Source organism: Myxocyprinus asiaticus, chromosome 29 (assembly GCF_019703515.2).
Source record: "Myxocyprinus asiaticus isolate MX2 ecotype Aquarium Trade chromosome 29, UBuf_Myxa_2, whole genome shotgun sequence".
In the NCBI taxonomy this organism is placed as follows: domain Eukaryota; kingdom Metazoa; phylum Chordata; class Actinopteri; order Cypriniformes; family Catostomidae; genus Myxocyprinus; species Myxocyprinus asiaticus.
The window spans coordinates 7,433,414-7,495,287 of record NC_059372.1 but is presented as its reverse complement, the minus strand read 5'-3'; the positions used below and the strand labels follow the sequence as shown (position 1 = coordinate 7,495,287).

The 61,874-nt window shown below is 36.8% G+C and overlaps 3 protein-coding genes across 4 annotated transcripts in view; 1 reads left to right on the top strand and 2 right to left on the bottom strand.

Annotated features, from left to right (window-relative positions):
* The first annotated feature begins 1,487 nt into the window (after positions 1-1,487).
* Positions 1,488-18,305, top strand: LOC127420431 (serine/threonine-protein kinase 35-like). Of its 2 annotated transcripts, none has more exons than XM_051662719.1 (3): positions 1,488-2,175; positions 5,866-6,604; positions 15,200-18,305. In XM_051662719.1, the coding sequence occupies exons 1-2, from the start codon at positions 1,656-1,658 to the stop codon at positions 6,579-6,581; spliced, it is 1,236 nt and encodes a 411-aa protein (XP_051518679.1). In that variant the 5' UTR covers positions 1,488-1,655; the 3' UTR covers positions 6,582-6,604; positions 15,200-18,305. The 2 variants fall into 2 exon arrangements, with proteins under 2 accessions (XP_051518679.1, XP_051518678.1); XM_051662718.1 differs by having other exon boundaries at positions 5,866-6,621.
* A 23,260-nt stretch (positions 18,306-41,565) lies between these two features.
* LOC127419635 (peptidase inhibitor 16-like) lies at positions 41,566-49,110 on the bottom strand. Its single transcript, XM_051661196.1, has 6 exons — positions 48,613-49,110; positions 44,406-44,554; positions 44,196-44,271; positions 43,387-43,496; positions 43,091-43,182; positions 41,566-42,991 (listed from the first exon to the last, which is right to left on the bottom strand). Exons 1-6 carry the CDS (start codon positions 48,766-48,768, stop codon positions 42,759-42,761), a joined length of 816 nt encoding a protein of 271 aa, XP_051517156.1. The 5' UTR covers positions 48,769-49,110; the 3' UTR covers positions 41,566-42,758.
* Positions 49,111-54,981: 5,871 nt separating this feature from the next.
* The window catches only part of LOC127419636 (peptidase inhibitor 16-like), a 13,202-nt gene continuing 6,309 nt past the window's right edge, over positions 54,982-61,874 (bottom strand). Inside the window, exons 4-6 of the mRNA XM_051661197.1 lie at positions 58,995-59,104; positions 58,794-58,885; positions 54,982-58,694 (exon numbers count right to left, since the gene is read on the bottom strand). Of these exons, the coding sequence (XP_051517157.1) occupies positions 58,462-58,694; positions 58,794-58,885; positions 58,995-59,104 (435 nt within the window). The 3' untranslated portion in view covers positions 54,982-58,461. The remainder of the gene's footprint in view (positions 58,695-58,793; positions 58,886-58,994; positions 59,105-61,874) is intronic.

The following is a 61,874-nucleotide window of genomic DNA, read 5'->3' as shown; positions in this document are numbered from 1 at the left end:
TCATTGCAATTAAAACACTGAAAATGGTCAAAAAAAGATTTTCAATTTCAATTTGTTACATTTTATTTCATTATTTAAAATGCTTCTTTAATAGACCTTGTCCTCTTGTGTGACAGATGAAGTGGTGTCACACCAGAGGATGTTTCAACCTTTTGAGTGAGTTCATGACCTTGCTATTCTTAGCTAACATGTCATTAGAATAATTTAGAGACAAAAACTTACCATGTGCACATGTCCTGGCCTTCACAGGGGGCTTCTGAAACATGGCCTTGAACGGGGTTATAGAAACTAAATAAAGTCCTCCGTGGAATTGCCCGATTTGGTGTCACACCAGAGGACGTGGGTTTTCAGTGACAAAATTTACTTCCTATGCTTTTAGAATATATGGATGAAAAAACGAATTGCCATTTACTAAAACAGACACTTGTAAAATTATGCCAGTTGTATTTATCAACATTTTTACACTTTTCTTTTTAATTTATAAAAGTTAGAATTTATTGAACCTTGCTTGAGACAGTCACACCATAGGACAATTTTGAGATTTGGCTCAAAAAATTTAAAAATCTAATGACAATGCAGTTTGTATTATAAGAGGATGATGTAAAGCAAAGAAATGTTTAATCATTTAATGCATTTGTAAATGATGACAATACCATTTATTAATTTTTATCTTGTGTGACAGCGAAAATGCCATGTCATGTCAACAACCCATATGCATTTGGGGTTTAAAAACACCTGGTGTAATTAACAGAAATATTATCAAACCTTTGCAAACGACCATGACATATTTTACAAATGTATCTGAGAGAGAATTTTATTGAACGTAAACGTTTCTTAAAATACATTTTTAAAGCATGTACAACAAAAACACCTCTGTGATGACGTAATAGTCGGTCCCTGCGTGGCTACCTGCTGTACCGCACGTGCCCCCTCCCCTCATGTAAAATTCCATGTTTCCCAAGGACGGACCACCGCACATAATCTCCCATCCAGCAACCGTGAGAATAAAAACCCCATTCAACACGTAAAACAGATAAACATTGTGTAATTTCACACGATACGCATTGGATTTTTACACTAATGTATGTTTGTCTGAATTTCAACCTCCTTAATATTAAATGAACCAAAAATAAATATGTAAAAGCTTTTCTCCACCCCGTACAGAGAAGTGGGCTCTCCCTAATTTGCATATTAATTAATGAGATTCCATTACCGCAAGGTTCTATGTGTGTCGTTGTACTACAAATGTATTGTTAACGCCAGTTTTAAACATTTTATTCAATTATGTTTTGATTTTTATATTTAAAATATAATCTTGTTCACTTTAATTCACTAAAAGTGAGCTCTAAATGCACAAAACCTCTGAAATATGTAATCTTTATGACACACGCCCACCTTCCTTTTGAATGAAATTGGAACAGTCCGATAAAGCCACGCCCCCTCGCGCTTCTCCTGTTGACGATGATGTTATTATTGTTTATATTCGACAGACTTTGATGGCGGTGAAGTGATTTAAAAACAAAAAAACAAACAAGCCGTCGAGTCTCCCCATCAAAACGACAACTGACAGCCCGCAGTTCCCTAAATAGGGACGCTATGAAAATTAGGAGTATTACCTCGAAGCATATGTTGTTCACACAGGGGGTGAAAAACTCATGGAACTGCGCAAAGCGACACAGGGGAGAATAACAAGCCTCCAGCGGGGCTGCAAGAGAGCCAAACCGCCCAACGCGAATCTGAGGCTGGATGTCAGTAAAGTTCTGCGCCCGCTGCCTGTGGAGAACAACGATGATGAAGATGAGCCCATGGAGGAAGAACAATGTTTCTCCACGGGCTTCCTCAGCAACGCCAACCTCTTACCTGCGACGCTCTTCAAGGCGCCCCGGTACAGTTTGATACGGGAGGTGGGTCGCGGGAGCTACGGCGTGGTGTACGAGGCCATCGCCCGGAGGTCAGGCGCACGGGTGGCCGTGAAGAAGCTCCGCTGCGACGCGCCCGAGAAAGTGGAACTGGCGCTGGCGGAGTTCTGGGCCCTGGCGAGCCTGGAGAAGAAACACGAAAATGTGGTGCAACTCGAGGAGTGTGTGCTGCAAAGAAACGGAATGGCGCAGAAAATGAGCCACGGGAACAAGCGATCCAAACAGTATTTGAGATTAGTGGAAACTTCTTTGAAAGGTAAATTCCCTTTTCAATACACGTGGAAAGCAGTTGCAGTGTAACCTCAAATCAACCTAAAATACATAGTGTGGTTGAATCTGAATTAAACCCTGATTGTTTGATTTAAAGGTCATTTACTTGCATAAAGGGTCATTTCCATGAAACATTAACCCCTTCACTTCCAGAAAGGCCACTTGCCACACACTTCTGCTTGAATGCATTGGTCATTGTGTGCATTTATTTAATGCCTCAGTCTCTACAAATATGACCTTTTCCAGTTATTTTTCAAAATCTGACACAATATGAATAATGTTGTGTATTGTGAAGATTAGATCAGATTCTTTCAACTTTGTTGTGCAGATAACAAGCACTGAGCCATTGAAATACAGTCAGTAGCATCTAATTAAAAGTGGATACAGCAATATAGTATTTAAAGAAAGTTACATGTCCAGTGGCTTTTATGGGCATTTTGAGGTTTGTGTGTGCTTGGTCTTGGAGTAAGTTGTGTGTTTGTGCCATGTGTGAGTGCTATTTGTGGTTGTGCTGAGCAGTTGGGAGATCTATTTTGCATCACCATAATTACTATTATTATGCAGTCCTTTATATGTTTAGCCCTGTATGTATTGAATAGGTTTGAGACCTATTATGAAGAGGTCATTTAATAAACCAATACGCCACAAGAGGCTGTGCATTACAATGATTTGACCAAACACACTTATAGGAATAGTTCACCCAAAAATGTAAATTCTCTCATCATTTACTCACCTTCATGCCATCCCAGATGTGTATATCTTTCTTCTGCTGAACACAAACAAAGATTTTTAGAAGAATTTTTCTGCTCTGTAGGTCATTACAACGCAAGTGAATGGTGACCAAAACGCTGAAGGTCTAAAAAGCGCATCTCCTTCTTTTGTTTTTGCCGATTCGCACTCAACTAATGTCATGGTGAAGCAACAGTTTTAGATATTAGTGCTGAGCACGTAAGTTTAAGTCAGTATATTTATAGGAACTTACCTGAATACAAATTTAAGGCACTGAAGTTTGAAGGTAACTCTATCACCCCCTTGAATACTGAGGTTTATTGCCGCCACCATAATGCAAGAACGCACGTTAAGCATGTTGGAAATGCGGTGGCCAAGCGCTGGCATCTGCGTTAACATACTTGCGTGGAGTATGTTTCGACTTAAAGACTCATCGCTAATGCAATTAACTGGCCAATGGTGAGCATGTCACACTAATCCCCGTTACGATCTCCCAAATATTTGCATTATTTTTTGCATATCACCGATCCCCGAAATTTGTACATATCGCCACCTACTGGGCAAGGAGGAGAATTTATAGTAAAAACAGGACTTAAATATTTACTAAAAAAAATTCTCACCCACACTTATCTCTTCTGAAGATATAGATTTTATGTATGGATTATTTTTAAGATACATTTATGAGCTTTTTAGACCTTAAAAGTTCTGGCCACCATTCGCTTGCATTGTATGGACCTACAGAGCTGAGATATTCTTCTAAAAATTGTTTGTGTTCAGCAGAAGAAAGAAAGTCATACACATCTGGGATGGCATGAGGGTGAGTTTTACGATTTGGGCCACGATTTTGCCGTCTGAGACAAATTTGGGGGATCGTAACAGATTTTCTTCTATTAGGGCATAATTGGCAGTCTTTGATCGTTAGTGTGACATGCTCACCATTGGCCAATTAATTGCATTAACAATGAGTCTTTAGGCCGAAACATTCTCCACGCTAATATGTGAGCGCAGATGCCAGCGCTTGGCCACCGCATTTCCAATACACGGTCCGGTTGAACATGCTTAACGTGTTCTTTTATAGTGGTGGCGGCAACAAACCTCAGTACTCAAGGGGGTGATAGAGTTACCTTAAAACTAGTGATCGACTGATATGGGTTTTTTTAATGGCTGATGCCAATATCCAGAGAGCAGGGTGGCCGATAGGCCGATACAATGCCGATATATCAACCAATTTATTATAGTAAATAACATAAACATGAAATTGCTAAAAAATGAATAGACTCTTATTTAGCACTATATTTACTCAATTTCACACTAAACTTTAACTTTGTAAAAAAGAATCTAAAAAAATAATATTGTATTTTAAATGGAAGATAGCAGTTTCTTTTGATTTCTCTTTAGTCATCCAGTTTTAGTAAAACATCCAGTTGACGCTGTCGTTCGGGACGAATGCGACCAAAGTCTTGGCTACAATGTGTATCGTACAATCTGACATAATGTTGCACAGCGTGCTATGACTTTTACCCAAGATCCCACTGGGATTGTATCATACAATCTGACAAGCATTATTCGTAAAGGATCGTGAAAATCGTAAAGTTTGTACCAGGCTTCACCTTGTGGGAATCTTTTTTTTAAAAGACACAAATGTTTATAATGCAGTTAAATGTATTATTAATAATAGGCTAATAAAATGAACAATTCTTCCACCTAGTTATACAGTTAAGTATTCTACCTGTAGTAATATATGGTTGTATGTTTGTCTTGCAACATGCAACTTGGCGCATTAATATACAATGTAGAAATGCAGGTGTAGGTTGTAGTCATTTTACAACGGCTTTGTACATGGCTCATCCAATCAGAATGTATAGACGAAAGGATCTGTTTATAGCGTCATTTAAACTCCATTTGAATGGGTCAAAGTGGAACATTTTACTAATTGCACCTTACTTTGAGATGACCTACAGTACATGTGTTTTCAGGAAAATGAGGGAAATGTATTCCCAAGGATTAGAAGTTCTTATAGCACTTCCACACTTTAGAGTCCTCTCCATACATTTCCCAACCCTTATTTCCTCAAGTTTATCTTGGCCAGCTATTGTAGAACACAGACAGATTATCAGCACTTAGACGCGTACAGTGCTTTTTGGAAGGTGTCCAAATGTGCTGCTCTACAGAAATCTGTGCTGAGCTAAAGGCTGCTTGGTGTTTTGCTAGCCAGTCTGAGTTTGCTAAAACAACACTTTAGTTCTAGCTCACGTAACACTCTTTGTTTAAGGCTTTGGGTTTGAACAGTAAAGCTGCCACAATTCTGAGCAAGGCATGGTAGAATCAAACAGAAATGCCTCTGTTTGCAAATGATACCGAGACAGTGGCTTATCCCTTATCAGAAGCATTCATGACAGAAAATCTATGCCTGACTCAGCAGAAATTGCTGCCTGAACACATGATTCAGTGTTTTCCATAATCCCAAAAACTAGATTGGGTTCATCTGAGCTTCTTTTGATAACAGGAGGCTTCTAGGAGCACATCGTTTAGATAAGTTTTTAAATCTTTAAATTAAAATCTTAGACCAAGAGCTCCAACAGTGTAAGATGCTCTTTGAAGTCAACATGAAGTCAAAATTGACAGCTTACTTTCTTTATGCTTTGCTGGTGTTATTGTGAACGATGCATCAGTGTGCTTTATTCCAAAGATAAACATCTTTTGTCTTTGTAGTATTTCATCAAAATGCTCCAGGAACACCCAGTTTTCATGATCCGATCAATTCATGCTGGATAAAATCAAGTCTCGCACTACGTTATTTCTTTTTGAATATTTCTCGTTTCACTTGGAAATACCCGTCATTACGGAAATATAACCGCTTGTGAATGTCGTTTCATGTTGACTTTGAGATCTCTCAAACTTAAGCCATTGTAATAACAGTTACTGACACAATCCACTATCTTTCCAGGTGAGCGTATCTTGGGTTACCCAGAGGAACCGTGTTATCTTTGGTTTGTAATGGAGTTCTGTGATGGTGGAGACCTTAACCAGTACATCCTCTCCCGGCGACCTGACCCGCGGACCAACCGGAGTTTCATGAAGCAGTTGACCAGCGCTGTAGCCTTTCTACATAAGAACAACATCGTCCACAGGGACCTAAAACCAGACAACATTCTCATCTCACAGAAATCAGGGAGCCCCGTAATCAAGGTCGCTGACTTTGGCCTCAGCAAGGTGTGCGCGGGACTGAGCTGCATGGAGAATGAAGGCGACGACCAGGTAAACAAGATTGTGAACATTAACAAATTCTGGCTTTCGTCAGCATGCGGCTCTGACTTCTACATGGCTCCTGAGGTTTGGGAGGGCCACTACACTGCCAAGGCAGACATTTTTGCACTCGGGATCATAATCTGGGCCATGATCGAAAGGATCACATTTATAGACGCTGAATCCAAGCGAGAACTCCTCGGCACATACATTCGTCAGGGAAGCGAGATTGTCCCAGTTGGCGAAGCCTTGTTGGAGAATCCGAAGATGGTTCTGCACATCCCGCAGAAGACCCGTAGCATCATGTCAGAGGGCGTAAAGCGACTTCTGCAAGACATGTTAGCAGTAAACCCACAGGACCGGCCCGACGCATTTCAGTTGGAAGTTAGAATGGACCAAGTGACATGTGCGGCGTAAGCCAACCCGATAGGCCAAAACAGGCAAGCAACTTTTTCAGGTGCGTATTCGTTGTTTTATTTTGAAATACAACAGGGTGCCAACACGCTAGAGTTTACGCTGCATCAGAGAACATGCATTGATCTTTAATGGGGATGGTGCGTCAGAAGTATTGAGAGGGAAAACACAATTAGAGTTTGTTATAGTGACGCTCCAGCATGCGACCAGAAGTTGAGAACATTTCTTCTTTTTCCGCAACGCACTCTGATGAAGGCATCTGTTGATCATTGAAAATCTCAGAGAGGCGGGTCCATTTATGCTTTCAGAATTCTAATTCGCTGTATTTGCTGCTTTTTCCACACCCTCCAAACAAAGCTTATGCATTCCTATCCATCAAACGCTCCGTCTGAGCTTTCCCTAGTGTGTGCCGAGTCAACTATAAGTAAAGGCCAAAGTGTACTTCGGTTGTCCGCGTGCCGGACAGTTTTTCTAGACACGTGGACAGTCAGCATTTGTGCGTGTCCTCTGCACATGCATCTCTACAGCAAACGCATCCATACGTGAATGATTTAGGCGAGACTTAACGGCACGTGGAAAAATAAAGTCTACACTAGCCTTCTGTCATTCATAGTTAATTCCCCCCAAAAGTGTAAACACTGTGGCTCTGTGGTGCTATCAAAATAGTGCTCTTTTTTTTAGCATCCCAGCCAGTCCAACACAGCAACATTGGCTCAACCAATCATGTGAGTTTGGGGTGAGATTAACTGTTTGCCTGACCAGTGGGAGATGGGTCAGTGTTCGGCAAACCTGTTTGAAGACGTGTTATTTTTGCAATTCCGTAAAAAATTACAAACCAACATACTGTATGTACTTGTGTCTAAACTAGAGCTATCAGAATTAATGCGTTAACGCATGTGAATAATTAAAAATGTTTAACTCGTTTGTTTTTTTGTTTTTTTTTATCACGATTAATGCATTTACACTTAATGCAGCATAAACCAGCATAAACATTGGTTTGAAGGGCGGAACCTTTGCAATGTGTCCGTCCTGAGTCAGTACATTGACACACACTTCACCACACAAACACACAACATCGCTTCGAGTCAGTAAACAAATGATGGGGAAAGGAGGTCTTAACACTATTTGATGTACAAAACAAGCTCAGATGGGACTTCTGGTAGGCACATTTTAATTACCACAGAAGCACATCAAGTCTTAACTATTACCAAAGCGCAGAATGAGACGTTTTTGTCTGCAAACGCTTTTTGATCTGCATTTTGACAGGAAAAGGAGCACATATAGTGTCAAATTTGAGCACTTTCAAAATCTGCGATTAATCACGATTAACTACGAAACGATTATGCGATTAATCGCAATTCAGTTTTTAATCGACTGACAGCACTAGTCTAAACACAAAGACCTCTTGGATGCCTAAAACATTATTCAACATTTGGGAATAGGCAGTCTTCACATAACTGACAGTTACGTAAATTCAATCTATGTCTTAAAAACTACTCATATGTGCCAAATTGATGTTGAATACGTAAGCTAGTCTGTACATGTTGCCAGTAATTTCATCTATGTTTACTTCCAGAGTTCTTTGTCTATTCAAGAATTTCTTGTCCATCTTGCTGCTTTCTATTTCTTTAATCAAATCTGCGTATATGGCCTGAGGGGCAGCATGTACCCTGCGTGGCTGCCTGTCTCTACCATTCGCCCTTCTCGTTGGCTCGTTTGGTTTTTGTTAACCCATGCCACACCCTGAGCTCCTTTATGAGTCATTTGATTAACAAGATCTATTGTTTAGCAGCAGATTGCAAATGGCCTGAGGTGATAGCATCAAAGTTTAATATGCAGCACACTCCCAGGTGCTCTGTGTTGTGGGTAAGAGCCAAAAGTTATACAGCAACGGCAGTAAAACTTTTTCTCTCAACGCTGCACAGTAGCTGGAATGGCGTTCTGTTGGGGCAGTACTTTCAAAGTTTATTGCATTTTTTTTTAACGTATTTTGTTAAGGCCAGAGGAAATTAAATGGCATTTTCAAACCCACTTTAGAGCACTATTTTAATCCAAACTCTCTGTTTTGTTTCCCAAGGCTAGAAAATACGATAGCAGAATTACAGTATTCTAAAAATCTTGTTTTTGAGAGCTACAGGCTAGCACGCATCTCCACTGAACAGCAAACATTAGTCTTTCTTCCCTATTAGGGCTGGGCAATATAGCTTAAAAATACTATAAACTTTATTTAATATTTGTCATTTCGGTATTTCTGTATTTTCTCTGAAGCGTTTATTTTTTTTTTTTTATTATATTTTTTCGGTCAGAGGAACCAAACAGCCATTGTACACATAATAAAGTGTTTAATGTAAGAGCTAAAATGTATCATAAGTTTTGAATAGACTCATTAAAATTAACAGTTTGAACTTTTTTTGCTAGTGTAGTTTAAATCGTAGATGCTGTTAAAACATCTTTAAGCCAAAGTATACTTTGCGCACAGTCCGCGCATACTGTCCACATGCAGCCCAATGTTTCTGGACATGCTGACAGTCCTGGTCTCAGCACGTCGTCTGCGCACGTGTCTGCCGTCGACTGTACTAAAGAGTATCACAAAGCAGTCATACTGTGTATGCGTCCATAACAGGCTCGTGGTTGAGTATACTTTGAAAGGTTGAGCACTCGACTGCACAGATGGAATGGCTTCCGGAAAAACAAGTGCCATAAGTATACACTAGCCTCGCCAGACAAGGAAAGATAGCAAAACTAGTCCAATGACACTCTATAGGAAACTTTATGGACAAAGAAAAAGCAATACTAGACAAATATTGTCGCAAATGTAAAGTGAAAATTCTATATTATGCCCAGCCCTATTCTCGATATGAATAAAACCTGTGTTTGACCTTCCTTACAGTACAATATGTTTAAATCCAATGTGCATGGGTAGGATACTGTGGTGGATGGATGTGTGCGTGACTCATGCATTAAGGGTTTATGGCCTTGGCCTTGTTCTTCCAGTGATCTGTTAGCATGTAGAGCAGTTATGCAACACACAAGGGCCCAACAACCCCCCCCCTTACCAAATGTTCTGAATGGGCTATCCATCAAAGCAAGCAAGGCCTGGTAGAGAGACCCAAGTCCGGGTGTTTTTATTAGAGAGGGGTATTTTAGAGGGGTTCTCTGACGTATTGCCACCAGAGCATTTTCCATGCCCTCGGATTATCGGCTCAGCAGGGACAAGGAGCCCATTGCAGCTGCACACAGAAGCTCCCCAGCCAAATCCTCCCTCCCTATCTCCACCCACCCCTCTCTGAGGCAGCTCACTAGACAGTGAGGTATCTGTGGCCTCTCTTGATGTGATAGGCTGAAGCCACTCACGTTCAGAACATTTTGTTCTTTGCCGCCAACTTATGTGTCCCTACACTTGCTTCGGCGTATTCTGCCTGGTTCATTATACGTATTGATGGATCACAAATTTGCTGAATCAGTAATATTTGAATTATAGCTATGATGTTTATTCTGTTTAAAATTATTTAAAAAACATTTATATGTTAAAGCTAACACGTTCTTGAGACATAATGTAAATACATTTGTTTTCTTTTATAAATATAATAATAAGTATGGTAATATTGGAGTTATAGCTTTGTTTTTCTTTTTTATATATTAAAAATGTCAAATTATAAAATGAATGATATCTTGAAACTAAAACTTTATTAAGACGCTTAAGAAATTATGTAAATCATTTTTTTTCTATTTATAATAATTATTATGATAAAATAATTGTAGTAATATTGGAATTATAGCTTTGTTTTTCTTTGTTTTTATATATTAAAAATAGTTTTTACTTGAAATTCACCCTTGTGTATCTACTGTCTTAAGACAATATGTAAATTATATTTGTTCCCATTTAAAAAAAATTATTATTGTTACTTTGATTTGTACAATATTCATAGGCACAACTATTGTTGTATTTCTGTGTTTGAAAACATAAAAAGATTTGCCATCTAGGAGCGCTTATCTAAACAAATGAATCTAGTCTGGCTTGCTGTGGCTGTGTTGTTTCTGTGATTATAGTCATTATATAAGGCAGACCACACAGTGGTTCACTGAGTGCACAGGGCTGAGAGCAGATGTAATGTATGGTACAGCGTGTTCTTTATGTAGTAGGCGTGTCTCTGTACACAGAGGGCCGTAAAGTGTTGATCAACACCACAGCTTCTGTATCACAAAAGTGGCAAAAACATTGAATTTATATTTGAAATATTATTTGCATCGATTAAAAAAAAATATATTGAACAAAACCTCTAGAATTCACCAATATCAATCAGAAAAACATGCTTAAACATGACAACTAATGTCATTATCAAGTAATCCCTTAATGGAGCATTTGTTTCTTGTCAAATCACATATGTTGATGAAGCTTTTTGTACTATTAAATTTTATGAGCATTGTGGGGGACTAGGATGGGGGTGGTAAGAGGGGTGTGTTCTTTGGTTGTTGGGGTGGACAAATGTTTTCGTGTTATTTAACAAGAAATAACATTCAACCTAATATCAGTCCAATCGGAGGTGACTTTTGTGGCTGTTACTTGTAAACTGTTTATCATATATCAACGAACTTCACATTGTGATGGCAAATCCCTTTGTTTCCCATCGTTTTAGACATTATGAAGTCATAAAAATCTTTGGAATTTAGGACTGAAACTATAATCCGGAATGAGATGCGACATGTCATGTATGCCCCAGAATAGCAGGCTAATGTATTAAAAATGGTCTTTAGTTAGCACATTTCAGTTCTTGATAAATGTTTTGAATAATTAAAATAAAAAAAATAAAAAATAAAAAAAAATTTTTTAGATTCTGTATAGTACATTTTGTGTGGTCAAATTTAGAAAAATAATCGCATTTGGGCAGATGGCATTATTGGATTCCCTATCTCTGTGCTTACAGCACGGTTGGCTGAGGGTGAAATCTGATCTGGTGGAGAAATAGATCTACAGCTCAGATGACATCATGTTTTAACAGTAAATCATTTACTCACCAGCTGTCAGAACACCCGCACCTCAGATTAGAAACAAAGAAAAGCATCCAAAGCACAAATGAAAAACAAAAACATAAGGACTAATACAGAAATGTGTCGTTAAGTATTCAACCAATCCAAATATAGGGCAACACGGTCTCATGAAAACTCGTAATAATCATATGAGATCCGCCATCTCACACGATTATTACGAGTTTTCGGCTTGAATGAAAAGGTACGAATTTTATTCCCATATAGACCAACCAATCAGAATTTTTAAATCAATACAATTCAGGCATCAGATTTTACCAACTCTCCTTTCCAACATTTTATTTAAAAAAAATTAAACATCAATGAACAAAATTGGTTACTCATTCCTTATTGTTTTATGCAATACAAATGACTGTCAATAACCTGTAAAACACTTTCCTCGTCTCGTTACAAACCCTGATGTTTTCTTTGTTCCGTGATACACAAAAGTTATTTTCTTATTGAAATCATGGTTAAGTTTGGGGTTTGGGTAAGGGGTTACACTTTATGGTTAGGTTTAGTTTTGGGTAAAGTGTTAAGCTTAGGAAAAATTGTAGTAATATTATTCATTGATTTGTTTATTTTTTTTCTCTATGGGAGAAAAAAGTCGCAGGTTTTTGTACAAGCCGAAAAACGATTTCGCCATCTGGGACTGTTATTACAACTTTATGAGACTGGGTTGGACTGTTGATATGTAGAGTAATATATTGATTAGGCTGATGACAATTGACAGTATTTGGCTATTTTGGACAACGACTTCGCCATCTTGTACTATTATTACGACTTTTTATGAGACTGGGTTGGACTGGTGATGTACTAATATATTGATCAGGCTGATGATAATTGACAGTATTTGGCTATTTTGGGATTATCGCCATCAACTTGCCTGATTGGCCGATTAGGGGTTAAGTTTAGGAAAAATTGTAATAACATAGTTGGTTAATTCGTTTATTTTTCTTTAATAAACAAATTAACCAACTATTTTTTTCTTTTTCTTTATAGGAGTAAAAGTCGTACATTTTGTTCGAGCCAACTCATAAGATTTCTCATGATTTTGCCATCTTGCACTATTATTATGACTTTTTGTAAGACTGGGTTGGACTGATAATAGACTTATATATTGATCAGGCTGACAATAATTGATAATATTTGGCTATTTTGGGATTAACACCATGAACCTGCCTGAATGGCCGATTAAGAGAAGTAGGGGTTAAGTTGTAAAATTGCAATAACAATAAAAATTGTAATAACATAGTTGGTTAATTCGTTTATTTTTCTTTATGGGAGTAAAAATCGTACATATTGTTTGAGCCAACTCATAAGTTTTCTCATGATTCTGCCGTCTTGTACTATTATTATGACTTTTTATGAGACTGGGTTGGACTGGTGATGGACTAATATATTGATCAGGCTGACGAAAACGGACAATATTTGGCTCTTTTGGAATTACCGCCATGAACCTGCCTGATTGGACGATTAAGGGAAGTAGTTATTCCATGTAGTGTCATTTTCCAAACTATACTCACAGCCTTGTCAATTGTTCATGCAGGTTCTCTGTTTTTACTATATTTTTTGTGGATTGTAAGTGTAAAATAAATAAGTTTAGATATTGGAATCAGCATTGACCATTGAAAAACCAGATCTGTTCAACCACTAAAAGAGATGTTTCAGTTTGATGGAATAAATAGATTCAAAATTTTGTTTCCTTCATAGAACATTCACATTTGTGATAAACAAGAACAAGTTTACACATTATTTTGTTTAATGCAAATTCACACATTCACAGTTACACAACAGGTCTCTGCTTTGACTGCTGTTTCAACACAGTGTGGTAAAATTAACCACAGTATTCTGCGCGATTTGCTGCTCTGGTGGATATTTTGCTGACTCAGGCCACATACCCAACAACACCCATCTTTAACCTGGCCGCGCATTGGCGAAGCATTGGCCAAGTGCTTGCATCTGCGGACGTGTAGTTGCGTAAAGTAACTTTTTGGGCCTAAGTATTAAATTTAACGCATTACTCATCCTGTGCTGTTTGCGCTACAGACACTAATAATACCTCAAATCATACGGCTTGTTGAGGAGAGGTGTGCTATTACTTTTCTATGTGATCATACTTGCAATTTACAACTGGTGGACGATAAAATAGGTGGAAATATCCTATAGACACTCAGTTGAAGTTAGAAGTTTTCATACACTTAGGTTGAAGTCATTAAAACTCATTTTTTAACCACTCCACAGATTTCATATTAGCAAACTATAGTTTTGGCAAGTCAATCAGGACATCTACTTTGTGCATGACATGAGTAATTTTTCCAACAATTGTTTACAGACAGATTGTTTCACTTTTAATTGACTATATCACAATTCCAGTGGGTCAGAAGTTTAAATACACTAAGTTAACTGTGCCTTTAAGCAGCTTGGAAAATTCCCGAAAATGATGTCATGTTAGCTTCTGATAGGCAAGTTGGCTAATTGAAGTCAATTGGAGGTGTACCTGAGGATGTATTTTAAGGCCTACCTTCCAACTCAGTGCCTCTTTGCTTGACATCATGGGAAAATCAAAAGAAATCAGCCAAGACCTCAGGAATAAATTTGTGGACCTCCACAAGTCTGGTTCATCCTTGGGAGCAATTTCCAAATTACTGAAGGTACCATGTTCATCTGTTCAAACAATAGTACGCAAGTATAAATACCATGGGACCACGCAGCCATCAGGAAGGAGACGCATTCTGTCTCCTAGAGATGAAAGTAGTTTGGTACGAAAAGTGCAAATCAATCCCAGAACAACAGCAAAGGACCTTGTGAAGATGCTGGAGGAAACAGGTAGACAAGTATCTATATCCACAGTAAAACGAGTCCTATATCGACATAACCTGAAAGGCTGCTCAGCAAGGAAGAAGCCACTGCTCCAAAACCCTATAAAAAAGCCAGACTACAGTGCACATGGAGACAAAGATCTTACTTTTTGGAGAAATGTCCTCTGGTCTGATGAAACAAAAATTAGTTAAACAGTTTAAAGGCAATTCCACTAAATACTAACAAAGTGTATGTAAAATTCTGACACACTGGGAATGTGATGAAAGTAATAAAAGCAGAAATAAATCATTCTCTCTACTATTATTCTGACATTTCACATTCTTAAAATAAAGTAGTGATCCTAACTGACCAAAGACAGGGAATGTTTTTTACGATTAAATGTCAGGAATTGTGAAAAACTGAGGTTAAATGTATTTGGCTGAGGTGTATGTAAACTTCTGACTTAAACTGAACATCGAAGGAGGGAATTGTGTCATATCTAGAGACCAGAATATCATATAGACTTGGGGGTGGGCTCTTTTGACCCAGAACACCCTAGTAACCACATAGCAACGTACTATAAAACGCTCAAAACACCTTAGCAACCACATAGCAACACCCTGACAACCACTCACATCACCCTAGTTTTGTAGTGGTGAGTTTTGCACAAGCAAACCCCACCCAAATTGTTTTCATAACTCATTTTCAGCAAGCATTTGCAATGAAAAAGAAATGAGTAAATATGGATATGTACATTTTGACTAATTGTTTTCTGTTTTGCTGTCTCTCTACAGGTTTGCAGAGTTTTTATACATGGAATTATACGCCATTGGAAAATAAAAAGGGGACCGCAGATCTTGAAACTGTGAATTTGTATTTTCGTGATTTGTTTCCAAATAGCAGAGTTGAAACGAAAAGACTCAGTATCTGTATTACAAACCCATCACATGGAAAAGCTATGCAGACATATTTATAAACAGGCTATTTTTCTACTTTGGGATCCAATTCATTTGATTACCAAATCCACCAAAGTAACTCCACACACACATGGGCGTAATACACAATGTAAAACCTCATTTCATGCTCAAGTCTTACCAACAATTACTTTGTCCCTCTTGTTCTCTGGTGTGACCGCGTGCAGTTGTTTCGGAGCAGATCTAAAAAGACACGTTGCACTATGTACTCAAACATATCCCGTCTGCACCTCAGTGAAAACTACCTTCTCACCCTTTTCTCTCAAAAGGGTTTACCAGACAGTATACGTGTAAATAGCTAGATGTACAGTAGATAGTGCCGTTTTAGGAGATACCGGATGTTCTGGAATGTTCTACAATGCTTTAAAATGTTCCAGAGAAGGAGATTATTATAAAACTCACCACAATGAAGACATACTGTGAACTATATAATGTGAATATTTGGGTACTTAGTGACCCTGATGTGTCTCATATACATAGGTGTTTCTGACCCAAGCAACAGCACCCTCTTTCAAAAAAACAATCACCTTTTGTGCCTTATTTTGTTTTTTAAAAGAAAGTGGAAACAGTTGGACTGTTTTCATTGTTTTAATTTTATTATTAATAATTTAGTTTTATCTAAAATATCACCATATTTTATTTTCATGGTTATGTTGTGTGAGTTCTTTAAACAAAGCAATTGCAAAGACATATGCAAGAGTTATTAAAGTTTAATTTGTTTTGCATTAGTTAGACAAAAAAATTAATTAACCGACAGTAGCTGCTGTTCAGGTGCACTTTTGTCAAATGTAAATAAACAAAGTTGTTTTATTCTTTTCAAACGTTCAAACGGTCATTTTTCAGACACGCAAGTTAAGATAGAGATCAGGTATTAACAATATTTTGACTATTTTCTGTGCTAAGTTAGTTTAACGAGAGTTATTTTCTACGTTGACTCGACAGTTGACGTTGTAAATAATTATTTGGTAAGGGATAAAATAACTTTGGTGGCTGTTAAGCTATTTTAAACTATTGTGATCAGTTGGTTTTCATCTATCTGAAGAACTTTACATTGTCCTTTTCACTCAAAACATCAAATAAGGCCTCAAAATAGATGTGACATTCACATTGTACTTTGTCTCACAGTCTGGAAATTGGAAGTCTTTGAATTCTGGAATGTTTTGTGTTCTGTTGGAATGTCACACGGTTGACGTGGAATGATGTGGTCACTTCAGCAGTTGCATTTTTCATCTCATGTTTGCTTTTATGACAATATCATTTAGGTTTAAGGTTTAGGTTAGGGAGGTTGTGCGCATTAAAAACCTCATCTGTTTGGGAGAAAATGTAACTCTCTTTTAGCGCCACAGAGTGGACATTTCACCTCGAAACTGCCGCGATACGTGTATCGAACCACGTAAAACCATTTCGAAAAAATGACACCACATTCACGTAATGTTCATGAGTTCAGGCTGAAAATGCCAGTGAAAGCTAGTTTTCCATCTGTTATTTAGAAATTACTTGTATTCAGTGTTCTGGTTTACATATTCAGTGTTTCTACCTCACTTTTACAACACACATGATGTCACTTTTCCTTGCTAACGTGTTTCGCATTTAGTTTAGTCTTTACAGAAATTGCAGTTTGCATATTTCCAGTGGCAATTACGTTACTATTAGACAGACTTTGCATTTCAGTTTTTGTAAAAAAAAAAAAAAAGATTAAGTACAAGAACTTTAGAACTTACAAAGTTCAGCTTTATCTTAATTTGTTACAGTAAAACAGAAATGTCTAAGAATTTATCGCACATTCAGTGGTCTCGGTTCAAAATGTCCCTGAAATGCCTCCTTTCAAAGTGTTTCCAATACGTATTACTGGTTTCTTATCTCTTAGGGAACCGCTAGCAGTTCTTTTAAAGACACAATCTACAGTGCTGAGAATAGTGATAGTTGGACAGGAGGTTAAAAGTGCTGTAAGCAATTATTTCATGGAAAGATGTGCAAAAAATGAAAGATATTAATGAAATAAGTGTTGTGAGATATCTCACCGGTCTCTTGAAACTTTGTAAATGGCAAACAAAAATGTGTCCACGGACATTGACGCAATCATTTTGCTCTTCCATAGTGTTGTAGTTGATGCGAATTATTAATGCTTATTGCCATTTTTAAGCCATGTTGTTTTTAACAGTTGTCCGTTGAGGGCGCTATTTTTGCTGCTGTTGTTTTAAATAACCGTTTCTGCGCAATGTCTTTCTCAGTAAAGCTCATTTGGTATCTTTGGAGTGCCGGGTTTTGGAAAGAGGGTGCGTGGCTAATTCAACGGCTCAGTGAAAGTAGAACGGCTAAAATCACTTACAGCACCTTTAACGGTGTGGCTAAAAACATTATTTCTTTTTTGAAAGCACAAGAGAATTATAATAGAGCATGTTTAATTTTTAAAGTTATTTCTTTTCACTCATCTTTCACAAGAATTGTGGATTGTTCATGTAGTGTTTCTCACATTGAAAATACCAAAAAACCTCAGACTCACAGTAATGATGTTTTTCTTGTCCCTCAGACATTTTCTCTTCTACTGGTCCACTATAAAATGTTTGCAGGGTCAAACAAATACAATGACCATTTAACAGACCTTTTTTTTTGTAATAATAGCTCTGTTGTAATACTAGCCTACAAAGAGATACGCACATTCAGCAATCACTACAAATACGGAAAGTAAACCGTTATCTTTCTACTGAACAGTTTTTCTATCCTTTGGTGATTTGGTATAAAACAGAGTCTTGTTTCACAGATTATTCTGAGTATGGATATTTTATAGGGTGCAAATATGTCTTACTGTCGACATTGAACTGGGTTTGATTATGATTTTATGAGCCATTTGATGTTTTTGCAAAGCAATCGTTCTTAAATGTATGTAGCCTCTTGTTTTCATGAAATAAATGAATAAAAACAAAAATTTCTGTCTGATTATGTATTATTGGTTTTTGGTGTAATGGGTATACTTTTACTTCAGAATATCAGCTAAAAGTAATTAAATATATTTAAGGGATAGTTCACCCAAAATAAAACAAAATCTGTCAATTTATTCACACTCATGCTGTTATAAACCCGTATAACGTTCTTTCCTCCGTGGAAGCACAAAAGGAGACATGAGGCAGAATGTTGACCTCAGTCACTATTCACTTTCATTGCATCTTTTTGTCCATACAATTAAAGTGAATAGTGACTGAGGCTAACATTTTGCCTAACATCTCATTTTATGTTCTACCGAGGAAAGAATGTCATTCAGGTTTGAAACAATGTAGCGAAAATGGCAGAATTTTATTTTTGTGGGGATCAGTCCCTTTAAAATAAAATCGACACATGGCTTATTCATAAATACTTAGATAATAAAATTAATCATGGATTTATGGTTCACTTGAAGTCACGTAAAGATGTCAGGAGATGTCTGTCAAACATTCCCGCTTTTGTTCTTCACCATTGGCCTGTGTAAAAATGCTTAATTATCTACGCAAATACTTACACAACATGACGTGACTTTGTGGTGAGCTTCTATTTAATACATGCTGATTTGACGCACATGAAACTTCATTTTCAAAGAAAACATAATCACATAATGAGTGCTAAGAGAAAGGCCAGCCTGGTCAAATCAAGTCATTTTTATTTGAATAGCGCTTTTCACAACAGATCGTTTCAAAGCAGCTTTACAGAAGATCAGGCATTAACAGAAAATGTAACTGTAATATCTATAAAGTCTTAGAGTTATCATTGTGTAGTTTGATTAAATATGATTGTAAATATTTAAATAATAATTGTATTTATAACCCCAGTGAGCAAGCTGAAGGCAACTGTGGCAAGGAACACAAAACTCCATAAGATGTTGCTTAATGGAGAAAAATAACCTTGGGAGAAACCAGACTCGCTGTGGGGGCCAGTTCCCCTCTGGCTAACAGCATGAATATAATGCCAATTAGTTATTTGTGTGCAGTGCAGGCCATGGTTTTAAATTTGTAAATTAAGCAAGTGTTAAGGTCCACTCTTTTTTATTTTTTAAAGACTAGTATCTTTGAAGTTCATCCTGTATTAACTGCAGAAGTTCACATAGATGTATTGTCCTTTGTTAGTTGAATGATGAAGGCTTTTGTTTGCAGTTAAATGATAGTCTGTGTATTCCATTTTAAGAGTGTAGTCCATCAGTAGACCGAGGTGATGCAGGCAGAGATCAATGAGGTGCATCGCAGTTCAACGGCCGGTCATTTCGGTGAGGTTCAGTGGGGTCCATCCTAAATCCAAGGTTCAGGCAGTGGCATATGAAGTATCCAGTGTCTTACAGTTGGAGTTGGCATCAGTTCATCCTCTGAAGTCAAAAGACTGAAGTGATGTCTGGCTGGCACCGGCTGTAGTTTGTCGTCATCTTTCAGCGACACGTAGCAGTGGAGTCCTGACACCAAGCAGGAACGGAGCTGGATCTAGTAACCTTGGGATATGAATCCCGAGGTTGAGACATGGAAACAAATAGAATAATATTAGCATAGATGCCATTCAATTTTATGCAGAGTTATAGATCATGATAGATATTTCTGGTTCCGGCAGACCTAACTAAAGCAGCCCAATTGTGAGTTGATGGATAACTTAGGTATATGCCTGGCTAAATAGAGGAGTCTTTAGTCTAGACTTAAACTGAGTGAGTGTGTCTGCATCCCAAACAGTGTTACGGAGACTATCCCATAGTTTAGGAGCCAAGTATGAAAATTAATTTGATATTCTTGGAATTATTAACAAGCCAGAATTTAGCAATGATAATGAATATAGCGTGGTCAGAAGGTCACTTAAGTACTGTGGAGCTAGACCATTCAGAGATTTGTGTATAGTTAACAGAATTTTAAAATTAAAACGAAATTTAACAGGTAGCCAGTGTAACGATGATAAAATGGGGCTAATATGATCATATTTCTTGATTCTAGTCAGCACTCTGGCAGCTGCATTTGAACCAATTGAAGTTTATTTACTGAACTTGCTGGACATCCTCCCAGTAATGCATTACAATAATATAGTCTTGAGGTCATGAATGCATTAATTAGTTTATTCAGCATCAGCAACAGAAAGCGTGTCGTAATTTAGCAAAATTTCTCAGGTGGAAGAATGCTGTTCTTCAAACATTTGAAATTTGATTTTCTAAGGACAGATTGGTATCAAATATAACGCCTAAGTTCTTCGCTGTAGAAGATGATGTAACAGTACATCCACTGAGAGTCAAATTATATTTTAACGGCTTATTTTTAGAGGTTTTTCCTGGAGGGATGGAGTCCGTCTCTCTTTAGCAGGTCAGGTCTACCCCAAAAACACTTCCAATTATCTATAAATCCTATGCTATTCTCCAGACGCCACTCAAACATCCAGCCTTCAGTGACACTAATCTACCATAAACCACGTCACCACAGTGAGCAGGGAGGGGGCCAGAGCATATTACAGTGTCTGACATCGTTTTTGCAAGTTCACACACCTCTTTAACATTGTCTCTAGTGATCTCCGACTGGCGAAGCCGGACATCGTTAGTGCCGACATGAATAACAATTTTAGGAAATCTACCTTTAGAATTAGCAAGCACTTGTAAATTTGATCTGATGTCAGACGCTCTGGCACCTGAAATGCATTTAACAATAGTGGCTGGAGTCTCTATTTCCATGTTCCTTACAATAGAATCACCAATTATTAGGGCTCTTTCAACATGATTCTCAGTGGGTGAATCACTGAGTGGGGAAAATCGATTGGAAACCCTAACAGGAACGGGAGAGTGGTGTCATTGTGCTGAGCGAGTATGCCGCAGAGACCTCACCCAATCACCCTGCTGCGGGGGCTCTTCAGCTAGAACCAAAGTGTGTGTGTTGCTCACTGTACTACCAGCATCCGAAACAGTATCTACCGGCTTCTCTTTCTCACTGACCTCCACTAGCGTTTGGATACGTGTCTCTAACTCAAACTTTTCCATCAGTCTGACTAATTCCTTACATTTATCACATGTAAACCCCTCACTGCTGATGGAAGAAGCTATAGTAAACATGTGGCATGCAATGCAGGAAGCAATAACATGAGCGGATGCCATGACTTACCGCAATTGTTTGTTGTTATTGTTGTTGAGGTTGTTCTTGAGTGGCGAGTGTTTGAGATCGATGTGGTTCCTAATCAGCAGATGTTTGAGATGAACAAATGGAGAAAAACAAATGCATGCAGTCGACACATGAGATGTAGAAAAGCAGAAAAAAGAAAGAAAAAAAAACGAAAGGGGTGCACGTGGTAAAATACACACAGAAGAAACGGTAGAAAAGCGGAAAAACCCGAAGCACGCGGTAAAATGGCAAAGGATAAAATGATGAACGTATAAGAATAAGAATAAGCAATGCTAAGCAGGCTAGCAAGCTACAAACACTCATGCAGCATGCCGTCAGCAACAGGAGTGGTCGACGTTCTGGAAAAGGGTCTGTTAAAGGAGGTCAGTTGTGCGGTTCATATCAGTTATAATCAGTCTTTAATTGACAGGTCAAGCACATGGTAGTAATGCAATAAAGTAGGCTTATAGGTTACCATCATGTCACCAGCAAATGACCACACACACACACACACTTTTCAAATGCCTATGAAATCATATTAATCAAAATATTAATACATTTTTATAATTATAGATTATAAATTATACGTTTCGGCCATATCACCACCAAGATACCACCTTTTTATATATAATATATATACATTAAAAATATATATTTTAGCCTATTTTTAAGATATAAACATTTCAATTTTATACTAAAATTTCATCAAATTGAACTGTTATTTTTTTAACAAAAAACAAATTATTAAAAGGTTTTTTTTAAAAGATTGCATTTTGTTCTGAAATTGAACTGCATAAATCTTATGATTATTAATTTTTTTAGTTTTATATCTGAACAGAGGAAGTAAGGTACTAATTTTATAATTTAATGACATATACAGTATATGTGTGTGTGTATATATATATATATATATACACACACACACACATGTATATATACACTGCCTCACCCACTAACACTTACAACCTATAAGCCTACATATGGAAGAAGTTGGAGTCGGCAGATATCTCAAAGTATAAAAGTCATAATCTCTAAACATAGGTATAGAAAATATGCCACATCCACACCCTGGACACATAAGAGAAATGATTTTAACACCAAAAGAATGACACACATCCTCTTTAATAGCCCATTGTAATATCACAGGGTGCTTTTTTCACAGATATTTATTTTCACACCAACAACTTCTCAATAAGAGCAACTAAGGACAGAAAAGTTATAGTTTTATTTCATATAGTAGCCTAATCGTGTCTGTTTTGAGTCTGAAACTTTTAAAATGCCCTGAAATGTTCAAATGGCAGTGGTTTGGCAGAGGATGTGCAGAAACTAAGGCAGGTAAACACTACTGCATGCCTGCCAAAGGAGAAAGCCAGGACTTTTTTGTGGTTTTAACATGCAATGTGCCCTAATCGACAAGGACAAGAAGTGTTAAAGCATAATTATTGGCCTTTTTAAGAGCTACATGATTAAGACCGCGGCATGATGTTGGTGCCAGACGGGGCTGGTTTGAGTATTTCTGTAACTGCTGATCACCTGGGATTTTCACGCACAACAGTCTCTAGAATTTACTCCGAATGGTGCTAAAAACATCCAGTGAACGGCAGTTCTGCAGACATAAATGCTTTGTTGATGAGAGACAGAAAAGCTACGGTAACTCAGATAACAACTCTGTACAATTGTAGTGAGCAGAATAGCATCTCAGAATGCTACAGAATGTGTAACTTTGCGGCAGATGGGCTACAACAGCAGAAGACCACGTCGGGCACTTTATTAGGAACACCATTTTCTCATTTAGTGTTGTTTGCTAAAGCTACATCCAGATTCCGGATAAATTTGAAAATGGTGTTTTCGTTTTCAAAATGCTCTCTGTTCACACTGACGTTTTCAAAAGTTGCCCATCCACACTGAAATATCATAAAACGCTTAAATTCCCTTACTGCGCATGCAGAAAAAAAAACGTAAGAAGTGTTCTCGTGTTTCGCCACCGGATAGCAATTCGGAGTAAACTTCCCAGCACCTTTGAAGGAATGCAATGTGAATGTTGTACAAAGTAACATTTATCTTTAACAACACCATCAAAGTGGATAACAGGCACAACAATGCCGCCACAACATGGGCCGCCATCTTGATTGTTTTGGGTTGAATGGATCACATGACTGCGTCACATGACAACAAATACGTTATCGTTTTTAGATATCTAAGTTTTCCCTGTGCACACTACAACAAGAAGACGGCGTTTCAAATTTATCCACCTAGGCCACGTCCACACTAATAAATTTTTGTTTGAAAACGGAGCTTTTTGAAAATGATCTTCCAAGTGGATACATTTAAAAACGCCATCTTCGTGTTGTCGTGTGGTCAGGGAAAACTGAGATATATTCGAAAACGATGATGTATTTGTTGTCGTGTGATGCAGTCATGTGATCCATTCAACAAGAAACAATCAAGATGGCGGTCCATGTTGTAGCGGCGTTGTTGTGCCAGCTGTTCACTTTGATGGTGCTGTTAAAGATAAATGTTACTTTGTACAACCTTCACAATGCATTCCTTCAAATGCGACGGGAAGTTTACTTGGAATTGTTGTCCTGCGAAGGAACACAAGGACGATTGCATTTCAGACCGTATACGTGGACTGGCTATTTTTCGCATGTGCAGAAAGGGATTTTCAAACGTTTCAGTGTGGACAAGAAACTTTTGAAAAGCGCTTGAAAACGGCAGTGTGGGCGGAAAGCATTTAACAAATTAAAACGTTGATATTATAATTATTAAAACCGGCGTCCCACTGTGGACGGAAGGCCAAAACGTAGTGAAATTAATGCGTTTTCAAACAAAAATGTGGCCATAGGCTTATACTTAGGTTTTTGCTTATCAACAAGTATTTTTGTTTCATTTTTCAAGTTCATTCTATTAAAGGAATGTTCCGGGTTCAATACAAGTTAAGCTCAATCAACAGCATTTGTGGAATACTATTGATTACCACAAAAAATTCGTTTGATATGACTTTGAATTGGCTACATTCACTTTCATTGTCAGTGCCTCACTGAAACCCAGATTTTTGCTTTTTTTGTTTAAGAAAAGCAGGGATGAGTTGAAAAACAAATTTTTGTGGTAATCAACATTATGCCCCAAATGCTGTCGATTTAGCTTAACTTGAATTGAACCCGGAACATTCCTTTAAAGTAGTGTTAATGGTAATAAATTATTTCTCACTTTTTGTGCTATCATGAATGATACCTTTAATTTTGCGGCTTGTTGAGATGAGGTATACTATCACTTTTCTAAACGACTTACTATTTTCACCTAGTGGTCAATAAAACAGAAGAAAAGAATCCCATTCAGATTAAAATACAAGGGATGGGCGATACAACTTATTTTCCTTTTGATCCGATATTAAGTAAAGGCCAACATCGCCAATAACGATGACAATACCGGTACCTCCATTAAGTTAAGTTTTTCACTTATCCACAGTTTTGGCGGCGGCAGCGACGCCATGATGATTCTGATAGCCTCTTGGCTGTTTTCTGGTTCCGGTCTCTTTTACAAGCACTGGAAAAACAATTGAAACAAGCACTCCAGTTGGAGGACAATTACCATTTTAAGTGTTAGCTGGAGTAAAAGTGAGTTTCAAGCTCAACTTGTGCAGTTGTCATAATAACTCAAAGTAGTTAATGAAATCATTGTAACTAACCTTGAGCCATCTCTTCATGTCATCTACCCACTCCTTAAACTTTGACAGGTGAGGCACTGTCAAAAGATGGTCATTGCGACTGTAAAGTATTTGCAGTATGGAGTCACATGTTTTTTTTTTTAGGGCTGTTGATATAATGCATTAATTTAGTGCGATTAACAAGTTAAAAACAAGTTTAATCATGTAACAGCACTGTAATCAAGAATATCCCTACCATCAGAACAATCCAAGCTTGAAGTACCACCTGTTTTCAGCCAAATAGCCTCCATGGTAAACCAACATGGTCTTCATTATCCTGGGCAAATATCAAATTAATTGGAGCTCATTCGAGATTCCAAAGGTACATCTGAACCATTACCAGCTCTCTCTTTTTCAAGAAGCATTATGAAGAGCAGGAGAACTCAAAGAGGGAATCAGCCTCTGAATGCAATTGATCTCACTGAGTCCAATAAATACTGCATGGAAACCTTGGGATAACTTTTGTATTAGATGTTTCGTTTTCATCCCATTGTGAGTTAAGAACCTGAGAGAGATATGAAAGATTTTGGATGAGGTGGTGGCTGAAAGAGATAAAGAGAGTGAGGAAAAAAAAAGTCACCTTTCACAAAAGTCTCCATTAACACATAAAGAACATTCTGGTTTTTTGTGTCTCTCATTCTCCAGAAACTAAAAGGAACTGTATTGATCTCCCTTATAGGCAGACGTGGCTTCAAGTGGACAGTAGAAACATTAGTCTACCGACCCTTTTAATTTATTATAGAACATGGTGCACATTTCAGTGGCACACATCTGTCTTGATCTTACAACCTCATCGCGCATTGAGTCACCGCGACGATCACAAAACAACCGACTTTGAGAAGCGCGGAGAGCTGAAAAGGTAACAAACTAATGGATGACACTTTATTGTCTGCACTCTTTTCACATGGCGTTCTGATTCAGCCAGCTCTGGCACACAAGACGAAGGCTGGGTAAACATATTATCAACTGTAATAAAAGAACCTGACTCTAGGATCCATTAAAAAGTCGAACTTTTACTTGTACGCCGATGTGTAGATAATTTGATATGATACGCTGGGATTCATGCAGTGACTAATGCATGATGCTTTTAAATGTCAACACACGTTTTGAAGGTCATATGAGTATATATGACATATACAGAGAATCTTAGCTAAATGAACCCTACAGGACTCCATGCAAGCAAGTTCTCGCCCCCAAAATGTTCCTAGCCAGTATACAACTCATCGAGCTACTTCAAACAAATCTCTTTGTCTCCTCAAAAAAAGTGGAGCCCCTAATCTCAAACTTAGGACATTTTAGACATAAAATAGAGGCCATATTTTCTGGGAGAATGTCAGGCAATGTCCTGCGAACCGATTCCTAAAACAAATTGATTCTTGTTCAAAATCAATTCTAAAATTGTTTAAATCGCCCTTTTCAATGGATTACAGGGTTAACAGCATTACGTTGTCATGGCAACAAAGTAGTAAAATTGGATATGACTTTGAACAGAAAAGGTTAGTAAATGATTTTAACACACTAAAAACATGTTAACACATATAATGGTAACGTCTTGTGGCTATAATTTTGAAACTGTGTATTTTAATGTTTACAAATTGGCTCCTTTTGCTTCCATTGTACTGTAAGTGCCCCTAATATTCCTTTAAAATGTATATAGTTACTTTTTTTAACAATCTGATTTGATGGTACTTCAAATTACTTAGTTAAAATGAACATTATATACTAACGTTTCGCAATCAAGAAAATGCTTTGATCATGAAACAACAAGTTACCAAACATGATAACAAAATCAATAGTTTAAATAAAACCTCGTGCCACCCCTGCCCATGTTGCCTAAATCCGCCACTGCATGTAACAGAATTACGTATCTAAAATGCAAAATATAAGTAACTGTATTCCACTACAGTTACAATTTAAGTCATTGGTAATTAGAATACAGTTACATTCAAAAAGTATTTTGATTACTGAAGAGATTACTTTGCATTTTATTGTCATTTGTTTCATTTATTGTTTAGACTATTCAGTTGGAAAACATTTCTGCATATAAAAGATGCAATCTGAGGAGCTTTCGAACAGCAGTGAAACACTTTCTTAAGATGTGTTACATTCATACAAGTTCATACTGTTGTGAGTGAAAAGGTGGATATGACGTCATTGAGGAATTTTCCCTTGGGAGCTTAATAGAGTTTCTACAGCATAACAAGAAAACAGTTAGAAACGCTTTGACAGATGAAACATAAATCCAATAAATACACGATTACATGCTAAATAATGTAGCCTTTAACATCATATAGAAAGCTACCAATATATCTATGACGAAAATGCACGGTGGAGCATCACTTTTTTTTCTCTAGTAAGACCTTTGATATTAGAGCAAAGATGTACTGCAAAAATCTTATTCTTAATGAGAATTTAAATATTGTTTTTCTGTAAAAATATTGTAAAAAAATCCTTGAAGCAAGATTAATTTAAGTGAATTTTTTTTAATTTTATTTACTTGTTTATAGTCAAAACAAGTGGAAAAATGTGCAAGTTCTGAAGAAGTAATCCAAAGTATTTAGATTATATTAATGACTTTGAGTAATCTAATGGAATACATTATAAATTACATTTTACAGCATGTATTCTGTAATCTGTAGTGGAATACATTTCAAAAGTAACCTTCCTAACCCTGATAATATTTACTTACAAGCTAGAGCATTTATTGATGCATGTTTAATTGAGTGCAAATGTAGAATTCACTTAATATTTTCATGTTCACACTTTAATTTATTAAATGTAGAAAACACTTCTAAGGAATATTTCAGGTTCAGAGTTCAACTCAATGGACAACGTTTGTAGAATAATATCAATTACCCCAACAAAAAAAAAATCTTTAAAAATCTGTTACAGTGAGACACAATGGAAGTGAATGGGTCCGTAAACGTTAAAATACTCGCTGTTTCAAAAGTATAGCCGTAAGACGTAAACATTACATATGTTAACATAATTTTAGTGGGATAAAACAATTGTTCTATATGATTTTAGTGCTAAAATCGCTTTTAGGGTTTACTGGTGTTGCGTCGCCATGGCAATGACGTTGTAAAATTATGTTTTTTTTTATTATTATCATTTTAAATGAGGAGCGAGTTGAAGATATTTTTTTGTAGTAATCAACATTATGCTACAGATGCTGTCGATTGAGCTTAACTTGTATTGGACCCAGAATATTCCTTTAATATTTTCTGCTATATTTATTTCAGCACAAAATCATTTTGTGTGTGTGTGTGTGTGTGTGTGTGTGTCTTGAAATAAAAACTAAGTATTGTCTGAAAAAAAAATAATGTTTGATTCTGTTAAAAATCTATTTTTTACCAGCACTGATGTACAAACTCCTCATTTTGGCTAAATCTAAAAGATAAATCAATGAATATATATATATATATATATATATATATATATATATATATATACACACTACCGGTCAAAAGTTTTAAAACACTTACTCATTCTTTATTATTATTTTTTTTTTCACATTTTAGAATAATAGTAAAGTCATCAAAACTGTGGAATAACATAAATGGAACTATGGGAATTATGTTGTGACTAAACAAAATCCAAAATAAATCAAAACTGTGTTATATTTTAGCATCTTCAAAGTAGTCACCCTTTGCCTTGAATTTGCAGAAATGTACTCTTGACATTTTCTCAACCAACTTCTTGAGGTATCACCCTGGGATGCTTTTTAAACAGTATTGAAGGAGTTCCCATCTATGTTGGGCACTTATTGGCTGCTTTTCTTTATTATTTGGTCCAAGTCATCAATTTCAAAAACTTTTTTTTTTAAATAAAACTGTAGTTTTATAATGAAATAAATTAATATGGTGGCACAATTATATTTTTGTCTACAAAACTAATTGATCAAAAGATTTTGAAGATCATGAGAAACATTTCAGTTGTGTATATGTATATTTAAAATTAAAAACCTTACAAACTTCTGTTTGTAAACTGTTTTGCTTGAAAAGTAAGCTGTGGCAATCTTTTATTTATTTATTTTTTTAAATAAGTGCCACTTGGTTTAATATTTTGTTATGTAATTCAATAACATTCATGCATTTTTAAGCAGGGCGTAAGTGTCCAAATACTTTTGTGGTCAATATTTATTACAAACATGTGCTGATAGTCAAAAACAACAGATGGAGACCAACGAAGTCAACACAGCTGTGTTTCTCATCATGTGACAGGACGTCTCAATAACTTTACAAAGACTATAAACATATTTGCCAGCTTGTCCAATGTGCGCAAGTATTGTGCGCATGACTGTTTACGTTTTGACATAAAAACCACAGAAAATCTCATGTAAACGTGTGTTTCTGACGCTGTCAGATTATTTGAACAAGCTTGTTTTGATAGCGTGGAGTAATAAACACAGATATATTTATGTCTCATAAAATAGCTATCCCTTTGCGCGCCAATTGTTTGTTGTTACTTGGATTGACGTACTTATGCAGAACTGTATCTGAAACCAAGAGCATTATTATGGGGGGCAAAAATAAAATCATACACACTAAACTATATCATCACCAGTGTTGGGTGAAATGCATTACTAAGTAATTAATTACTGTAATTAAATTACTTTAAAAAAGTAAAGTAAGGGATTACTCTTAATTTTTTAGTAATTTAATTACAGTTACTTCTGTTGTAATTGCATTAAATACTGTATAGACTATAGAACAATTGTATATAAAACAATAGTGAATTTAAAATTTAAATTTAACATCTAATGTTAAAATAAATGTTTTCTAATTTAACGCTGCCCCTTTAAATTCTTTGGCCAGTTCATGAATAATTAATTTTAATTTTATATGATTTATTTGAAAGAATTAAAAGAACAGTTTCATGTCTCTCCTTGTATTTTTCATCTGGTCGAGGTTGATGAGGGTTTTAGAAAGTAATTAGTAGTAAGTAATGCAATTACTTATCAGACAGAGTAATTAGTAATCTAATTACACTGTAGAAGATGTAATTAGTAGTTAGTAATTAATTACTTTTTTAGAGTAACTTACCCAAAACCGATCATCACTGTAGGAGACAGAGGCATGGTTGATGCTACATGATGACAGAGCGCCTTCAAGGTGTTGTGTTTGGATGTGGGAGTTGTTCCCACTCTGCGCAGGTTTTTGCGCCAGTGGCACGAACACACATCGGCCGTGAACATACTGCCACCCACTAGAGTCATCACAGAGGGCATCTTTCCATCCCTCTCCTGCCTTTGTCATGAGAGCATCTGTGTTCAGCGCTGTTAGGGACTTGAGCAGGTTACAAACACTGTAGGAGGAGAGAATGTGGTCCATCAAGGGTGACTGTTGTTATCACCTCCTAACAACACACAACACAGTTGTTCACTGCAGTGGCCAGATATTTTTGTTACTATCTCATCCTGGGCTTTTCTGTCAATATGATAACATTAATATATAATATAATATATTTAAAAAAAATCCACTATATACAGGTGCATCTCAATAAATTAGAATGTCGTGGAAAAGTTCATTTATTTCAGTAATTCAACTCAAATTGTGAAACTCGTGTATTAAATAAATTCAGTGCACACAGACTGAAGTAGTTTTAGTCTTTGGTTCTTTTAATTGTGATGATTTTGGCTCACATTTAACAAAAACCCACCAATTCACTATCTCAAAAAATTAGAATATGGTGACATGCCAATCAGCTAATCAACTCAAAACACCTGCAAAGGTTTCCTGAGCCTTCAAAATGGTCTCTCAGTTTGGTTCCCTAGGCTACACAATCATGGGGAAGACTGCTGATCTGACAGTTGTCCAGAAGACAATCATTGACACCCTTCACAAGGAGGGTAAGCCACAAACATTCATTGCCAAAGAAGCTGGCTGTTCACAGAGTGCTGTATCCAAGCATGTTAACAGAAAGTTAAGTGGAAGGAAAAAGTGTGGAAGAAAAAGATGCACAACCAACCGAGAGAACCGCAGCCTTATGATTGTCAAGCAAAATCGATTCAAGAATTTGGGTGAACTTCACAAGGAATGGACTGAGGCTGGGGTCAAGGCATCAAGAGCCACCACACACAGACGTGTCAAGGAATTTGGCTACAGTTGTTGTATTCCTCTTGTTAAGCCACTCTTGAACCACAGACAACATCAGAGGCGTCTTACCTGGGCTAAGGAGAAGAAGAACTGGACTGTTGCCCAGTGGTCCAAAGTCCTCTTTTCAGATGAGAGCAAGTTTTGTATTTAATTTGGAAACCAAGGTCCTAGAGTCTGGAGGAAGGGTGGAGAAGCTCATAGCCCAAGTTGCTTGAAGTCCAATGTTAAGTTTCCACAGTCTGTGATGATTTGGGGTGCAATGTCATCTGCTGGTGTTGGTCCATTGTGTTTTTTGAAAACCAAAGTCACTGCACCCGTTTACCAAGAAATTTTGAAGCACTTCATGCTTCCTTCTGCTGACCAGCTTTTTAAAAGATGCTGATTTCATTTTCCAGCAGGATTTGGCACCTGCCCACACTGCCAAAAGCACCAAAAGTTGGTTAAATGACCATGGTGTTGGTGTGCTTGACTGGCCAGCAAACTCACCAGACCTGAACCCCATAGAGAATCTATGGGGTATTGTCAAGAGGAAAATGAGAAACAAGAGACCAAAAAATGCAGATGAGCTGAAGGCCACTGTCAAAGAAACCTGGGCTTCCATACCACCTCAGCAGTGCCACAAACTGATCACCTCCATGCCACGCCGAATTGAGGCAGTAATTAAAGCAAAAGGAGCCCCTACCAAGTATTGAGTACATATACAGTAAATGAACATACTTTCCAGAAGGCCAACAATTCACTAAAAATGTTTTTTATTGGTCTTATGATGTATTCTAATTTTTTGAGATAGTGAATTGGTGGGTTTTTGTTAAATGTGAGCCAAAATCATCACAATTAAAAGAACCAAAGACTTAAACTACTTCAGTCTGTGTGCACTGAATTTATTTAATACACGAGTTTCACAATTTGAGTTGAATTACTGAAATAAATGAACTTTTCCACGACATTCTAATTTATTGAGATGCACCTGTATATATATATATATATATATATATATATATATATATATATATAGTACTATGCAAAAGTTTTAGACACTTGTGAAAAATGTTGCATAGTGAGGATGTCTTCAAAAATAATGCCATAAATAGTTTTCATTTATCACTTAATGTCATACAAAGTCCAGTAAACATAAAAAAGCTAAATCAATATTCAGTGTGACCACCTTTGCCTTTAAAACAGCACCAATTCTCCTAGGTCACCTGGACACAGTTTTTCTTGGTTGTTTACAGATAGGATGTCCCAAGCTTCTTGGAGAATTCCCCACAGTTCTTCTATCTATTTCGGCTGTCTCAATTGCTTCTGTCTCTTCATGTAATCTCAGACTGACACGATGTTCAGTGGGGGGCTCTGTGGGGGCCATGACATCTGTTGCAGAGCTCCCTGTTCTTCTATTATATTCTATTTGCAAAAGTAATATTTGGGAGTCTAACATTTATATTTCGTATTGACACACTAAAGCTGAAGATATAAATAACCACCATAAGACAAAAGCTTTTGTGAAACATCTTATGTGCCATTTGCACAGTACTGTATATATATATATATATATATATTATATATATATATATATATATATATACACACTGATCAGCCACAACATTAAAACCACCTGCCTAATATTGTGTAGGTCCTCCTCATGCCGCCAAAACTGTTGACCTCTCTCATCAACAAGGCATTTCCGTCCACAGAACTGCCGCTCACTGGATGTTTTTTGTTTTTGGCACCATTCGGAGTAAATTCTAGAGACTATTTTGCTTGAAAATCCCAGGAGATCAGCAGTTACAGAAATACACAAACCAGCCCATCTGGCACCAACAATCATGCCCGATATTATGCACTGCACTGCTGCCACACGACTGGCTAATTAGATAATCGCATGGATGATTGTTGGTGCCAGGTGGGCTGGTTTGAGTACTATTAACTACTATTGTTTATACAGATGAACGTGGTACCTTCAGGCATTTGGAAATTGCTCCCAATGGTGAACCAGACTTGGCTGATTTCTTTTGATTTTCACATGATGTCAAGCAAAGAGGCACTGAGTTTGAAGGTAGGCCTTAAAATACATCCACAGGTACACCTCCAATTCAGTACACCTCCTATCAGAAGCTTATTGGCTAATTGTCTAACTTGACAACATTTTCTGGAATTTTCCAAGCTGCTTAAAGGCACAGTGAACTTAGTGTATGTAAACTTCTGACCTACTGGAATTGTGATATAGTCAATTAAAAGTGAAACAATCTGTCTGACTCATTCTGTAGTTGCCAGATGTTTTTGCATTATAATATAATATATTATGAATATATGTAGAAAGCATTTTCCCACCAAAAAACAATATTTCAAATGATACAAAAACAAACAAAATGCCAAAAACTTATTTTCTGGGTCCCAGGAATATAAACCAAGTGAAGAAGAACAAAAAAACTTTTTGCAACTGAACTTCATGTCATTCATTTTTCAACGTGCCTTTCGGTGAAAGAAGTGGAGCACGATTTGACCCTGACTCAGTGAACTACAGAAAAAGACACACGAGCACACTCAGCGGTAGACATCGTGAAGAGACGTCTTTTTCTTTAGATTACCAACACACACTGTAATGAGCAGTGTAAGAGCCAGAGGGCAAAGATTTTATGTAGGCCTATGTGTTTTCTTCAACAGTTTTGTTCCACAGTTTGCTCACAGAAACATAAATATAGTCTATATTTTTTTCTAGCCAAAGTTCACTTTGGTTCAGCAATGACATAATGTGTTGTAAACAATTTAAAATCTGGTATAGTTGTCACTCTTTTTACTCCAGTGAATATTTTTCAAAATGGGCCTTGAAGTCAATTCCACCATTATAAGCCAGGCAAAAAAATAAAATAATAAAAATAATTTGTGACAACATGCCCCATATTAACTATTTGCACTATAAAAAGTGGTAACCTTTAATTGTTATCTGAAGGAGCCATTTCTTCCTGATTTCTACCTGTCTCCTAATGTATACATTCTAAAAAATGCTGGGTTAAAAATAACCCAAATTGGGTTGTTTTTAGCCCAGCCGCTGTTTAAATACGGGACAGAACACACGTTGGGCTAAACTAACCCAGCAACTGTGTTATTTATTCAACCCAAATGCTGGTTTATTTTTACAGGAATGCTGGGTTAATTTGATCTCATAAGTGGGTTAATATTTTCAGATTGTTTTATCCTTAAAAAATATTGTAAAATAAACCACACCATAAACAAATGTATTAAACCTTTATTTTTGGATGAATATAAATACATTAAATAAGTACATTTAAACTATTTTAATAAACAACATGTAGAACAATAAAGTAACATTTATAATTAATGTTAACTACACTAGGCATTGAAAATGTCAAACACCCATTGTATAATTTAAAGGAAAGTTCACCCAAAAATGAAAAATCTCTCATTTACTCTCCTTCATCCCAGATGTGTACGCCTTTCTTCTGCTTCCAGGATTATTTGTTTTTGTTCAGAATATCTCAGCTCTGTTGGTCCATTCTATGCAAGTGATTAGAGGCCAGAACTTTGAACCGCTAAAAAGTGCATTAAGTTACTCTGAAAGTAATCCATAAGACTCCAGTTGTTAAATCCATGTCTTCCAAAGCGATATGATAGATGTTGGTGAGAAACAGATCAATATTTAAGTCCTTTCTTACTATCAATCTCCACTTTCATATCTGAAAGAAAAACTAAACAGGTGCCAAGTGACTTTTAGATGTGAAAGTCAAGGGGGGGGGGGGGTTGACTTAAATATTGATGTGTTTCTCACTTTTTCTCACTTTCACAGTAATTTAACCACTGGAACCATATGGATTACTTTAAGCTGCATTTATGTGTTGTATGAACCTTCAAAATTTTGGTCACCATTCACTTGCATTGTATGGACCTACACAGAGCTGAAATATTCTTCTAAAAATCTTCATTTGTGTTCTGCAGAAGAAAAAATGTTATACACATCTGGGATGGCATGAGGGTGAAGAAATGATGAGAGAATTATTATGAGTGAAATTATTTTGGCTGAAATATCCCTTTAATAATAATAATAATAATAATAATAATAAACTCCTGTCATTAAAAACAGTTCAACCTTTCAGAATCTACCTTCATTATATAATTCACCCTTGCCTTAATGTATGCTTTTTTTCCCCTGTGTGTTTACTTGTTTACCCAATAGCTATTGCAAAAATATGATGATATTGGAATTTTAGTTCAGAGAGTCTAATTCATAAAAACTATCCTAATTGAAGTCAGATTTGACCACTTTTACAGAAATAAGCATATGTGTAATTGGACTTACTTATGATATACAGCTCTTGTGACAACGTCACCATGTTTCAACTAACTTTGGTCTCCAATCAAAATGTCCCATGATACTTTTTAAATCAGACAGATTTTTTATGCATGTACAGTACAAAAAGTCCCTCAAAATGGATAGTCTATATGTAAATATTTCAGAACATATTCACTCGATGCACACAGTTTATTGACTCAACCAATGAGATCTCTGTAAAGATAAGACTGCAGTACTGAGAGCATATCTATGATGTTGGATTAGAATTCATTCTATGTGGAAATGACTGGAGGAGAAAATACCAGGCCATTTTTACGACTGAATAAATTGTTTGTATCTGTTGACGGCATCGCCTGATCCATACAGTGTATTGGTTTTCCACTAAAGTAATGTTAACATTTGTCTTGAGTAGTTTAAGACCTCTTGATAATATCTTTAATATCTGCCACCGTCTGTGGAAATGAAACATGGATATCTTCAGCCCTCGAGAGCTTTAGCGTTCATAGTCGCTCCATGGGGTGATGTTGTTTTATTTCTCAAATAAGATGCAGGATTGTGAGATGTTTATAATTTTTTTCTGAGAATGTCTGTAAAGATTACTTAGTGTCTCATTTATTAAAGGAATAGTTCACCGCAAAAATACAATCTGTCATTATTTACATATGTCGATCCAAACCAGTATGCTGTTATTTTTGTCTGTGGAACACAAAAAGTGAAAACCTGAAGAATGTACACATTCCATGTATTTTGAGTAACAGATGACTTCATACATATGACCTTCATTTATAAAAGATCAAAAAACATCTAGAAATGAGGCCCTGAATGTGTGTTCACGTGTCCTTCATATGCTCTTCATGTCTTTGCTGTATTTTGCGTGGTTAATAATGCCACTGCAGTCCTAATTCCTTTCTTTGGTGATAATGAGTCAAGAGTTTCATGGAAACATTAATTAACACATCACAAGGGTTGTCGTGCATCACTATAAGACACACGCCCTTAAAAACTCTTCTAAATGTCAGCCGGGGGCAATATCACTCAAGATACTGTATACGATTTGAGCAATGGTGATGAACAAGGTTTTCTAAGAAATGAATAACGGCGTCACGTTGTCTTCAATGAAAGCTATTAGGATTGTACCGTTGATCAAACGTGAACCCTCACGACATTTGAATTGAAGTCTTCAAAGATGGGCCTCAAAAGTGAAGAACTTTGCACTTAATGTCTAAAATTTGTAATGGTGTCGTCTTAGACAAAGTGTGTGACTGTATAACCGTGAGGCGTCACAATGGATCCGTTTCGTTTAGATTGTAGGGGTTTGATGTATTCACTCTGCGTGACATCTTACTTGTAACTAACTGTATGGGGCGTTCTTGGGAAAGTCGGGAAAGTTTGAGGGAAGTGTTTTTTATAATCATTTTATTTAAGGGTCATTCCGTGTCAACTAAACCAAAGGTCCCCAGCTCAAATTTTGTTCTTTGAAAAAACCATAAGTCCAAAAGTATTAAAGATATCTTAATGTCATTTTATATTCTGGTTTAGAACAAACTTTCCTTTTTGTATCCTAATTTTAAAGGCCCTATATGGTTCAATCCCAGAGATATGAGGCTCTCAATGTGGCTTCATCCAAAAATCATTTCATTTTACCCATTTTGCAATGGTCGAAAACCAAATGAGAGCCACTTTTTATGAAGCTAGTTTTTCTTGTCCAGCAAAACAAAGGTCTGACGTGCAAATAATGTTCAAACTAGAAACGTACCTTTATCACAGTGAAATTCATTCTACCTGTGAAGCGTGGAAGTGAGTAGATTTTGCTCTCATGAAAATAGACCTTTCTATCTTTTTTTCTATTGTCTTATCTTTGAATGGCTAGGAATGACCATTCGAGCTTTGAAAATAAAGATGCCATTTCTCGTTCTGCTGGCTTTAATTTCGCTCTGCTTGATTTCTCGTTACGTTTCCAGGTTTGAAGAGTTCTCCGTCTTCATTTACTAGTGTGTTATATACTACAAATGCGATGTAGTGACCTTACTATGTGTGGGGGTTTGTGTCGGCTTATGAACCAGGCTTATGGTCATGACTGATGTGTTGTTTTGTGGAGATGAAATAAAACTCTTTGGCCCAGTGAAATGGAATAGACTGGTGATTTTAGGCCAAGACTTGACAAGGGCCATAAATCTGAATATCTGGGCCTTAAGAGACCAGTGAAGGAGCTACTGGTTTGTTCAGTTTCACAATGTTTGTGTGTGTGTGTGTGTGTGTGTGTATGTGTGTGTGTGTGTGTGTGTGCATGTGTGTGTGTTTTAAAGAATGACTTTTCTTAAACTTATGAGAGCAAAAATACTTTTAACAAATATAGTAACAGATCAGATTGATAAAGGAATTTATACTAAATTATGTCTTAATTCTTATATGATTAATGTCTGAATTAATACTAAATGATGTCCTTACTTATTGACATTAAATACTAAATAATGTCTTAATTTAAGAAATTTCAAAACATGTATTTTACAGATAGTTCTGTCTCTAAAATCTGATTGACATTTTACCAAATGATGAAATCAATTAATATTTTAACAGAACAGATCCTTGCAATTTTGTTTGCACAGACCTTTTAATTAACCCTCCTATGGTATTCTGTAATTTTTAAAGAGCAGTACAAGACTTGGTGACTTTTCCTCCATTTGCCATCTGAACATAAAAACCAAAAACCAAAATTGGGCTTGATTCGATAAGTCTAAGTGGTCGTAAAAAAAAAAGCGACACCTTTGGTATTCGCGGTCAAAATTGACCGACCATTAAAAATGAATGGGAAAGACCAAAAAAACAGAGCAATTTTTTTTAATCTGTCAAATATAATGAATGAATCAGCCACAATGCAGAAAAAAACAGACACTTGAGACTCTAAAACATCCTCAGTGCAAAATAAATTGTTACTATAGAAAGTTTGAAATTGCTAAATGTTTACTTTGATTCTTCTGTTTTATACTCTAATTGAATTTTCAGAATTTTGCAGTTCATTTCTGTTTCTTGATGTTCATTTTCTTGACATTATTATGCATTTATTTTGAGTTATTACATTTTTATTTTTGAAATAAATTATTGGTAGAAAAATGCTTATTCTGTGTCTTCTCTTTGTAACACCATGGTCAGGTTTGATTGCAAGAATAATGAAATTAACTGCAAAAACTGACACTTCAAATCAGTTTGAAATGCTAAACTTTGACAAATAATAGTTTGATAATGTCTAAATATATATCCAAATGCATACATTGTGATAAAATATAAAATTAGGTTACAACAAGTCATCAGACTACACAGTAGGTGGCTACAGTCATCTACTGGCTGTTACTGGCATGACATGGATTTCAAGTCATGTTATTTATATTTTGTTAACCAGATGGCAGCAGTTAATGGTAAAATTTAGAAATTTAAATGTAAATAAAATAAAAATAGCAGAAGAAAAGAAATGCATAATTTTATTGTTCTTATATCAGGGAAGAAGAAATGGTATCATTATCATTATCGTCATCATAAAAAAAAAAAAAAAAGGTGACAAATCTGACCCTTACGGTCAAAAATGACAGTGAACACCAAAGGGAATTGCCCTTTTTCAATACTATAGGAGGGTTAAGATTTTTCATATTATTAACACAGTAACAATTCTTGGTTAATTTTGAGTCAGACATGACTAAATCAATGACTTGCGGTTCAGTATGTTTTTGCTGCCCATTGTACAAAGGTGCCTCGGTTTGTTCCTGTTAGGCAGCAGATGCCCTAACCCCGCCCCCATCCCTAAACCTAACCAATTGGAGCCTGTAAGGCTAAGTACCCTGCCAGGAACAACCTGAGGCACCTTTCTCCCATCGCGGCTTTTGCTTCACTAAGAAAAACCGGCTATGAAGAGTGATTCGTTCGGTAGAAAGCGCTGTATATTGTGCAGTTTAGATTAAAAAGAACCCACTCATAAATAGTCATTCGTTCGGGAATGGGACTATACTTGTCACGCTGGATGTGGTGTAGATTTAAAAGAACTGGTTCATAAGAGTCATTCATTTGGGAATCAGACTCTACTTATCGCGCTGTATTTCTTGCAGTGTAGAGTCAAAAGAACCGGTTCATTAATGCCCAGATATACTTCACAGGAAATCGAAGAACAAACAGGTATGACGTTATTTAGAAAAAAATACTGGCCAAAAAGAAGGTGTTTTTGTGTTTGTTTCGGTGGATCGTAAAAGTTCGCCTGGGCAAAATCTGTAGTAACATTTCTAACCGGCTGCTAAACACCTTACTGCCATTACGTCATTAGTAGGTGTGACCTGAAGCTCCAACTACTACTTTGTTTATGTTTTTCAGTCAGTTTGAAAGACCATGTCATGCGATTTTTTTTTTTTGTTTAGTCTTCAAAAGGAATCAAATCTACTCAAATACTCTCAAGTGCTCATTCCCTCATGTGCAATCTGCAATGAAAGCCATTCACACATTTGCCTCTCTTATCGTCATTCTTTTGTCTATATTTTGCTCTTTTATTACTCTTTTATACACCCACAGTGTCATCATAAATTACACTAACAGAATATAATCGCCGCATTTTATGGCCAACTGCTCGCAATATATGTTTCAGATTTTAGTAGCGGTGTTGCATCTGCATCACGTTCGGGAACCGTTAATGGAACCTGAAGTAACTAAAGTATCTAAAGGTTTAAAACTGCTATCCTCCATGTACATCAAATACCATATTAAAGGTGCATTTGGCATCAATATTAAATGGTTCACTGATTTGAAACATCAGTTGGTGTGGATGCCGCATCACACAAAATGCAAAAGTTTTTCGGGTTAATTATGCAATTACTTTACCTATTCCTATTTGTCTTCTCTAAGAAAAACTCCTGGTATTCCAATGCTTTTCTTAAAGGCGCACTTAGTATCTTTTGTCTTTGTGTCATGTTGGACTTACACTGACACCTAGTGGCTTGGATGCAGCATCATTTCAAATCAATCATTTTCAGTTTCAGATGTCATTGTAGAAATATAGTATTCACAGTCAGCCATGATTACTTTAATCAATGAGTGAAAGTGTCAAATAACAGGACGGTTACTGAGATTAAGCGAGTAGTATTCGGCTGGTCATGTGATTCTAAAATGGCCGCCCCCATGCGTGGACCCTCTCCATGTAGAATAAAACAGCTATAAGGTTTCTGATATGACTGGAGTCTTTATTTTAATGTGAGTGCTCACGATTCCCTACATATATTGCAAAATTACAATTCATGTCTTTAAGAGTTCAACTTTTTCAGTGAGGAAAAAATTACTGGGTGCACTTTTAAAAAAACTCTGAATAACCAAGAGCTTGTCATAAACTCTATTTGCTTTTGCAATTAAATTTGTTTGTTAGATCGTGCGTCAGAAAAGTCAAGTCGGCTTTGGCTCGCCTGAGTGAATTGTCGACAGCTCTACACTGGGGACGGATTCACCTGAGAAATAACGATGAAAAAGTGCAACTGATGTTTCATGAATTAACCCATTGATGGATCTAATCCAATCGTTTATGTGAGCAGCTATGTTGACATGATTGGCATGTTGTTGATGTTGACATTTGCTTTGTTCTTTATGTAAATGCTAATCAGGCCGGCTCAACAGCACTGATATTATGAGATTTCTGGTCCTGGATTGCACTTATGTGTCCATGTGTTTTAATCCTATTACTCTGAATAAATAGAAATTATTAATGCTTGTCTTTCTTTACAATTTGCTAAGAGACACTTAATTTGATCTGTTACCATAACATTAAGAGCAGCAGCTTGCACCAGCAGAGAAACTGCCATTGAGATGAACTGGAATGTTAATAATAGCTCTCTTCAGATTGCCTAGTCCTTGGTTTTCAAAAAAAAAAAAAAAACTGAATTTTAAATATGCATAGGCTATATCTGTCAAAAAGTGTATTTTGTTTTCAACTTTTAAAACTAGCATATAGACGGAATACTATAAAAGAAAAGAAAACATTTTGATTTCATGTGGGTCTGTACTCTGTAGACACAAAATCCACACTTACAATTGAGTCCATTTAAAACTTAAACAGTTGAATTGAGTCATACTGCCATCTAGTGGTGATTACATGATGAATTCACAATCCAAAATCGTTGTCAGAAGCACCTTAAATTCTTTGTGAATGATTATTGATGGACATTTATTCATTTAGAAGATGCTTTTATAGAAAATAAAATGATAGAAATGATCAATAACTGTTATTAACAATCAGTGATCTATCATAAGTGTAAACATGATAAAAATGTTATTGCATAGATCTTGCTTCGTACAAATGTAATAGTAATTCAGTTATAAACTATAATATGATGAATCTTTAAGCATCAAATGCATCAAATGCTACACAAACAGTATCAATTCAAGCCATGAAAATAATGAAAAATATCCATTGTCATCGGACCTAAACCTCTGTTTTCTAATTTGTCTTTTAAGCCTTTTTAAAACCCTTGTAGAAGTCAAACGTGTTGTTCTGCTACTTATGCAAATGCAGTTACAAAACAATCAATATAATACAATAATTTTTCTTATTGGCATTTTGTCATCTCAAACTAAAAACTTAGTGCAGTCTTATTAAAGGTGATGCGTGTCATTTTTCAATGTTAAAATACTTCTATTCTAGCTTAATGTGGAAAGTCAACTATACAGTATTTAAAACCATTTGTAGGTTGACTTCCACAAATACTGTGGCTCTGTGATGCTATCAAAACATGTAATTCTTTAAACATTTGTTTGAGCCTCTCAACCAGCTCGACATAACAATATGGCTGAATGGCGTGAGTTTGGGGCAAAACTAACTTTGTCCAACTGTATATGGGGGAAATGTTCGGGAAACCTTTTTGAAAACAGTCTCTTTTTTTCCATTTGGTGACGATAGTGCTCCAGAAAATACATACTTTGTCTTTAAACAGTGAATAAACATTGAAGAAGCTTTGTATGATTGTTTCGTGTTTAAGTGTGTGTCACAACATTGTGTTCTAAATGTCAGGTGCAGAGGGATCATATACAGTATATATATATATATATTTATATACACACACACACACACACACACACACACACTGATGAGCCAAAACATTATGACCACCCGCCTAGTATGCTGTTGGTCCTCTGCAAGCTGCCAAAACAGCACAGACCAGCCGAGGCATGGACTCTACAAAATAAGAGCTGCCAGCAGCCATACGACCAGCAGCAGAGGTGCAGAGGCGCTCTGTATCTCTGATCTAGATCTTTCCAAACTTGTGTCATTAATTCTCCCGTGCACCTCTGTGAGTTCTTCAGGAAGAGTGGTGGGCTCCTCTGTAGCGAGGGGACCCTCAGGTGAGACAGTCGAATGTTCTGGGTCCTCAGACAACGGCTCCACAGATGAAAACATGTTTTCAACCACTGCGAGGCAGAGAGAGTTTGAAGATCGGAAGATTTTTTGTAAATAAATGGATTAACATATAGATATAATATTCATAGAATCATGTCAGGATACATTACCACAGATATTCTCCTCACACACTGATAAGTTATCTTGACACTTTGAGCAAGGTTCTCCAGACTCATATGGTCTTTGTCCCTTAACATTTCCTCTGGATAGATAGATAGATAGATGGATAGATAGATAGATAGATAGATGGATAGATAGATAGATAGATAGATAGATAGATAGATAGATGGATAGATAGATAGATAGATAGATAGATAGATAGATAGATAGATAGATAGATAGATAGATAGATATTGCATTATTGAATTCTGAATACTGAATCTATTGAGTATTGAAACACACTTACTGGGGGAAGTAATTGCAGACAAGCACAGTGGTACTTTTGTTAACCAGACCCTTAACAGTGTCACATAAATAAGTAGCACAGCCAACTTTATTGCTGTTTGCCCACACCATCTATAACAACAACAGAGAAAATTATCATCACCATCCGCAAAAGCCGGAGGCAGACCATGAGCCTTTCGCAGGAGCAGGACACCTAGGCATTTAGAGCCTTCTATGCTTCATATTATCAGGTTAATTTATTTCCACATGTATTTATTTCCTCATTTATTTATTCCCACATTTATTTATTTCTACATTTCTGTGTCCGTATGGTAGTGGGGGTTTGGGGGTGTTTTCTACTTCGGGCATAGCAATCAAGCTCAGAATACTCCAGAGTGAAGTTTGCTGGCCACAGTGATATCTTGTGATTGACAAAATGAAATACGAGTCAACAGCCACAAACGTGCATTTAGTAATTGTAAAATATGCATGTGAGTAGAGCAAGTCAACTAGGGAATAAATGAATGAATGACTTAAAGGTGGGCAAAATGACCAAAATCTTATATCACCGTTTAAGTAATTTTATATCACTGTACCTCTATGGCTGAGTTCAGAATGGCATGCTACCAATACTACTTCTACCATGTCAGTCTATATATACAGTATATATATATATATATATATATATATATATATATATATATATATATATATATATATATAAATTATTATTATTATATTTTAGATCAGTAGAAAAGTCATTATTTATCACTTTATTACAGATTAAAAAATAACACGTTTAGTTAAGGTTCAATGTAGGCAATTGCTTACCTGAGTGTAAAGGGGACACATTGGGTTTTCAAGACAGGCATTATTTTCATAGTCATAATCCACACGCTCTCCAAACCTGTATGTAAAAAACAAAAATTATTTTTTTAAAAAGTGCTCACTGGAAAGCAATTTCTTACAGAGTAATAATGATGCTGGACAAATCATTGGCATGCATCTATCCTTATATTTAAATTAAGAAAATTGTCATACCAGTCCAGCATTGCTTCGGTTGCATTAAATGGTTTATCGCTGGCAAAGAGACTTTCTCCAATAGAAAGCTCCTTAATTTGAGGGTTGGCATACAAGGTACATTTAGATGCGTATGCTTCCGCCACCAAACGCAGTTCCTCGTCCCACATCTTAATCAAACAGAGACAAGAGCAGCTGTAATAATGGCCTCCTTGTTGGTACTTTTGTGACAGAAGAACAATTTGATTTGGGCCCAGGGACACAAAACACAACCAAATTAGCAAAGCAAACAAAATTTAAAAACACAACAGAAAAGCAAAAGTGATTTTCAATTGTTCCGGAATGAAAACTTTATTTTTAAATGTTGGTAACCGGTTATAACCAGTTAATTTAGTTCCAAAGGGATTATCACAGTAAATGTTTGGAACTACACCACTTCATGTTGCATGAGAAATTCAACATGTGTTTTGATCCTGAAGGAAACTGCTGCATCACACATTTCTTTGCCTAGTTGTCCATTGTGGATGTCATATTCTCTGAATGAAGACCTTTTTAACAATTATGTATAAATACTACATATACATGCACTGCTAATCCAGATACAAAGAAAACATTATTAGAGGTAAAAGTTCATTTCTCAGTTGTTTCCAAGTCTTCAGTGAATTATTGTTCGATATGATGCATTAAAACAGAACTCAGAAATACAATTATACTCAACTGTTAATTAACTGTATGCTTATGATTTCTATGCTGATAAATCCACCACACCAGAAATAATTTAATAGCTTTTTCCCCACTTATTGTGGTGAGGCAAGTGGCTTATTCTGGGCTTGTTCTTCTAGACCAGGTTGCTTGTTTCTCTTGTGAGATCTGGCAACACTGCAATTGGTATTTGGATTAAATTCCAGGGCATTTCCCACATTTTACCCACAACACATACACAAGAAAGTTAGACGGGAAGGTCACATGGGGGTTTTATTAAAACACACACACACACACACACACACACATGCAGTGCTGTGCTCCAGTGGTCTCATATAACATTCACATTCCTCAGCAAGACGAACACATTGCGCAAGAATTCTCTGTATCCACACACCCACAGAATCAAAATCACCCCCTATAGAGTATCTAGAAAAGTCCCTTTTCTGATATAAAGGATGATATTATGTCTTATAATACAAGCTTTGTTCTGCACTTAATGTTAAATGGCATCACATGCGACTAACTCACATGCTAAAATTGTGGTATGTTGTTTGCACAGCCACACTAATATTCTGCAACAATACTTCTTGTTAAAGGGGCTTTTACGTATATTATGCATAAATAACTGGATGGTGAGTGCTATATGAATTTTTTTCTGTTAAGTTTTCATGTTGTAGTTTTAATCATATTTACAGTATTATTTAGGCTCCCTTGTGTTTTGAGAAAGTCTCTCAAGTTAATTGCGCCCATGAAAATGCAATGATGACTCCATTACCGCAATATTAATTTGATAATTGTTGTTTACAGATGTAATGAGACAGTAGAAAAGTAATTCCAGTGATTGATGGCAGATAATTAGCTGTAATGACCTCATAAAGGAATTCTTCATATAGACTGAAGAGTGGCAACAGATTTATATGCAATACACAAACACTGAACTCAAGGCCAATGCTGAGGATAAAAACATCAACACAGTCCCCACGAGATGAGAAATCAGACTCAGACGTAACACAGATGAGCTTCGGAAAGTTGTTTTCTGTGTTCACCTTAGAGTAAATCGTATGGGTTCTAGACCTACAATGTTTATATGGTCTTGAAGAAATAGTTCATCCCAAAATTAAAATTTGTAAGATTGGGGTCCTAGGTAGCTCAGCGAGCATTGACGCTGACTACCACCCCTGGAGTCACGAGTTCAAATCCAGGGTGTGCTGAGTGACTCCAGCCAGGTCTCCTAAGCAACCATATTGGCCCGGTTGCTAGGGAGGGTAGAGTCACATGGGGTAACCTCCTCATGGTCACAATGAGTGGTTCTCGCTCTCAATGGGGCGCATGGTAAGCTGTGTGTGGATCGCAGAGAGTAGCATGAGCCTCCACATGCTGGGAGTCTCCGCGGTGTCATGCACAACAAGCCACGTGATAAGATGCACGGATTGACGTCTCAGAAGCGGAGGCAACTGAGACTTGTCTTCCACCACCCGGATTGAGGTGAGTAACCGCACCACCACGAGGACCTACTAAGTAGTGGGAATTGGGCGTTCCAAATTGGGGAGAAAAGGGGATAAAAAATAAAATAAAATGTTTTGTAAGATTTACGCATTTCAATTTAATAACTAAATTCCATCAAATTTAAGTGAGTAATCTTAAAATAAAAACTAAATATTTTAAGTTTTAGTCATTTAATTTTGTTTAACATTACACAATACAATGTAATGGAATTTTGTTATTAAATGGAAATATAGGCTAGATGATGTAATTGTTAGATGATGCCAAAGAAACATACTAACCCTAACCCAGTCACTATAGATGAGAAAATGATGTTGCTCCTGCAGCCAAAGGGTTTCAAACACAAAAAAGCAATACTATTGTCCGGTATGGTGTAAAGATCATGTGAGCCAAATTGGTTGAGAATTGGACAACATTTGTTGGAGAAGTAGCAAAAAAAAAAAAACTGTGCATTAGCTGATCACTTGGTGGCGCCATCTTGGAAATGCTCAGGTATCATCAGAACAGGATATTAATACTGCGTACCAAGTTTAGATTTGATACTTCAATGCATTTAACAAATACAGTAATTTACAGTAAAAATCACAATGGTGGATGGACATAAAAAAAACATTTTATAAATTGTTTTAAATAAAGTATAATAAATAAATGACTATAAAAAGTGTTACTGTAGTCCTTATGATCCAAAGAATCCAAAGAGAGCTTAATCATGAGCAACAATGTCAATTTTGGGGATTTCTTGACCAGTGTGTGGTGCTGTCACCGAACTTGGCATGATTACTCAAATCATAGTTGCAATGATGCACACCAAATTTCATTTCAATAGGACAAATTGTTGCTGAGTTAGTCTGCACTATTTATATATTCAACTTTACCATGCTCTAGATTCACTAATTGCACATTTGTGAAACTACATATATGCTTAGCCGTTAAAAGTTAAAAGTTACTGTCTAAATCTACAGCTATGGTACTCAACAGGCTGCCCCAAACCATATTTTTGTTGCCCGCTTGATGTTGTCATCACATAAAATTATGAATGTGTATGAATTTTGAGGTGTCAATTTTCTAGAGCATTTACGGTAATTCTCGGTATTTATAAACTGCTGAACCGTTATAGAGGAAAATATGGCAAACGGATTAAAAAAAATGAATTAAACTACAAATCTGCAAATATAAATCTGATTATAAGACACATTATATAACATGAGTGCGGGGTCAGTATGCAGTCTGCACGTGCGCGTTGATAACAGTTTATGCACGCTCACAGTCACTTTAAACTTCCACACCTGCTCGTCACTGCTGTAGCGCAATTCAACCGAGTGTCGGTTGACAAACGAGCTCAACAAAGACATATGCTCATCGTGAACAGTGAGCCTCATAACACTGGCTTTTTGTGGACAGAAGAGTGGATGACAGTATTTCTCTCAACCACAAACAGTATTCCGCCAAAATAAAGGTCTGTATATCCATGCCGCATGCAGGTTAAGAATAATAATAATAAATAGTTCAAATCTTAATATTTTTCAAAATAATTGCAACAATTAGATTTTTTGTACAAACTGTTCAGCGCTAGCCCCATCCGCTTAGTTTGAAGAACCGACTGAAATGTAAGTCGATATTCAGTAAAAATCATCAAATCTCATTCAAGTTTCTGCATATTCAAGCTTGGCTGTTCACGATAAATTATGATACATTTAAAACCAATGCAGTTTAGCATGATTGACGTCAATCCGGTCGCAATGTGAGTAAACATGAGTGAGATTTAAGAGCTGTACTGAAGTCCAAGATTTTTGGTGAATAACAACTTAAATTTCCTTTGTTTATTCTTTGACAGCCATTTTCGTTGAATGTGAAAGACCAGCTCCAAATATATATATATATATTATTATTATTATTTTTTTATTATTATTATTATTTTTTTTTATTATTATTATTATTTTATTTTTTTTGGGTGAACTTTTCCTTTAACTATTCTTTGCTTCAATTGTATATAAAATTCTTAGTCACATGGATCTCTTACCACTTTCTGCATGAAGGCAGCGCTGGGCTGAACCTTCGATCGGAATTCGTTGTGCATGTTCACGATGGTTGATTTCTGATCCTCAGTCAGGTGACTGGCCACTAAGTTAAGAATCACCCAAAGCCCGACACACTGAAGGGCCACATTCCGGTGCATGCTGATTGTGTGACAGCTCCCCTCCTCTGGATTAATATGCAGCCAGTGTTTAGATAAAAGTCCTCCAATTGTCCGATTCTCCTCAGTGGTCTTGCCCTGTTACTTATCCATAGGTCTTGACTTGTCAATTGTCTTTCAATGTATGTAAAATTATATCCCTCAAAACAGAGAGAGAGACAAAGTTAGGCAGAAAATAAAAAATTGAGAATGTGTCTCAATCGCTGCTTTAGTTTCCCAAGAAGTGCAGGACCATTTTAGCACCCCAGAATGAAACTCCCACCCTTTCTGTCCTTTCGTCAAGCCGCCTCATATTACATACCTCTCACATGCACACAAACACATGCTCCAGCAGCTCACTCCCTTACATTACGTGACTTGCTTACCTCATTATAAAGTTTCATATTGACTCATCGCCTGCTGTCCGACCCAATCCAACAAAACCAAATCCAACACTCTGCAAAAAAATTCTTAATCATTATTTTGAGTTTGTTGTTTTCCAGTAAAAATATCCAAACATCCTTAAAACAAGATACATTTGCTTAAGAAGCAAATTTGTGTAATTGTATATATACAGTATATTTGTAATATTATGGTTGTTTCGTCAACAGCTTTTAGCACTTTGGATTTCTAGAAAGTAAAGTATTTAAAAAAAAAAATCTTCACACCATTTTTATTTATTTGTCAGACCCACATTATATTAGGTGTCTTAAACTACTATGTACTTAAGCATTTAATACAATGTACTCATTATTTACATACATATTGTTGCATTTTTACTCATATTTAAAGTACCAGCATTTAATTACATCTGTAGTTACACTGTTAACCTTACCCCTAACCTTAAGCCTACTACCACCCAAACCCTTACCCAAGCCCCTAAACCTAACCCTACCCCTAACCCTACACCTACCCGTAGTTTCACCTCAATAGCAGCAAATGTCAATTTTGTGAAAAATGTTGCTGAAAAATATATAGTTATACAATAAATACATTGTAATGTATGTATTTCAATGTTAGTACAGTAGTTAAAGACACCTAATGTAAAGTGGGACCAATTTGTCAATTCAAAAGTGTATGTAGATATATCGTAGGACTTAATAAAAAAACAATTTCATGAAAGTTCCTACCACTGTATCATTTCCACAAAATCTCAAATTGAATTTTGTGTTCATTAGAATTTTGAGGTGGAAATGATGCTGATGGAAATTACATTTTACACTTTTTAAAAAAATAAAATGTCTGACTCCTTGGTCTTGCTAAGGATACTTCATAGTTCAAGTGAGTATTTATGTATCCTAAATACTCACTTGAACTCTTCATTACATTCCTTACATTCCTTACATTCCTCAAACCATTCCCGAACAATGTGTGCAGTGTGGCAGGGTGCATTATCCTGCTGAAAGAGGCCACTGCCATCAGAGAATACCATTGCCATGAAGGGGTGTACCTGGTCTGCAACGATGTTTAGGTAGGTGGCATGCGCCAAATTGATGTCCACATGAATGGCCGGACCCAGGGTTTCCAAGCAGAACATTGCCCAGGGCATCACACTACCTCCACCGGCTTGTCGTCCTGGTGCCATCACTTCCCCAGGTAAACGGCGAACATGTACACAGCCGTCCATGTAATGTAAAAGAAAACGGTACTCATCGGATCAAGTGAACTTCTTCAACTGCTCCAACAGTGGACTCCTTGTGCCACAGTAGACCTTCTGTACGTTTGGACCAAACAGCATAGCCTTTGTTGCCCTCATGCATTGATGAGCCTTGGGCGCCCAACACCCCGCCGGTTTGTGGTTTGTCCATCCTCGGATCACTGTCCTCACCGCTGCTGACTGGGAGCACCCCACAAGCCTTACTGTTTCAGAGATGCTCTGACCCAGTCATCTGGTCATAACAATTTGGCCCTTGTCAAAGTCGCTCAGGTCTTTACTCCTGCCCATTTCACCTGCATTCAACACGTTGACTACGAGAACTGATTGTTCGCTTACCATCTAATCTACCCAGACCTTGACACGTGGCCTTGTTAGGAGATAATCAATGTTATTCGCTTAACATGTGAGTGGTCATAATGGTTTGGCTCATCATTGTATATTCTGCTCACTAATGATATTTACTTGATTTTTCATTGTTTTCTTCAAGCATCACTTGTTTCATATTTAATCTCAAGCATGCTCTTCATTAACGTATGGGTTAATCTGACACTTCAGGCAGCTAGTGCTGTTCATAAATCCATATCACCACCTACAGTCAAATAAAAAGTTCAACAAACAGGATTAAAAACAAGTCAGTGCAATCATATATGGCATAAACCCAGTTCATTTTCTCCACATATAGACCAGAGCACATTCAGAAACACTTAAGTAGAATACACATTTCTATTTCTACCAGTATATTTAAGCAAAAGTATATGATGCCGTTTATAAATCCACCCACCTACAATGAAGTAGAAAATGTAATCAATAGCAGAGTGAAATGCAAATGAATATAACTATACAACAATATAAAGAATAAGCATATTTCATTTTCCTTCAGAGTATGGGCTTGAGCATATTCAAGAATGCTTAAAAGAAAAGAGGAAATGTCAAAATCTTCATTAAGACCTAATGGAGACATGGACTTCAAGCTATACATCTAATAAGCTTCTCGTTGTGGTAATTTTTAATCTACATTCCCTCTTCAGGAACTTTCAACCTTTTCTATTCCAATACAACTTAACAGTTTTATGTCATGATTATGCTTATGGAAATGTCTTGCGATTGCCAATGTAATGTCTTCTAATCCCCGTATTTTCATAAACTCAAGATTGGAATTTATTTCATTTTCCATGGAAAATGGATCAGAACATGATTCATTTCCCTGATGTACTAATGTCATAAAAGAATAGTAAGCACCACGGTCTTTCGAAAGCCTTTAGATAGAAACGAATCATCCTCTTCCTATAAAAAGAGGTGGTGGTCACCAGTTATGTTGGATGATTCAGAGGAGAAGTTTGAAGAACAGTCTGATATACTGTCCATTCGGTTCATATTAGGTTAATACTTTCAAGAGTGGCTAATTCTGGTGAACAATAAAGTAAAAGTAAATGTCTTAGTAAATACAAATCTGCGATTAGAAGACATGACATTACATCGCCAATTGCTAGATATTTCCATTAGCATAATCACAACATAAAACAGTTAACTACTATTGTAACGCTGGAATAGAAAAGGTAGAAAGTTCCTGAAGAGGAGGGAATGTAGAGAAAAAATTACCACAATGAGAAGCTTATTGGATGTATAGCTTGAAGTCCATGTCTCCTTTAGACCTTAATGAAGATTTCAACCTTTCCTCTTTGCTTTAAGCATTTTTGAATATGCTCTACAAAACAGTCAAATCTATAATTAAAAGGCATTTGAAAAGTACCAAAAGGTTTAATGAAATATTCGTTTAACAACATTAATTTAAAAGAAAAAAGTTGAAATCTGTCTGTTTTTAATAACAATCAACCACTGGGACATGAAAGTGCCCGAAGTTGATGAAACACTATATATAAAATTTTTTGTTAGGTTTATGACTAAAACAAGAAAACTTAAATTTTAATAAACTTCATTTAAGATATCTTGTTAAAACCAAGTCTTACTTTGCTTATTTCAAGCATCCAGAAGAAAGGGATTACACATTTTACAGGAAAGCAAGGCAAAAATGCTGATTACGAAAGTGGGTTTGTGTGGTACAAACAACACTAAAATTTAAGTCTTTGAGGTATGAGTGGGCATTAGTCATACAGTATGGCATGTCATAGCACGCACATCTACAATAGTTGAGAAATGCCAGAGATAACAGTGGATGTAAGCTGATTCGATCTATCCTTGTTTTTCATGGAGCTGTGCTTTACTCATGTTACTAAAATCATTTCCTCAACACTGTACCAGGCTCGGCTCTCTCCAATGTGGATTCACCCTTATGCATATCCCGTTTGCAGGATGCTCCTTGAAGAGGGTCTGCCCAATGGCAGGTTACACGAAACAAACTGTCAATAACTGTAAGTGCGCCAACAAAATTCCTTGCCTTCATCACAGCTGAGCTGGTAACAGAGAGGATTATTTGATTTGAAGGATAAGGTCTGAATTATTTCAACATGTTTGAGTTCAGCTGTTCCCTTTGCCCTGCAACTATGGTACATTTCAAGCTTGCCTCGCACTGATCTCCATTTGCTTGCAACATTACCACAGAAAAGCAGCTCCATTGACAGGTTGCGTGTCCATCGTGAGCTGCATTCATCCAGTCCTTGTTATCGACCAAACTATCGGCACCACAAAAATGCAAATAAGAACGTTTACCCGGCGTTTACGAATGTACAGTTTGAAACATCGTAACACAAATACCCAGGATTAATTGTTAACCCAGGGTAAAGTATGAAACAGGATAACCCAGGATTCCGTTTACCCAGGGTTTAAAATGACCCGGGGTTAACGTTTTCAAGTGTGATGTGGGTGACTTGACTCAATGAAGTTCTTGATTTGAAGTTTAACCGCAATGAAAACGCGAAGCGAGCACTGTCTTGGCTGCACAAACATTGCGTGCCATGCGAAACTGCCTTGTTTAGTTACTAGTACATTGGCTTCATACCTGCAGACAGGGATGTGTTCATTTATTTCTGTTTCATTATTTTTGTTTAGTTTTTTATTTTACATTGCATCATAAATGCCATGGACTCGGCTGCATCGTTCAGAAGGAATTTTGGACCATTCTTCCTTACAGAACTGCTTCAGCTCAGCCATATTCTTAGGATGTCTGGTGTGAATGGCTCTCTTGAGGTCACTCCACAACATCTTTATTGGGTTAAGGTCTGGGCTCTGACTGGGACACTCCAAAAGGTGGATTTTCTTTTTTTTGAAGCCATTCTGTTGTGGATTTACTTCGATATTTAGGGTCATTGTCCTGCTGCATCACCCAACCTGTACTAAGCTTCTGCTGGAGCACAGCAACCCTGATATTATCCTGTAGGATATCTTGATAAACTTGGGAATTCATTTTTCCCTCAGTAATGGCAATCGGTCCAGGCCCCAAAGCAGCAAAGCAGCCCCAATCATGATCTTCACCGTTGGGATGATGCTTTCATGTTGGTATGTGGTGCCCTTTGTAAGCCATATGTTGCGTGTTCTTCCCAAAAATGTAACCTTATTTTTATCAGTCCACAACATTTTTTCCATGTAGTGGTGGTTTTTGGCAAACTTCAGGTGCGCCAGCAATGTTTTTGTTGGAAAGCAGTGGCTTCCTTAGTGGTGTCCTGCCATTTCCATATAGTAGACTCATCAACAGAGATGTTAATCAGTTCCAATGATTCCTTCAAGTCTTAAGCTGTCACTCTAGGGTTCTTTTTTACCTCAATGAGCATTCTGCATGTGCCCTTTGAGTCATCTTGGCTGGACGGCCACTTCTAGGGAGAGTAGCTACAGTACTAAATCATCTCCATTTATAGACAGTTTGTCTAACTGTGGACAGATGAATATCTAAGCTTTATGCAAAACAGCAATTCTTGATCGCAGGTCTTCTGAGATCTCTTTTTTGCAAGGCATGGTCCACGTCAGCAGATGCTTCTTGTGAATAGCAAACTCAAAATATTTGAGTGCTTTTTGTTAGTCAAAGTAGCTCTAACTCACACCTCCAATCTCGTTTCATTAATTGGATGCCAGGTTTGCCAACTTCTGACTCTAAATAGCTTTTGTTGACGTCATTAGCCTAGGGGTTCACATACTTTTTCAACAACACTGTGAATGTTTAATGGGATGTGTTCACTAAAGACATGAAAGATTATAATTGTTTGTGTGTTGTTAGCTTAAGCGCATTGTGTTTGTATATACTTGTGACTTTGATGTAAATGAGATCACATTTTATGACCAATTTATGCAGAAAACCAGCTAATTCCAAAAACTATTTGTTTAAACATACTTTTTCTTGCAACTGTATCAGTCTGTTTTTCCAGTGAGGCTTCCAGTGACTATAGAATTTAGGATTAAAATGGCATTTATGTGAAAGGGAACAAAAGTCATTGTTTTAGTAGTGTTCATTTTATCAGGAAACTGCTGCAATAGGCACAACGAGCCACGAAAAAAATATTTTTCAAAAATGAGTAAACAGTTGAATTGAGTCATACTGCCATCTAGTGGTGATTACATGATGAATTCACAATCCAAAATCGTTGTCAGAAGCACCTTAAATTCTTTGTGAATGATTATTGATGGACATTTATTCATTTAGAAGATGCTTTTATAGAAAATAAAATGATAGAAATGATCAATAACTGTTATTAACAATCAGTGATCTATCATAAGTGTAAACATGATAAAAATGTTATTGCATAGATGTTCTGACAGACAAAATAAAGATAACAGTGGACATTTAATCATATATTTAGGCCAGTGACCAATATAGGGACAAGTACATGAAATTAAAATGAAATATAAACTATCAGGTCAGTTACTGTAATGAATAAATCCTCAAATAAACCAGGACTCAGAATATGAGGGGAAATATTCCAGTTCGATTACACTTTTCCATTCCTGCTTTTCCCTTCACAACATGAACACAATATAAATGGCATTTACAAAGTAAACATAGATAAATAAACATAAAGTACTTATCATACTGTATACCAGACCGTTGAAAGAGATACAATTTATCTTGCTTCGTACAAATGTAATAGTAATTCAGTTATAAACTATAATATGATAAATCTTCATCAAATGCATCAAATGCTACACAAACAGTATCAATTCAAGCCATGAAAATAATGAAAAATATCCATTGTCATCGGACCTAAACCTCTGTTTTCTAATTTGTCTTTTAAGCCTTTTTAAAACCCTTGTAGAAGTCAAACGTGTTGTTCTGCTACTTATGCAAATGCAGTTACAAAACAATCAATATAATACAATAATTTTTCTTATTGGCATTTTGTCATCTCAAACTAAAAACTTAGTGCAGTCTTATTAAAGGTGATGCGTGTCATTTTTCAATGTTAAAATACTTCTATTCTAGCTTAATGTGGAAAGTCAACTATACAGTATTTAAAACCATTTGTAGGTTGACTTCCACAAATACTGTGGCTCTGTGATGCTATCAAAACATGTAATTCTTTAAACATTTGTTTGAGCCTCTCAACCAGCTCGACATAACAATATGGCTGAATGGCGTGAGTTTGGGGCAAAACTAACTTTGTCCAACTGTATATGGGGGAAGTGTTCGGGAAACCTTTTTGAAAACAGTCTCTTTTTTTCCATTTGGTGACGATAGTGCTCCAGAAAATACATACTTTGTCTTTAAACTGGGAATAAACATTGAAGAAGCTTTGTATGATTGTTTCGTGTTTAAGTGTGTGTCACAACATTGTGTTCTAAATGTCAGGTGCAGAGGGATTATATACAGTTGCAATCAAAACTATTCAACCCCCCTGACCAGCAATACATTCTGGTGATGTGAATTAAAACACATCAACTAAAACCTCAGTAAACAGTCAAAGTATGTTTTTAATACACATTTGAGTGATTCTGAGAACAAAGAGTTCAGTTTACCCAAATTTAAAAATAAAAAATAACTAATTATCTCCACAAATGTCATGTCAAAAATATTCAACCCCCAAAGTCAATCATTTGTGGAGCATCCTTTATCCTTAATAACAGCAAATAAATGTTTCATGTAAGTGTTCTCAGGCTTCGGACACGTCTCTATTAGAATTTTTACACATTTCTCATGAGCAAAAGCTTCCAGCTCATTGACATTCTTTGGTTTCTGTGCTGCCACTGCTTCTTTGAAATCCCAACAAAGGTTTGCAATGGGATTTTAATGATGGACTGAAAGGGCCATTTAAGAACATTCCACGACTTATCCCTGAACCAGATTTTGGACAACTTGGATGTATCCTTAGATGCGGAGCACGAATCCCAGTTGCCTCCGCGTCTGAGACCGTCAACCCGAGCATCTTATCAAGTGGCTTGTTGAGCGCTTTACCGCGGAGATATAGCGCGTGTGGAGGCTTCACGCCATCCACCGCGGCATCCACGCTCAACTCACCACACGCCCCACCGAGAACTAACCACATTATAGCGACCACGAAGAGGTTACCCCATGTGACTCTACCCTCCCTAGCAACCGGGCCAATTTGGTTGCTAAGGAGACCTGGCTGGAGTCACTCAGCACGTCCTGTATTCAAACTAGCGAACTCCAGGGGTGGTAGCCAGCGTCTTTACCAGCCGTTTCCTGGAGCCGCAAAACACCCCCATAACAGGACTGACCCACCTCCATGCTTGACTGTGGGGATGGTGTCGTTCTTGTCATCATCTTGTCATCTTACTCCAGACGTACTGCTGACCCATGGGTCTAAAACTCATTTTCAGTTTAGTGTCATACATCTATAAAATCTTCTTCCAGGACTCCACAGGTCTTTCCTACTTCTTTCCTATTACTTCTTGAATATTCAAGTTAACATTTCACTTTGTGAAGTTTTGCTTTCTTCCACACCCCAAGAAGGTTGTTGTTGTACCGTATTTAAAAAATTTATGAATGGTGCTGCCAACTTTGTCTATTGGAAATTGAAGTGCCTTGGAAATGTACTTTTAGCCATGACCTTTCTTGTGTAATGAAATAATCTCCTCTATTAGCTTTTGAGACAGCTTATTTTTAATTGCATTTTTTGCATAGAAATACATTTTTGCTTACAACGCTAAACTTAAATTTTTAAACTTAAATAAGTGCCATTGCAGATTGATGACTTAATTTTTTTTTAAAACAATTACTTGTGTAGCCTTACATATTTAAGAAACAGCTACATGCAATAGGGGTTGAATAATTATGACATGGCTGTATTTTTAAAAATCCTGCTATTTACAAATATTAGGTTATATATTCACACTATGACTTTGAATGTGTCACTCAACTGATATAGATGTAAAGTTTAAAAATTCTGGGTCATCAGAAAAGCTTACCTTTGTAAATCCTTACTGTCTTGGGGGGGGTGAATAATTTCGATTGCAACTGTATATATATATATATATATATAGATAGATAGATAGATAGATAGATAGATAGATAGATACACACACACTGATGAGCCAAAACATTATGACCACCCGCCTAATATATTGTTGGTCCTGCGCGTGCTGCCAAAAAAGCACAGACCTGCTGAGGCATGGACTCTACAAGACACCTGAAGGTGTCCTGAGGTATCTGGCACCAAGACATTAGCAACAGATACTTCAAGTCCTGTAAATTGCGAGGTGGAGCTGTCGTGTATTGGACTTGTTGGTTGCCCGTTTGTGGTTTGTCCCTCCTCAGACAACTGTCTGTAAGTACTCACCACTGCTGACCGGGAGCAACCCACAAGCCTTGCCGTTTCAGAGATGCTCGGACCCAGTCGTCTGGCCATAACAATTTGGCCCTTATTGCTCAGGTCTTACTCCTGCCCAGTTCTCCTGCATTCAACACGTTGACAACGAGAACTGATTGTTCGCTTACCATCTAATCAACCCAGACCTTTAGGTGTGGGTAGATTAGACATTCGCTTCACCTGTGAGTGGTCATAATGTTTTGGCTCATAAGTGTACTTCTGCTTTAAAATGTGATTACACACTGAAGACATTTGTATCATGTTTAAGTGTGTGTCACAACACTGTGTTTTGAATATCAGGTGCAGAGGGATTTCATTTATTCCAATCCCTCACAAAATAAGAGCTGCCAGCAGCCAGACGACCAGCAGCAGAGGTGCAGAGGCGCTATGTATCTCTGATCTAGATCTTTCCAAACCTGTGTCATCCATTCTCCTGTACACCTCTGTGAGTTCTTCAGGAAGAGTGGTGGGCTCCTCTGTAGCGAGGGGACCCTCAGGTGAGACAGTCGAATGTTCTGGGTCCTCAGACAACGGCTCCACAGATGAAAACATGTTTTCAACCACTGCAAGGCAGAGAGAGTTTGAAGATCGGAAGATTTTGTGTAAATAAATGGATTAACATATAGATATAATATTCATAGAATCATGTCAGGATACATTACCACAGATATTCTCCTCACACACTGGTAAGTTATCTGGACACTTTGAGCATGGTTCTCCAGACTCATATGGTCTTTGTCCCTCAATATTTCCTCTGTAGAGAGAGAGAGAGAGAGAGAGAGAGAGAGAGAGAGAGAGAGAGAAATATTATTATATTATTGAATTCTGAATACTGAATCTATTGAGTATTGAAACACACTTACTGGGGGAAGTAATTGCAGACAAGCACAGTGGTACTTTTAGTAACCAGACCCTCAACAGTGTCACATAAATAAGTAGCGCAGCCAACTTTATTGCTGTTTGCCCACACCATCTATAACAACAACAGAGAAAATTATCATCACCATCCGCAAAAGCCAGAGGCAGTCCTATTGTACAAAAAAAGACCACACAAATAACATGGACCGTGTCGACTGTGTGTTCGAACAATGTTTCAGTTCCCACAAAATTGATTAAAAGTTATTCACAGTGCGTATTTTCACCTTACAGTAGATATACCTTAGCAACAGTAAACCGCTAGAGTGTTTTCCATTAGGTTCAGCACTGGACAGTACATCGACATTATTTATTACTATTATTATACATTATTATAATTACACGTCTCTCTGGAATCCTCGATTCTGGTTGATAAATGGTGCCATCTAATGGTGTGATATTTCTCAGTAACAACCGCACATCCACGTATCAGACCGCTCATCCGGGTATTGCAAGCCATATTTTCTGCTTCTCAGATCACTGTGCAATATCTACAAGTAAGCTAATAAAATTATTTCAACTTTAATCAATGTTTCATGTGCATTTATTTATTTATTTGGCAAATAGTATTGTTAAATGATTGTTATATAAACAGTATACAGTATATACACTGCCTGGCCAAAAAAAAAGTCGGTGTTTGTTTTTAAATAAGCAGATATTTACGAGCCTATGATTGGATCATTATTGCAGTGATTAATATGTTTCATCTGGCAACAATTCTTTTAACCCTAACTGATGCCATGTGTCGCTTCTCATTTCTTAAACAACCATGTCGGAAGACGTATCCCGTGGTCGTGGAAAAGATGTTACTGTGTTTCAGAAGGGGTCAATTATTGGCCTGCATCAAGCAAAGAAAACAACTAAGGAGATTGCTGAAATCACTGGAATTGGGTTAAGAACTGTCCAACACATTATTAAAACCTGGAAGGATAGTGGTGAACCGTCAGCTTCACGTAAGAAATGTGGTCGGAAAAAAATCTTGAATGATCGTGATTGGAGATCACTAAAACGCTTGGTGAAGTCACATCATAAAAAAATCACCACAGAGTCCTGACCTTAACCCCATTGAAAGTCTTTGGGACATACTTTACGGAGTGGTTCGACTCTCCCATCATCAATACAAGATTTCGGCCAAAAATTAATGCAAATAAATGTTGTGACGCTGAATAAGGTTGTCGAAACAATGCCATGATGAATGCACGCCATAATCGAAGCTAAAGGCGGTCCAATGAAATATTAGAGGGTGCAATTTTTTTTTGGCCAGGCAGTGTATATTTAGCGATAACAACCGACTGACTGCACATTAACCTTTATTTAGACCAACCTATATTATTTACATATTACAAAAGGACCGCGTCAGCTATGTTAATAAAACGTTTCTGTTATCACAAAATGTTGGTTAAAGTTAGTCATTGCGCATATTTTTACCAGCTGATAAAAAGTTGCTTGCGAGCCGAATTCACGTTAGTAGAGCAACAGTAGAGCACTCAAGTGTTTTCCATAATATGTAAAACTATAAAAAATGTAATAATAATAAAAATAAATAATAATAATAAAAAATATTATTTATGATTGTTTGTCATCTTTAAAATGCGTCATCATGTATCAGTCCTACAGTCAGGGCCGGCCCAGGCTCTGTTGGCACCCTAGGCGCCCACGAAAACACTTATTTTGAGGAAAGAGACCAGTAGAGACCAGATACGAGCTTTACTCAAACCCAAATAAAGAAATGCAAGCACACACACACACACACACACACACACACATAAACAACTGTGCCTACGGTTGCGCAAGTAGTTAATAAAACAAAGTGTAAAAAAGAGAAAGCAATATGAAATATGTTCCCAAAATACACCTATAAAATAAAGGATATATATAACTGAATATATCTGTAGATGTTAGCCAGCTACAGGTCCGGTTCCAGATCAAAATCACTGAAGGTGCTTCTGAAAATAGTGGGGGTGCTCTGTATAAAGTGGAGATCGTAATTACACATGTTTCATAGATTTAATCATGTTTTAATGCTACTAAAACAATGTAAAGAACTTTTATTGCTTCATTTTTTATTTTTTTTTTTCACATGGTCTGTCGCTGAAAATGACAGCAAAATGCTGCACCTCAGATTAGGACACTGATGTGAAGATCTATTGGGATTTTACTAAAGTTCATCACTGAAAAGGTTTGCTCGCAGACTTGGCATTAAACAGCACACGCAGCATCACGAATGGATATGGAGTGGCTGCATCACACTTTTCTTGGAGCAGAATATTGCACTATTGAGCGCTAAGTATTTTATTTAATTTTTTTCGAAGAGGAGAGAGAAAGGGCGCACACTCGCATACATGGTTGCCAGATTGCATAAATCAGTCGTTAACTTGTGATTCTTACCTTTTTTCCTGCTCCTCTTCTTTGTGCCACTTCCTGCCTTCTTTTTTCACTTATTTTGTCCACATATGATAAGGATCCGATTATAATATAATCACGTAGCACTAGTGCACATTATATGGGTAGAGGGGCACACAGTCGTCACGAGAGGGCGCACTTCCGACAAAAAAATAAATAAAACTCTCCTGAGGCGCCTCTCTGTCATTTTGTGCCCTAGGCAACCGCCTATGACGCCTAGGCCACGGGTCGGCCCTACCTACAGTATAAAACCTTGTCAAATTTATTTGCTAATTTGAGTAAATTCAACAGGTAAATACAATTTACTTAACTTTTCGATGCACAAAGCTTGAATAATGAATGATCTTACATGGTTTCACTGTTTGCAAGTTGATTTACAATTTTTTTATTGTTGATTTTGTTGTTTCGTTTGGTAACTTTTTGTT

Excerpts from the sequence above, each read along its gene's own strand:
- LOC127419635 (XM_051661196.1), bottom strand. The coding sequence starts at position 48,768 with ATGCACCGGAATGTGGCCCTTCAGTGTGTCGGGCTTTGGGTGATTCTT. Across the intron at positions 44,555-48,612 it reads CTGCCTTCATGCAGAAAGTG|ATGTGGGACGAGGAACTGCG; the intron begins GTAAGAGATCCA and ends TGTTTGATTAAG. Across the intron at positions 43,183-43,386 it reads GTCTGCAATTACTTCCCCCA|AGGAAATGTTAAGGGACAAA; the intron begins GTAAGTGTGTTT and ends CTATCTATCCAG.
- LOC127420431 (XM_051662719.1), top strand. The coding sequence starts at position 1,656 with ATGGAACTGCGCAAAGCGACACAGGGGAGAATAACAAGCCTCCAGCGG. Across the intron at positions 2,176-5,865 it reads AGTGGAAACTTCTTTGAAAG|GTGAGCGTATCTTGGGTTAC; the intron begins GTAAATTCCCTT and ends CTATCTTTCCAG.